Genomic DNA, 72,089 nt, shown 5'->3' on the forward strand with positions numbered 1-72,089 from the left:
GTGCTCCATAAATCTAGAGCTCCTGGCTGCACGTTTTCCTATGGAATGGGTGAAAGTGGGATTTATCTTATCCTTTTTGTTGGGCAGGGCATTGGAGAGGGCAAGCCGCTGTGGGAGCATGATGATCATGTGGTGCAGAGTGCTCCTCTCTTCCTGGACTCTCTGAAACAGGTCTTTTTAGGACCTCGTGTCACCCATGATACCACGTTCCAATTGTTGGCAATTACACAGGGTTCTTCCATGGTCAGCCAGTTCGCCGTCCAATTCCAGACTCTGGTCTCTGAGCTGGAGTGGCCGGATAAAGTCCTTATTCTGGTTTTCTGGAAAGGACTGGCAGACCACGTGAAGGAAGCCTTGGCCACCAGGGAGATTCCCGCCATGCTGGAGGAGCTCATTTCAATATCTACCCGCATCGACCTCCGTTTTAACGAGCGGAGGTTAGAGGGAACCCAGTGTAGGCAGAGGTTTCGGCTGGCTCCCACCTTCGCCAAACCCCTAGAATCTTCCGTTCAGGCGTACGACTCCCATGAGGCCATGGAGGTTTCTCGAGCGGGACCAAAGTCTTGGACCGCTCGAGTACCCATGGTTTGTAAAAATTGCCAACAGCTAGGACATTATGCCAATAAATGTCCACGGCGGTCAGGAAAATGATCGCGTCTAGTAACCATTGGAGGAGGTTCACTAGGTACGGCGGCATTTGACTCCAAGCTGACCTTTAAAGGGACAATTACGTCAGGCTCATCCACTCTTACAGTCAAGCTTTGTGTGGACTCTGGAGCAGAGGGGAATTTTATGTCCTCTGCTTTTGCTCTGCGCCATGCAATACATCTGGTGATGCTTGCCATATCGGTGACTGTTAGAGTAGTGAATGGGTCGACACCTACCTCACAAATTACACACCAGACTGTTCCTTTCAAGTTATCCATGTCTCCTTCCCACCAGGAGATTATTTCCCTTCTTGTCCTTCCCGAGGGAATGAATGAGATTCTGCTGGGAATACCCTGGCTACGTTTCCACTCCCCACATATTGAGTGGACCTCTTGGAGGATATTGGGTTGGAGTGAATCATGTAAGGGCAGATGTGTGAGAGAGTGTGTTCAAGTTTCCACTACCGAGATACCCACAGATCTTTCTTCCCTTCCCAAGTACTATTGGTCCTATGCAGACGTGTTCTCCAAAAAGGCTGTGGAGACCCTTCCGCCTCACCACCCCTATGACTGTCCTATTGATCTCATGCCTGGAGCAGAACCTCCTCGGGACGGGTCTATCTCCTCTCTCTCCAGGAAACGGAGGCCATGTCACAATACATCCAGGAGAATTTGGCAAGAGGGTTCATTAGGAAGTCAGTGTCACGTGCAGTGGCGGGGTTCTTCTTCGTGCAGAAGAAGAACAGAGAATTTTGTCCATGCATAGATTACAGGGGTCTTAACGCTATCACTTCTAAGAATAAGTACCCATTGCCCCTGATTTCTGAGCTCTTTGATAGGCTACTGGGAGCAAGGGTATTTATCAAATTAGATCTGAGGGGTGCGTATAAACTGATTCGCATTCGTGAGGGGATGAATGGAAGATGGCTTTTAATACCAGGGATGGGCACTATGAGTATCTGGTGATGCCCTTCGGGCTCTGTAATGCCCCAGCCATTTTCCAAGATTTTGTTGACGATATATTCTGGGATATGCTCTCCACCTCGGTCGTAGTCTATCTGGATGATATTCTCATCTTCTCACCAGATATTGACTCCCACCGGAGAGATGTTGGCAGAGTCTTCGACCTCTTACAGGCAAATTCCCTCTATGCAAAGTTGGAGAAGTGTATGTTTGAGCAGGAGTCTTTACCTTTCCTGGGCTATATCATCTCCGCCCAGCCATTGACTATGGATACTGCCAAACTACAGGCTGTGATGGACTGGCAAGAACCCCATTCTTTAAAGCGGTGCAGCGCTTTATGGGGTTCATTAATTACTATCGCCAGTTCATTCCTGATTTCTCAACTTTGGTAGCTCCCTTGGTAGCCCTCACCAAGAATGGAGCAAATCCCAAATTGTGGTCAGAAAAGGTCTCGAAGGCTTTCTCTTCTATTAGTCTCATTTTGCTAGTGCTGCCATCCTACATCGTCCCGATGTTGATAAGCCGTTTATAATAGAGGTAGATGTCTCATCCTTTGGTGCTGGAGCAGTCCTCTTCCAAAAGGATTCTCAAGGTCAGAAGCATCCTTGCTTCTTTTTCTCCAAGACCTTCACACCTGTGGAGAGGAATTATTCCATTAGGGACAGGGAGTTGCTAGCAATGAAATTGGCCTTTTTCGAGTGGAGACATCCTTTGGAGGGGGCTCGCTTTCCCTTCCAAGTCTTCTCAGACCAAAAAAATTTGGTATATTTACCAACAGCCAAGCGGCTAAATTCTCATTAGGCCAGATGGTCCTTGTTCTTCTCCCGGTTCCACTTCACCCTCCACTATCTCGCTGGGGAGAAAAACATTCGTGCTGATGCCCTCTCTCACTCCGTTGTGTCTTCTGAGGAGGAGGAAGGGGAGCCTCGGCTTATTGTCCCTTCTGAGAGCCTGAGAACCATAGCTCCGGTTTTGCTAGAGTAAGTGCAAGACTTTTGTACGTATTAACTTGCGACTGCAGGTTCTCTCTAGGTCTCATTCGTCCAGGGTGGGTGGACATTTTGGGACAATGAGGACATATCAGCTGCTGGCGATGATGTACTGGTGGCCGCATATGGTCCGTGACATCGGAGATAATATTCGGGCGTGTGTCTCGTGCGCCAAAAATAAATCTCGTCGATACCACCCTTGCCGGTGGTAGACAGGCCCTGGGAGGTGGTCGGGATGGACTTTGTGGTGGGCTTGCCCAAGTCTCGTGGCTGTACCATCATTTGGGTTGTCACCAATCATTTTTATAAAATGGAGCACTAGGTGCCGCTTCCACAGCTACCTTCTGCACGGGCCTTGGCAGCATTGTTTATAAAACACATCTTCCACCTAGACGGTATGCCGGACAAAATTGTCAGTGACCGGGGTCCCCAGTTTGCATTTCGTTTCTGGAGAGAGCTTTGTCGTCTTCTCAGCATTGAGTTGAATCTCTCTTCAGCATACAATCCCGAGACTAATGGGTTGGTAGAGAGGGCCAACCAGACCTTGGTCACATATCTGCAACATTTTGTCATAGGCAGGCAGGATGACTGGGCATCCTAGCTATCATGGGCAGAGTTTGCGCTGAACAATGCCATAGCTGACTCCACTGGACAGACCCCATTCCTCCTTTACTATGGTCAGCATCCGCGGGTACCTGTGCCTATGCCCGTGTCTTCTGCCAACTCCAGGGTGGCAGACGGGGCTGTGGAGGCACGGGACATTTGGGACTGCCTCAGGATGCCATTCGGGCCACCAAGGAGAGAATGAGGTCCTCCGCTGATGCACATTGGCGCCCCGCTCTGACCTTTGCTCCTGGCGACTTAGTGTGGCTCTCTGTTATGTTTGCTAATGACAGGTGTTATGAAGGTAATCCAGAAACACAGTGTGCTTAGCGATCAGAGCGCACACAGTGATCTGACAAATACCCAAAAATACAAGAACGAGCTCTGAGACGTGGAAACTCTGTAGACTGCACACCTGATCCTATCCTAAACACAACTAAAAGCGGCTGTGGATTGCGCCTAACAACTACCTAGGCAACTCGGCACAGCCTAAGAAACTAGCTAGCCTGAAGATAGAAAAATAGGCCTGACTTGCCCCAGAGAAATTCCCCAAAGGAAAAGGCAGCCCCCCACATATAATGACTGTGAGTAAGATGAAAAGACAAAACGTAGGGATGAAATAGATTCAGCAAAGTGGGGCCCAATATTCTAGGACAGAGCGAGGACAGTAAAGCGAACTTTGCAGTCTACAAAAAACCCTAAAGCAAAACCACGCAAAGGGGCAAAAAGAAAACCCACCGTGCCGAACTAACGGCACGGCGGTACACCCTTTGCGTCTCAGAGCTTCCAGCAAAACAAAAGACAAGCTGGACAGAAAAAAAGCAACAAAAAAGCAAAAAGCACTTAGCTATACAGAGCAGCAGGTCACAGGAACAATCAGGAGAAGCTCAGATCCAACACTGAAACATTGACAAGGAGCAAGGATAGCAGCATCAGGCGGAGTTAAGTAATGAAGCACTTAACGAGCTCACCAGAACACCTGAGGGAGGAAGCTCAGAAGCTGCAGTACCACTTGTGACCACAGGAGTGAATTCAGCCACAGAATTCACAACAGCTCTCCGCCTGTAATGTCAGGCTGTGAATTGAGTCCACTAAGTTTGCACCTCGCTACTAGGGCCCTTTCATGGTCCTCGAACAGGTTAACCCTGTGGTCTACTGTTTGGCCCTTCCACCAAGCCTGGGTATCATCGACACCTTTCATGTGTCCCTCTTGAGGCCCGTATACATATCCCGATTTTCCGAGTCATCTGCCGGGACATCGGGTTCATCTACGGACGATTACGAGGTGATTGCTATTTTGGGGCGCAAGTTGGTGCTTGGCAAAAGGTTTTATTTGGTGGACTGGAAGGGTTATGGTCAGGTCCTGGGAGCCTGCTGAGTACATTCAGGCTCCACAGCTCATTGCTGCCTTCGAGCGTAGGGAGGTCCAGGGAGGGGGGCCCTTGAATGGGGGGTGATGTTAGGGGTCAAGTTCCCGCCTCTGCACAGGGGAAATCTCAGGCCATCTCTGCTGCGGTCTCCCATTCTTCTCCTGCCGCAGTGGAGCCTGCTCAGCAGAGACATCTCGCTCAGTCTGACTCTGTGCAAAGAGTTACTGCTGCCTTTATAGCTTCTGCCATTGTAGCCAGTACTGGGCAGTGGCGAGCAGACATCTTTGGGACTAAGTCCTACTTTTCCCCTTCTGAGCATGCCCAGGGTAAGATCTCTAATTGGGAATCAAGGGTCACATGCTTAGATACTGCAGCAAATCCCATTGGTCCTCTAGGAAGGTCCTGAAGGTGCTCAACTTCTGTGGCAGCCTCCCATTGGTCCTTCTGGGAAGGTCCTGTACTTGCTGCAGCTACTGGGAATGGAAGCATCGCGAGGAGCGGGAAGGCTGCCGGGGCCGCCAGAAGGTGAGAATATCACGATGTTGTATTTTTTTAATTATTTTTAACATTAGATCTTTTTACTATTGATGCTGCCTATGCAGCATCAATAGTAAAAAGTTTGTCACACTTGTCAAACACTATGTTTGACAAATGTGACCAACCTTTCAATCAGTTTTCCAAGCGATGCTACAGATCGCTTGAAAAATGCTAGCATTCTGCAAGCTAATTATCCTTGTAAAACGCTGATGTTTAGAGGGAAAATGCATGCCAATTCCGCATGCATTTTACCCGCGGCACAGTTACGGAATTGCAGCGGATATTTCTGCGGCAATTCTGGACATGTGCACATAGCCTTAATGTACACTCTGTACCGAATCTTGAATGAAAAAAGCAATGAGCAAGCAAAAGAAATGTAGAAATTTTTGCAAATTCATATAAAAGAAAAACTAAAATATCACATGGTCATGGTAATTGGAGAAAAGGAAAAAGGTGTGTTCGCAGCCCGGGGTCCACCGTGCAGAGATGGAACCTGCTGCTAAGCAATGACGGACTATATGGCGGTACAATGAGGATACACACATGGGTTAGCTTCACTCTGTGTGAAAGAAGTGAACCCTGTTGCATCACAGGGCCGCGGTACCAAACGTAACAGAAAAAATAAAGTAGCACAAGAGTGCATGCGGTGCCGCACTGGCGGACGCCACTAACCATCCTTACTTGGGTTTGGAAAGCATGGTGATAGCGCACGGCGCCGCACTGGCAGTGACAGCAATAGATGCTGTTTGTGTACTTGTGTTGGTAACAAGTCGGGCGCTAGATTACAATCATCTTCCTTACGCAAGCATTCAAACACATGGGAGGGGATGATTAAAGAGTGACTTTCACTCACAACACACACTCATAAGCAAGTGTATACCAGCGCATGGCCGTGCGGCCATGCAAACCTTTTATAGCTGCAGCAAGTTCAGGACCTTCCTAGAGGACCAATTAGAACTGCTACAGTAACTGAGCAACTTCAGAACCTTCCTAGAGGACCAATGGGAACTACTGCAGTACCTGAGCATGTGACACCAGACCTCCAATGAAAGGTCTTCCTTTGGGCATGCTCAGAAGGGGAAAAGCAGGACTTAGTCCCAGCGATGTCTGCTCGCCACTGATCAGTACAGGCTACAATGGCAGAGCCTGGAAAGGCAACAGTAACCCTTTGCACAGAATCAGATTGAGTGAGACGCTGAGACCGACGCATCCGCTGAGCAGGCTGATGCAGAATGAGAGACCACAGCAGACATGGTTCGAGATTCCCCCTGTGCAGCCGCGGGAACTCGGCTCCTAACACATAAGTATTCAGACCCTTTGGTTATTATTGAGTAGAGGCAACCTTTTGAGCTAGTACAAACATGATGCTTCTTGGGAATGATGCAACAAGTTTTTCACACGTGGATTTGGGGATCCTCCGTCATTCTTCCTTGCAGATCCTCTCCAGTTCCATAAGGTTGGATGGTGAACGTTGGTGGTCAGCCATTTTCAGGTCTCTCCAGAGATGCTCAATTGGGTTTACATCAGAGCTCTGGCTTTGCAGTCAAGAATGGTCACATAGTTGTTCTGAAGCCACTCCTTTGTTATTTTAGCTGTGCACTTAGAAACATTGTCTGGTTGGAAGGTGAACCTTCTGCTAATTCTGAGGTCCAGAGCACTCTGGAAGAGGTTTTCATCCAGGATATCTCTGTACTTGGCCGCATTCATGTTTCCTTCAATTGCAACCAGTCTTCCTGTCCCTGCAGCTAAAAAACACCCCTATAGCATGATGCTGCCGCCACCATGTTTCACTGTTGGGATTGTATTGGGTGGGTGATGAGCAGTGCCTGGTTTTCTCCACACATACCACTTAGAATTATCACCAAAAAGTTATATATTCGCCTCATCAGACCAGAGAATCTTATTTCTCATAGTCTGGGAGTCCTTCATGTGTTTTTAGCAAACTCTATGTGGACTTTCATATGTCTTTCACTGAGGAGAGGCTTCTGTCGAGCCTCTCTGCCATAAAGGCCTGACTGGTGGAGGGCTGCAGTGATAGTTGACATTTAGGAACTTTCTCCCATCTCCCTACTGCATCTGTGGAGCTCAGCCACAGTGATCTTGGGGTTCCTCTTTACCCCTCTCACCAAGGCTCTTCTCCCATGATTGCTCAGGTTGGCTGGATGGCCATGTCTAGGAAGACTTCTGGTGGTCCCAAACTTCTTCCATTTAAGGATTATGAAAGGCACTGTCCTCTTAGGAACCTTGAATACTGCAGAAATTCTTTTGTAACTATGGCCAGATTTGTGCCTTGCCACAATTCTGTCTCTGAGCTCCTTGGCCAGATCCTTTGACCTCATGATTCTCATTTGGTCTGACATGCACTGTGAGCTGTGAAGTCTTATATAGACAGGTGTGTGCCTTTACAAATCAAGTCTATTAGGTTAACAGCTGGACTCAAATTAAGAAGTAAAATCATCTCAAGGAGGATCACAAGGGAATAGCATGTGACTAAAATCTGAATGTCTGAGCATAGGGTCTGAATACTTATGACCATGCGTTATTTCAGTTTTTCTTTTTTAATACATTTGCAAACATTTCTACATTTCTGTTTTTTTCAGTCAATATGCGGTGCAGAGTGTACATTAATGAGAAAAAAAATGAACTTTTTTGACTTTACCAAATGGCTGCAGTGAAACAAAGAGTGAAATATTTAAAGGGGTCTGAATTCTTTCCTTACCCACTGTAAGTTGTGTAGAGTACATCAAGTCATACAGAAATAATTTTAGTATTTCATGGATGAGTGGTATACTTTGAAACAGTCTTTCATACACTACAGAAATAATTTTAGTATTTCATGGATGAATGGTAGACATTGAAACACACTTTACACCTTTTTTGCGACATTATTCTCTTTAAAGTTTGAGGAATCTCTCCGGGGAAATGTTGGCCTGGTATAACACAAGCACCTTCATTTTTGGAAGTACTGGTTCCTTCCCTTTCCTGATTTCCAAATGTTAGGGCCTTGATCACTACCTCCTGGAACAAAAGGAAGGTCCCAGTATGGCATGCACATCGTGATAGCATGTAAGAGTTATACATTGCCATCTGTATGATTTGCACATACAGCTTTTTGTACTATACCTTAACTTTCTGCATGAACTGTAGAGCTGGAGGACTTGATCAGAGAGATCAGCTCCCCTATGTTCTTTTGTACCCAAGGACAGTCAAGTTTTTGGAACTATGTTGAGGTACCTCACACAGCGGTGAGGGTACTTCCACTGCAATGTATACTGGTCAAGAAAAAGACATCCCTCCTGTCCTTGTACTTGACCACAAGCTGTCACAGGTGTGTCATATGTGAAAGACAGTCATCCTGGATCCAGCTGTAGAAGGTCTTTGCGTCTAGCTCAAGAACTTTCTTGATTTTTTCATCTCTACTATGCGACAATATCCTTTGCTCTCTAGGACCCAATAGTTACCTCCACCTTCTGCTGCTAATCACACACCTGAGCTGAAGGTTAAATACATTCAATTGCTGCAGCATGGTGCGGGTGTTAACTTATACTTGCCTCAGTCTTATTGGAAGTATTGAAGTTGGTTAGTGTCTTTCCCTGCGGAGCCTTGGAGGATTCCTGGCATGACATCTTGGTTGTCTTCTCAAGGTATGTGTTTTCCCCCATTTATCTTTCCTCTCTGTCTTTAGTTTTAGTGGGGACTGACTAGTTCTTAACCCATCCTTTCCCTATGTAAGGCCTATCGCAAGCATCAGGCAGGGATTAGGTTCCTGCTTGACAATTGGTGCAAATCCTATATAGGGATGATATGTGAAGACAGGATGATTTTAGAACTGCCTAGGGGTGTCCACTCCCCCTTCCCTAGTGTTTGGGCTCCCAATACCCTATTACCATCGTTGTGCACTTACTTATCCTTCATCCAGTGTGACACAAGCATGTTGTTGCTACATTTGGTCCTGCTCTCACCATTTCTAAGCAACTGGCCAATTAGTGTTCTAGGGAGTCCTCTCTGATTTTTGTGCACACTGCTGCAAGCAGAGAGGCAGAGAGGGATTGGAAAAGTGGGATGCTGGTGTAGACGTTATGTACATAGAGGTGATAGCTTTGATCCAGCATTGGGTGCACTGACTCTCACACAATTTTTCCAGTCACTCCCAGGACAGGGGGCATTCAGGAAGTTGAATCCAGTTGCCCTTCCCATCATAAACCCAAAATCTGTGGATGTACCCTGAGATATTCTCAAACAGCTTGAAGAGTTTAATTCCATACCTTGCCCTATTAATGGGCAGGCATTGCCGGAATTTGAGCCTCCCCTTGAAATGTATTAAGGACACATCAACACAGATGTCTCTTTGGGGAATGTACGCCTCTGCAAATTTGTTGCTGAAGTGACCATGACTGGCCTAACTTTGAAAAGTCATGCAAGTTGAGGGTCATCTCGTGGTGGACATTGTGCATTAACGTTGTAATGCAAAAATTTGCAAATGGCCTCAAGGTGTGACTTGAGCATAGCCTTGCAGAACACTGGATTGTTATATAAAACATCAGCACTCCAACATTGCAGAATTTATATCTTCTTCACTATCCCCATGTGACGAATAAGGCCCATAACTTTGCACATTTCTACTGTGTCTACAGGGCCCCAGTTGTCAAATCATAAAGTGGGATTTTGGTATAAAATTTGTTGGGTGTAAAAATTTGTTTGGGACACCATGACATCTACAAAATTGTCAGATAAAAAGGCTTTGAAAAAGCCTAGTTCTGTGAGGTCAGTAGTGTCAAATTGAATTCCTGATTGCACCACAAAATCAGGAATCTGTGCCTCATACTTTTCAGGAGGTTTGGTCCACAGTGGGCGCTGGTTCATTTGTTTTCCTGAGACATCTGTGTGGTCGTTCGAATCACTTGAGGAAGAGGAGGAATAACCATAAAGGATAAAGGATGATGTTCCTCCTTAGCACCAGCCTTTGGTCAGTATTGTTATAGCACTGATTATATCTGGATTTCAGTGTTTCAGGCAATGTAATTGATTAAAACACTAAAATAACTGTGACTGGCTGTTCAGAATTGAACAGTCGCAGCAACCCCCCCTGTGGCAACGAATCCTGGTGCCATGCTGTCAGATGGTTTCACGAATGCCATCATGTATTTATCAAGCAGTAGCAAGGGTATATGACAATCTGTCACTAATTTTTTGGATTATACTATAGCAAGGGTATATGACACAGGTAAATCATATGATTGTGCACTTCGAGAATGAGTGACATAAAAAGTAACTTTTAATCTTAAACTTTAAAAAATAGGATAGAGACCAACATAAATGAAACCCCGTATGGGCTAAAGTGCTAAAAACAGTGCAGCAACAAGCAGTTCATGTATTTATACACATTCAACCGTGTCATTGGTGTTGCTAACCTGATGCTTGATGATACCTGCAACTCCCTAATGGAACATATAGAATGGAATGATATCGCTAGGTCATCTCCTACGTCTTTCCGTCTGATGAGTTCCATTCACCGGAAGTCTTGAGCTAGGAGAAATGATTCCAGATATGAGTATGCAAGTCACAGCCTGCCGATCTTTGCAAAGTATTAAAAATGTACATTTTTTTATGGTAAAGTTATTTTTTCCAATTACCTTTGGGCCCCTAAAATGAGGAGGTTTCGTAGAAAAATGGTGACAATTCCTAAAAGCTTCAGAAGATATTTTTGGTCAACCCCTTTCACTAAATCTGAAAGTCTACACTTCAATTGCATCTCAGTTGTTTCGTTTTAAATAAAAAGTAATGACATGCAGAGCCCAATTTACAAAGTTTTGATTACTGCTCAAATACGCCTCAGAAAAGATGTGCAAAGTTATTAAGAGTGTGCATGCTACTTCAAAGCAACCCTTCATTAAGTCTGGAATGGGCAACAACAGTCTTAACCCCATAACCCCATAAGGGTGGTTTGCACATTAATGACCATGCCAATTTTTACAGTTCTGACCACTGTCCCTTTATGAGGTTATATCTCTGGAACGCTCCAACAGATCCCAGTGATTCTGACAGTGTTTTCTCGTGACATATTGTACTTCATGATAGTGGTAAAATTTATTTGATATTACCTGCGTTTATTTGTGAAAAAAATGGAAATTTGGCAAAAATTTTGAAAATTTCGCAATTTTCCAAATTTGAATTTTTATGCAATTAAGTCACAGAGATACGTCACACTAAATACTTAATAAGTAACACTTACCACATGTCTGCTTTACATCATCACAATTTTGGAACCAAAATTTTTTTTGTTAAGGAGTTAAGGGTTAAAATTTGACCAGCAATTTCTCATTTTTACAACACCTTTTTTTTAGGGACCACATCTCATTTGAAGTCATTTTTAGGAGTCTATATGATAGAAAATAATCAAGTGTGACACCATTTTAAAAACTGCACCCCTCAAGGTGCTCAAATCCACATTCAAGAAGTTTATTAACCCTTCAAGTGTTTCACAGGAATTTTTGGAATGTTTAAATAAAAATGAACATTTAACATTTTATCACAAAAAATTTACTTCAGCTCCAATTTGTTTTATTTTACCAAGGGTAACAGGAGAAAATGGACCCCAAAAGTTGTTGTACAATTTGTCCTGAGTACGCTGATACCCCATATGTGGGGGTAAACCACTGAGTGCAAGGGAGAGCTTGGAAGGGAATTGTGCAATTTGACTTTTCAATGTAAAATTGACAGGAATTGAGATGGGACACCATGTTGCATTTGGAGAGCCACTGATGTGCCTAAACATTGAAACCCCCCACAAGTGACACCATTTTGGAAAGTAGACCTCCTAAGGAACTTATCTAGATGTGTGGTGATGAGTAGGGTTGAGCGAAACGGGTCGAACATTTTCAAAAGTCGCCGACTTTTGGCTAAGTCGGGGTTTCATGAAACCCGATCCGACCCCTGTGCGGGGTCGGCCATGCGGTACGCGACTTTCGCGCCAAAGTCGCGTTTCAATGACGCGAAAAGCGCCATTTCTCAGCCAATGAAGGTAAACGCAGAGTGTGGGCAGCGTGATGACATAGGTCCTGGTCCCCACCATCTTAGAGAAGGGCATTGCAGTGATTGGCTTGCTGTCTGCGACGTCACAGGGGCTATAAAGAGGCGTTCCCGCCGACCGCCATCTTACTGCTGCTGATCTGAGCTTAGGGAGAGGTTGCTGCCGCTTTGTCAGAAGCAGGGATAGCGTTAGGCAGGGTCCATTAACCACAAAACCGCTTGTGCTGCAGCGATTTGCACTGTCCAACACCACCCTCGGTGTGCAGGGACAGTGGAATTTTTTTTTTTTTTTTTTTTCCCCTCAGCGCTGTAGCTCATTGGGCTGCCCTAGAAGGCTCCCTGATAGCTGCATTGCTGTGTGTACGCCGCTGTGCAAACCAACTGCTTTTTTCAAAGCACAAATCCTCTTGTTCCTTCCTTTCTGCACAGCTATCTTTTTTGTTTGTCCACACTTTTTATTTCATTTGTGCATCAGTCCACTCCTTATTGCTGCCTGCCATACCTGGCTGAGATTACTGCAGGCAGGGAGATAGTAGCTGCCTGCCATACCTGGCTGAGATTACTGCAGGCAGGGAGATAGTAATTGTAGGACATTCCCTGTTTTTTTTTTTTTTTTTTTTTTTGGTGGGAGATTAAGATTGGCAATTTGGCATTTCTGCTAGAGTGCCATCCCTGTGTGTGCCATCTCTCTCACATAGTGGGCCATAGAAAGCCTTTTCATTTTTCTGTATTTTTTTTTGTGGGGTGTATAAATTCTCCCTGATAAAAATACAGTGGGAGATTAATATTGGCCTTTGGGCTTGTGTGCCAGTCCTGAGTGTGCCATCTCTCTCACAAATAGTGGGCCATAGAAAGCCTATTTATTTTTTTTTTTGGTTTTATAAATTCTCCCTGAAAAAAAGGGAGATTAATATTGGCCTCTGGGCTTGTGTGCCAGTCCTGAGCGTGCCATCTGTGCCAGCCCTGAGCGTGCCATCTCTCTCAGAAATAGTGGGCCATAGAAAGCCTATTTAATTTTTTTTTTTGTTTTATAAATTTTCCCTGAAAAAAGGGAGATTAATATTGGCCTCTGGGCTTGTGTGCCAGTTGTGAGCGTGCCATCTGTGCCAGTCCTGAGCGTGCCATCTCTCTCACAAATAGTGGGCCATAGAAAGCCTATTTAAATATTTTTTTGGTTTTATAAATTCTCCCAGAAAAAAAGGGAGATTAATATTGGCCTCTGGGCTTCTGTGCCAGTCCTGAGCGTGCCATCTGTGCCAGTCCTGAGCGTCCCATCTCTCTCACAAATAGTGGGCCATAGAAAGCCTATTTTATTTTTTTTTTGGGTTTTAGAAATTCTCCCTGAAAAAAGGGAGATTAATATTGGCCTCTGGGCTTGTGTGCCAGTTGTGAGCGTGCCATCTGTGCCAGTCCTGAGCGTGCCATCTCTCTCACAAATAGTGGGCCATAGAAAGCCTATTTAAATATTTTTTTGGTTTTATAAATTCTCCCAGAAAAAAAGGGAGATTAATATTGGCCTCTGGGCTTCTGTGCCAGTCCTGAGCGTGCCATCTGTGCCAGTCCTGAGCGTCCCATCTCTCTCACAAATAGTGGGCCATAGAAAGCCTATTTTATTTTTTTTTTGGGTTTTAGAAATTCTCCCTGAAAAAAGGGAGATTAATATTGGCCTCTGGGCTTGTGTGCCAGTTGTGAGCGTGCCATCTGTGCCAGTCCTGAGCGTGCCATCTCTCTCACAAATAGTGGGCCATAGAAAGCCTATTTAAATATTTTTTTGGTTTTATAAATTCTCCCAGAAAAAAAGGGAGATTAATATTGGCCTCTGGGCTTCTGTGCCAGTCCTGAGCGTGCCATCTGTGCCAGTCCTGAGCGTCCCATCTCTCTCACAAATAGTGGGCCATAGAAAGCCTATTTTATTTTTTTTTTGGGTTTCAGAAATTCTCCCTGGAAAAAAAAAGGGAGATTAATATTGCCCTTTGGGCTTGTGTGCCAGTACTAAGCGTTCCATCTCTCTCTCTCTCTCAGTCAGTGGGCCATAGAACGCATATTTTTGGTTTTATTTGTTTTCTAAATTCTCCCTGAAAAAATCATTTTATTTTATTTGGTTTCTAAATTCTTCCTGATAAAATCATATTTTTTTTATTATTTTTTTTTCTAAAGTCTCCCTGAAAAAAAAAAAAAAAAAACAACCAAAAAAACAGTGGGAGATTAATATTGGCCTTTCTGCTTGTGTGCCAGTCTTGACTCCTGGGTGTGCCATCTCTCTCTCTCTCTCTCTCTCTCTCTCTCTCTCTCTCCAATTGTGGTCCATAGAAAGCCTATATTTTTTTTCCTTGATTTGGGTTCTAAAATCTACCAGAGAAAATAACTACATCAATCATTGGTAGAAAAATATTGGCCTCTGGGTTTGTGTGCCACTCCTGACTCCTGTGTGCGTCATCTCTCAGTCAGTGGGCCATAGAACGCCTATTTTTGGTTTTATTTGTTTTCTAAATTCTCCCTGAAAAAATTATTTTATTTTATTTGGTTTCTAAATTCTTCCTGATAAAATCATATTTTTTTTATTATTTTTTTTTCTAAAGTCTCCCTGAAAAAAAAAAAAAAAAACAGTGGGAGATTAATATTGGCCTTTCTGCTTGTGTGCCAGTCTTGACTCCTGGGTGCGTCATCTCTCAGTCAGTGGGCCATAGAACGCCTATTTTTGGTTTTATTTGTTTTATAAATTCTCCCTGAAAAAATCATTTTATTTTATTTGGTTTCTAAATTCTTCCTGATAAAATCATATTTTTTTTATTATTTTTTTTTCTAAAGTCTCCCTGAAAAAAAAAAAAAAAAAACAACCAAAAAAAACAGTGGGAGATTAATATTGGCCTTTCTGCTTGTGTGCCAGTCTTGACTCCTGGGTGCGTCATCTCTCAGTCAGTGGGCCATAGAACGCCTATTTTTGGTTTTATTTGTTTTATAAATTCTCCCTGAAAAAATCATTTTATTTTATTTGGTTTCTAAATTCTTCCTGATAAAATCATATTTTTTTTATTATTTTTTTTTCTAAAGTCTCCCTGAAAAAAAAAAAAAAAAAAACAACCAAAAAAAACAGTGGGAGATTAATATTGGCCTTTCTGCTTGTGTGCCAGTCTTGACTCCTGGGTGTGCCATCTCTCTCTCTCTCTCTCTCCAATTGTGGTCCATAGAAAGCCTACATTTTTTTTCCTTGATTTGGGTTCCAAAATCTACCAGAGAAAATAACTCCATCAATCATTGGTAGAAAAATATTGGCCTCTGGGCTTGTGTGCCACTCCTGATTCCTGTGTGCGTCATCTCTCACTCAGTGGCCCATAGAAAGCATATAGTTTGTTACATTTGTTTTCTAAATTCTCCCTGCAAAAATCTATTTTTTTTTTTTTGGGGGGTTTCTAAAGTGTTCCTGAAAAAAATAAAAATAAAAAAAAAATAATAGTGTGACATTAATATTAACATTTGTGCTTCAGTGACAGTCCTGCGTGTGGGGCATCTCTCTAATTTGCAGCCACCAAAAAAAGAGTGTGTAACATTGGGCCTGATTTTCGCTGTGGTCTCACCAACCTGTAAAGGGGTAGCTAAATCATACTGAAGTTATAGCTCACCGTGTAAGTTGTGTGACTGCAACAAATAACGTTAGTTTGGTTACGTTTTTAAAACAATGAGGAAGTCTAGTGGAAGAGGTCGTGGCCGGGGGCGTTCATTGTCAGCTGGTAATGAGGGTAGTGGTAGTGGTGGAGCATCAGGTGGTCGTGGGGGAAAAAATATTGCACCTAAGTCTGGAGCTGTGGAGCCAGGTTCGTCGTCCGGCTACACAAGGCCTCGAACGCTCCCTTTTCTGGGATTAGGAAAACCGCTTTTAAAGCCGGAGCAGCAAGAGCAAGTTTTGGCTTATCTTGCTGACTCAGCCTCTAGCTCTTTTGCCTCATCTCGTGAAACTGGTAAAAGTAAAAGCAGCGCGTCGTTAGTGGATGTTCACGGTCAGGGACAAGTCACTTCCTTGTCCTCTTCAGCAAAAACAACAACAGAGAAGAATGCAGCAGGCGACACAACGGGTTACTCCATGGAGCTCTTTACACATACCGTCCCTGGCTTAGAAAGTGAAGCAGTTAACAGTCCATGCCCATTACAAATTGAATCTGACATGGAGTGCACTGACGCACAGCCACAGCCAGACTACTATGCTGGTCCTTTGACTCAGACCACAACATTGCCCTCGCAGGGTGCTGATCAAGAATCAGACCCTGATGAGACTATGTTGCCCCATCACGAACGCTATACCACCGAACGACACGGTGACACAGACGAAGTTGCGCAGGAGGTACAAGAAGAGTTATTAGATGACCCAGTTCTTGACCCCGATTGGCAGCCATTGGGGGAACAGGGTGCAGGCGGCAGCAGTTCTGAAGCAGAGGAGGAGGAGGGGCCGCAGCAGGCATCAACATCGCCACAGGTTCCATCTGCCGGGCCCGTATCTTGCCCAAAACGCGTGGCAAAGCCAAAACCTGGTGGAGGACAGCGTGGCCATCCGGTTAAAGCTCAGTCTGCAATGCCTGAAAAGGTATCCGATGCTAGAAAGAGTGCAGTCTGGCATTTTTTTAAACAACATCCAATTGATCAGCGCAAAGTCATCTGTCAAAAATGTTCTACTTCCTTAAGCAGAGGTCAGAATCTGAAAAGTCTCAATACTAGTTGCATGCATAGACATTTAACCACCATGCATTTGAAAGCTTGGACTAACTACCAAACGTCCCTTAAGGTTGTTGCACCCTCGGCCAATGAAGCTAGTCATCAACGCAACATCCCTTCCGGCAGTGTAGGACCACCATTTAGCGCACCACCTGCTGTATCTGTGCAGGTATCTTTGCCAGGCCAAAGCAGTCAGGGTCAGGGAATCACCAGTTTCGTAGTAGGAAACACTGCATCTAGGGCACCGGCGGCAACAATACCATCTCCCACCGTCTCTCAGTCTGCCATGTCCACCGGCACCCCCGCTAGTTCCACGATCTCCAGCTCTCCAGTCCAGCTCACCCTACATGAGACTATGGTTAGAAAAAGGAAATACTTAGCCTCGCATCCGCGTACACAGGGTTTGAACGCCCACATAGCTAGACTAATCTCGTTAGAGATGATGCCCTACCGGTTAGTTGAAAGCGAAGCTTTCAAAGACCTGATGGACTACGCTGTACCACGCTACGAGCTACCCAGTCGACACTTTTTTTCCAGAAAAGCCATCCCAGCCCTCCACCAGCATGTTAAAGAGCGCATCGTCCATGCACTCAGGCAATCTGTGAGCACAAAGGTGCACCTGACAACAGATGCATGGACCAGTAGGCATGGCCAGGGACGTTACGTGTCCATCACGGCACACTGGGTAAATGTGGTGGATTCAGGGTCCACAGGGGACAGCAAGTTTGGGACAGTTCTGCCTAGCCCACGGTCTAGTAAACAGTTGTCTGTAGCCGTTCGCACCCCCTCCTCCTCCTCCTCCTCGTCCTCCTGCAGAAGCAAGAGCTCGTCCACAGACCGCAGTCGCACAAACACTCCATCCGCACCTGCCACTGTTGCACACCAGGTCTCCCATTATGGGGCAGCTACTGGCATACGTCAGCAGGCTGTATTGGCTATGAAGTGTTTGGGCGACAATAGACACACCGCGGAAGTTCTGTCCGAGTTCTTGCAGCAAGAAACGCAGTCGTGGCTGGGCACTGTAGATCTTGAGGCAGGCAAGGTAGTGAGTGATAACGGAAGGAATTTCATGGCTGCCATCTCCCTTTCCCAACTGAAACACATTCCTTGCCTGGCTCACACCTTAAACCTGGTGGTGCAGTGCTTCCTGAAAAGTTATCCGGGGTTATCCGACCTGCTCCTCAAAGTGCGTGGACTTTGCGCACATATCCGCCGTTCGCCTGTACACTCCAGCCGTATGCAGACCTATCAGCGTTCTTTGAACCTTCCCCAGCATCGCCTAATCATAGACGTTGCAACAAGGTGGAACTCAACACTGCACATGCTTCAGAGACTGTGCGAACAGAGGCGGGCTGTTATGTTTTTGTGGGAGGATACACATACACGGGCAGGCAGTAGGATGGCAGACATGGAGTTGTCAGGTGTGCAGTGGTCGAAGATTCAAGACATGTGTCAAGTCCTTCAGTGTTTTGAGGAATGCACACGGCTGGTTAGTGCAGACAACGCCATAATAAGCATGAGCATCCCCCTAATGCGTCTGCTGATGCAAAGTTTGACGCACATAAAGGATCAGGCGTCTGCACCAGAGGAAGAGGAAAGCCTTGATGACAGTCAGCGATTGTCTGGTCAGGGCAGTGTACATGACGAGGTACCGGGCGAAGAGGAGGTGGAGGATGAGGAGGATGATGGGGATGAGTATATTTTTAATGAGGAAGCTTTCCCGGGGGCACGGGAAATTGGTGGCGTGGCAAGGCCGGGTTCTGGTTTTTTGAGGGACACAAGTGACGTAGATTTGCCTGCAACTGCCCCTCAACCAAGCACAACCGCAGATTTGACAACGGGAACTTTGGCCCACATGGCGGATTATGCCTTGCGTATCCTCAAAAGGGACACACGCATTACAAAAATGATGAACGATGACGATTACTGGTTGGCCTGCCTCCTTGATCCTCGCTATAAAGGCAAATTGCAAAATATTATGCCACATGAGAACTTGGAACTAATATTAGCAACAAAACAATCAACTCTTGTTGACCGTTTGCTTCTGGCATTCCCTGCACACAGCGCCCGTGATCGTTCTCACACGAGCTCCAGGGGCCAGCAGACCAGAGGTGTTAGAGGGGCAGAAATCAGAAGTGGCGTTGGACAGAGGGGTTTTCTGACCAGGTTGTGGAGTGATTTTTCTATGACCGCAGACAGGACAGGTACTGCAGCATCAATTCAAAGTGACAGGAGACAACATTTGTCCAGTATGGTTACAAACTATTTTTCATCCCTTATCGACGTTCTCCCTCAACCGTCATTCCCATTTGATTACTGGGCATCCAAATTAGACACCTGGCCAGAATTGGCAGAATATGCATTGCAGGAGCTTGCTTGCCCGGCAGCTAGTGTCCTATCAGAAAGAGTATTCAGTGCTGCAGGTTCAATACTAACAGAAAAAAGGACTCGTCTGGCTACCCAAAATGTAGATGATCTAACCTTCATTAAAATGAACCACAACTGGATTTCAAAATCTTTTGCCCCACCCTGCCCGGCTGACACCTAGCTTTCCTATGAAAAGGTCTTGCCTGTGGACTATTCTGAATGACTTTTCCAATCTCGTAATTTTCTTCACCTGATTGTCCAGCATACGACATGTTTCCACCTCACGAAATGGCCAAACTCCCCACACGGGGCCGTGCTATCGCCACTTTGCGCTTGGACCCTTGAGAGTGCTGTTTGTCTGAAGAGGTGGGTGTGGCCGCTTTTGGTCGACGGCACTGCCACTGGGTCCCTCATAGTACAATAAAGTGTCTCTGGCGGTGGTGGTGCGCACCCAACGTCAGACACACCGTTGTAATATGAGGGGCCCTGTGCCTGTACCGCCGGCCACAAGACAGTTCCCCCCCCCAGCTCAAACAGTGCTCTACCACTAGCAAAATTATCTCTCACAGCTTCACCAATGTGTAGTCTAGCCGCTGACATCCTTCAATGCCTGGCACTGACAATACCATTGTTTTGACATTTTTGTTATGTTAGGCCTTCGAAGCCTGTCTGCGGTCCCTTCTTTCTACAACTACTACACTGACCAGGCCACTGCTGGCCGTGTTACCCTGGAACCAATTTAAAAGTGCCTACAGTCAGCCCAATTTTGTTATGTTAGGCCTTCGAAGACTGTCTGCCGTCACTCCTTCCACTAGACTTCCACTGACCATACACTGCTGCCCATGTACCCCTGGAACCAATTTAAAGTGCCTACAGCCAGCCCAATTTTGTTATGTTAGGCCTTCGAAGCCTGTCTGCGGTCACTCCTTCCACTAGACTTCCACTGACCAGACCACTGCTGCCCGTGTACCCCTGGAACCAATTTAAAAGTGCCTACAGCCAGCCCAAGTTTGTTATGTTAGGCCTTGGAAGCCTGTCTGCGGTCACTCCTTCCACTAGACTTCCACTGACCAGACCACTGCTGCCCGTGTACCCCTGGAACCAATTTAAAAGTGCCTACAGCCAGCCCAAGTTTGTTATGTTAGGCCTTGGAAGCCTGTCTGCGGTCACTCCTTCCACTAGACTTCCACTGACCAGACCACTGCTGCCCGTGTACCCCTGGAACCAATTTAAAAGTGCCTACAGCCAGCCCAAGTTTGTTATGTTAGGCCTTGGAAGCCTGTCTGCGGTCACTCCTTCCACTAGACTTCCACTGACCAGACCACTGCTGCCCGTGTACCCCTGGAACCAATTTAAAAGTGCCTACAGCCAGCCCAAGTTTGTTATGTTAGGCCTTGGAAGCCTGTCTGCGGTCACTCCTTCCACTAGACTTCCACTGACCAGACCACTGCTGCCCGTGTACCCCTGGAACCAATTTAAAAGTGCCTACAGCCAGCCCAAGTTTGTTATGTTAGGCCTTCTAAGCCTGTCTGCGGTCCATTCTTTCAACTACTACTACACTGACCAGGTCACTGCTGCCCGTGTACCCCTGGAACCAATTTAAAATTGCCTACAGCCAGCCCAATTTTTTTATTTTAGGCCTTCGATGCCTGTCTGCGGTCCATTCTTTCAACTACTACTACACTGACCAGGTCACTGCTGCCCGTGTACCCCTGGAACCAATTTAAAATTGCCTACAGCCAGCCCAATTTTTTTATTTTAGGCCTTCGATGCCTGTCTGCGGTCCATTCTTTCAACTACTACTACACTGACCAGGTCACTGCTGTCCGTGTACCCCTGTAACCAATTTAAAATTGCCTACAGCCATGTGTTATTATTTTAGGCATTCGATGCCTGTCTGCGGTCCATTTTTTCAACTACTACTACACTGACCAGGTCACTGCTGCCCGTGTACCCCTGGAACCAATTTAAAATTGCCTACAGCCATGTGTTATTATTTTAGGCCTTCGATGCCTGTCTGCGGTCACTCCTTCCACTAGGCCTCCACTGACCACACCACTGCTGCCCGTGTACCCCTGGAACCAATTTAAAATTGCCTACAGCCAGCCCAATTTTTTTATTTTAGGCCTTCGATGCCTGTCTGCGGTCCATTCTTTCAACTACTACTACACTGACCAGGTCACTGCTGTCCGTGTACCCCTGTAACCAATTTAAAATTGCCTACAGCCATGTGTTATTATTTTAGGCCTTCGATGCCTGTCTGCGGTCCATTCTTTCAACTACTACTACACTGACCAGGTCACTGCTGTCCGTGTACCCCTGGAACCAATTTAAAATTGCCTACAGCCATGTGTTATTATTTTAGGCCTTCGATGCCTGTCTGCGGTCACTCCTTCCACTAGGCCTCCACTGACCACACCACTGCTGCCCGTGTACCCCTGGAACCAATTTAAAATTGCCTACAGCCAGCCCAATTTTTTTATTTTAGGCCTTCGATGCCTGTCTGCGGTCCATTCTTTCAACTACTACTACACTGACCAGGTCACTGCTGTCCGTGTACCCCTGTAACCAATTTAAAATTGCCTACAGCCATGTGTTATTATTTTAGGCATTCGATGCCTGTCTGCGGTCCATTTTTTCAACTACTACTACACTGACCAGGTCACTGCTGCCCGTGTACCCCTGGAACCAATTTAAAATTGCCTACAGCCATGTGTTATTATTTTAGGCCTTCGATGCCTGTCTGCGGTCACTCCTTCCACTAGGCCTCCACTGACCACACCACTGCTGCCCGTGTACCCCTGGAACCAATTTAAAATTGCCTACAGCCAGCCCAATTTTTTTATTTTAGGCCTTCGATGCCTGTCTGCGGTCCATTCTTTCAACTACTACTACACTGACCAGGTCACTGCTGCCCGTGTACCCCTGGAACCAATTTAAAATTGCCTACAGCCATGTGTTATTATTTTAGGCCTTCGATGCCTGTCTGCGGTCACTCCTTCCACTAGGCCTCCACTGACCACACCACTGCTGTCCGTGTACCCCTGGAACCAATTTAAAATTGCCTACAGCCATGTGTTATTATTTTAGGCCTTCGATGCCTGTCTGCGGTCCATTCTTTCAACTACTACTACACTGACCAGGGCACTGCTGGCCGTGTACCCCTGGAACCAACATCAGAAAATATAAAAATAAGTATTTTGCTTATAAAAAAGAAAATACTGGTGAGATATCAAATGCAGACATTTTAACATTAAAAACAAACACACAACTCTAATCTGGTACAGTACTAAAAATGGCCACCAGCTACAATTACTTTCTCCTGCAAGTAGTTAACTGAAAGTTTTTTTAAATTGAAAACACACATATGGCATCCACCGAGTGTTGTCCTGTCGCGTCTTCTTTATATTATTGCCGAGAAGATGCAAAATAATGAAAATAATAAAATCATTAATTACCAAAATAATAGAGAAAGTCAACACCACATTGCAAATAAACATTCATTCCAAATAAAGAAGCAGGGCGCGTCCGAGGGTGAGTATATACCTAATAAGAATATAATCACCCTCGGACGCGCAATGCTTATTTCCAACAGCCTTCCTTCCTAAGAATCAGCCCTTCCGTCGTGTAGAGAGACGTTGTGTTACACTCCAAGGTGTTCCCCAGGTTGCCTTTCCTGAGCTTCGATCTTCCGGCTCTCGTTTAGTAGTTCTTGGAAACTACTCTGCATTAGGCCTTCAAATTGGGTATGGGGTGTAGAGAGATGGTGTGTTCCACTCCAAGGTGTTCCCCAGGTTGCCTTTCCTGAGCTTCGATCTTCCGGCTCTCGTTTAGTAGTTGTTGGAAACTACGCTGCATTAGGCCTTCAAATTGGGTATGGGGTGTAGCGAGAGGGTGTGTTACACTCCAAGGTGTTCCCCAGGTTGCCTTTCCTGAGCTTCGATCTTCCGGCTCTCGTTTAGTAGTTCTTGGAAACTACACTGCATTAGGCCTTCAAATTGGGTATGGGGTGTAGAGAGAGGGTGTGTTACACTCCAAGGTGTTCCCCAGGTTGCCTTTCCTGAGCTTCGATATTCCGGCTCTCGTTTAGTAGTTGTCGGAAACTACGCTGCATTAGGCCTACAAATTGGGTATGGGGTGTAGAGAGAGGGTGTGTTACACTCCAAGGTGTTCCCCAGGTTGCCTTTCCTGAGCTTCGATCTTCATGCTCTCGTTTAGTAGTTGTCGGAAACTACGCTGCATTAGGCCTACAAATTGGGTATGGGGTGTAGAGAGAGGGTTTGTTACACTCCAAGGTGTTCCCCAGGTTGCCTTTCCTGAGCTTCGATCTTCCGGCTCTCGTTTAGTAGTTCTTGGAAACTACACTGCATTAGGCCTTCAAATTGGGTATGGGGTGTAGAGAGAGGGTGTGTTACACTCCAAGGTGTTCCCCAGGTTGCCTTTCCTGAGCTTCGATATTCCGGCTCTCGTTTAGTAGTTGTCGGAAACTACGCTGCATTAGGCCTACAAATTGGGTATGGGGTGTAGAGAGAGGGTGTGTTACACTCCAAGGTGTTCCCCAGGTTGCCTTTCCTGAGCTTCGATCTTCATGCTCTCGTTTAGTAGTTGTCGGAAACTACGCTGCATTAGGCCTACAAATTGGGTATGGGGTGTAGAGAGAGGGTTTGTTACACTCCAAGGTGTTCCCCAGGTTGCCTTTCCTGAGCTTCGATCTTCCGGCTCTCGTTTAGTAGTTGTTGGAAACTACGCTGCATTAGGCCTTCAAATTGGGTATGGGGTGTAGCGAGAGGGTGTGTTACACTCCAAGGTGTTCCCCAGGTTGCCTTTCCTGAGCTTCGATCTTCCGGCTCTCGTTTAGTAGTTGTTGGAAACTACGCTGCATTAGGCCTTCAAATTGGGTATGGGGTGTAGCGAGAGGGTGTGTTACACTCCAAGGTGTTCCCCAGGTTGCCTTTCCTGAGCTTCGATCTTCCGGCTCTCGTTTAGTAGTTCTTGGAAACTACACTGCATTAGGCCTTCAAATTGGGTATGGGGTGTAGAGAGAGGGTGTGTTACACTCTAAGGTGTTCCCCAGGTTTCCTTGCCATTGCTTCGGTCTTCCGACTCTCGTTTAGTAGTTGTAGAAAAGTACACTGCATTAGGCCATACAAAATGGGTATGGGGTGGAGAGAGATGGTGTGTTACACTCCAAGGTGTTCCCCAGGTTGCCTTTCCTGAGCTTCTATCTTCAGGCTCTCATTAAATTGTGGTTAAATGGAACAACTGCATTTGGCGTACTAGTTGGTTTGGGGCCTACTATCGGTGTCTGCCACTCCTTGCTGTTCTCCTCCACTGAACAAAGCTGTGCCGCCTGTTTACTACGGTTGCCAATTTTGAACTGCATTTCGACTACTTACTGATTTGGCCCTACTCTCTGTGTCAGCCTCTCATTCCAGTTGTCCTCCACTGCAATGCCCCCTGGTTATTCCTGTGTTACCAATTTTGAACTGCATTTAGCCCACTTTCTTCTTTGGGCCTATATCTGTGTTTCCACTTCATCGTGCCCATTGCCCAGCCAGTGATAGATGAGTCTGCTGGTACATTGACCCATAACGCAACATTCCCCGTGCACGCTACACAACAACATTGTGACCCTGCTGAAAGTCAGGTTGCTCTTCCCGCATACCATACCACCTTACACGGGGACAAAGAGGAAGGTGCAGATGAAAGTGCAGGTTCCTTCATCAGGTGGGGGGAGGAATACTAGTTGGCGACGTCACTGGCACAGGGCCTCTCATAGTACGCAAAAGTGTTGCTGCCGGTGGGAGGCGCCCCCGCCGTGCAAACACACCGCTGTACTTTGAGGGGCCCTGTGCCAGTGCCAATGCCAACGAGTGGGCCCCCCCTGCTTGCTCAGGTTCACAGCACTTGCAAAGTTGAAATACTTACCTCTCCCTGCTCCACTGCCGTGACGTGGTCCAGATTTCCTGGGCCCACTAATTACTTGAACCAGCCCTACCCCCCACAACTTTAGCCAAATGACCCCCAATTTCAAATGCCTTCCAATTATTATAAGGTAAATTACGCTTGACAAGCTTCATTAAGAAGAATGGATGGTTTTGACATTAAAATGGCCACTCTAGGTGTTTTCCTGGCCCCCACTCACTGCCGACTATGCTGCCCCATTGACTTGCATTGGGTTTCGTGTTTCGGTCGATCCCGACTTTACGTCATAATCGGCCGATTTCACTCGACCCGACTTTGGACATAGTCGGGTTTCGCAAAACCCGGCTCGACTCTAAAAAGGTCAAGGTCGCTCAACTCTAGTGATGAGCACTTTGACCCATTAAGTGATTCACAGAACAGATACAGAGCCGTGAAAATAAAAAATCATATTTTTTCACAAAAATTATCTTTTCGCCTCCAATTTTTTATTTTCCAAGGGGTATGAGAAGAAATCGGACAACAAAAGTTGTTATCCAACTTGTCCTGAGTACGCTGACACCCCATATGTGGGGGTAAACCACTGTTTGGGTGCAAGGGAGAGCTCGGAACGGAAGGAGCGCCGTTTGAATTTTCAATGCGAAATTGACAGGAATTGAGATGGGACGCCATGTTGCGTTTGGAGAGCCACTGATGTGCCTAAACATTGAAACTCCCCACATGTGACACCATTTTGGAAAGCAGACCCCCTAAGGAACTCAGCTAGATGTGTTGTGAGAGCTTTGAACCCCCAAGTGTTTCACTACAGTTTATAACGCAGAGCCATGAAAATAAAAATCTTTTTTTCCACAAAAATTATATTTTAGCCCCCAGTTTTGTATTTTCCCAAGGGTAAGAGAAGAAATTGGAACCCAAAAGTTGTAGGTAGCAGGAGCAATTGGACCCCAAAAAGTTGTTGTCCAATGTGTCCTGGGTACGCTAAAACACAATATGTTGGGGTGAACCCCTGTTTGGGTGCATGGGAGAGCTCAGAAGGGAAGGAGCACTGTTTTACTTTTTCAACGCAGAATTGGCTGGAATTGAGATCGGATGCCATGTCGCGTTTGGAGAGCCCATGATGTGCCTAAACAGTGGAAACCCCCAATTATAACTAAAACCCTAATCCAAACACACCCCTAACCTTAATCTCAATGGTAACCCTAACCACACCCCTAACCCTGAAACACTCCAAACCCTAATCCCAAAACTATTCCCAACCGTAAATGTAATCCAAACCCTAACCCTAACTCTAGCCCCAACCCTAATCCTAACTTTAGCCCCAACCCTAACCCTAACTTTAGCCCCAACCCTAACTCTAATTTTAGCCCCAACCCTAACTGTAACCCTAACCCTAGCCCCAACCCTAACCCTAACCCTAGCCCTAACCCTAGCCCTAACCCTAGCCCGAACACTAGCCCTAAAGCTAACCCTAACCCTAGCCCTAACCCTAACCCTAATGGGAAAATGGAAATAAATACATTTTTTCTAATTTTTTAATTTTTCCCTAACTAAAGGGTTGATAAAGGGGAGTTTGATTTACTATATATAGCTGTTTTTTATCTGATTTTTATGACTGGCAGCTGTCATACACTAAAAGATGCTTTTTATTGCAAAAAATATTTTTTGCGTTACCACATTTTGAAAGCTATAATTTTTCCATATTTTGGACCACAGAGTCATGTGAGGTCTTGTTTTTTGCGGGACGAGTTGCCGTTTTTATTGGTAAGCAAGTGGCGAGAGAGTGGTCAGACAAGCCAAGTCAAAAGCACGAGATAGCACGACAGTATAATAGGATTAGACAGATGGATATTCATTACGTAGCCAGATATCAGTAAACCAGAACGTGCAATAAACGGTACAATAGGGACTAACAGTAAAAAAGTAAATAACCAAGCCGGAGATCAGAACCGGAGAATTAAGCAGACAAACACAGAGAAATACTGGGAAAAGGGCAGACAGAGGGAGTTAAAACACACAGGGCAAGTCAGGGTTCACAGCAGGGCAAATCAAGAGCTACCAGCAGGGTCAGGTTAACACGCTAAAGGCAGAACTATAGCTGACACTGACAGCAAGATACATGGGAGCTAAATGGCAAACCTGAACACAGAAAGAGGCAGAGCAAAGTTAACCCTTGACTTGATCCATCCAAAAAAGGACTGACACTAATAAACCCTGGAACGGATCATGACAGCAGTTTTATTCTTCGGGTCAGTACGATTACAGCGATACCTCATTTATATATTTTTTTATGTTTTGGCGTTTTTATACAATAAAAACTATTTTATAAAAAAAATAATTATTTTTGCATTGCTTTATTCTGAGGACTATAACTTTTTTATTTTTTCACTGATGATGCTGTATGGTGGCTCATTTTTTGCAGGACAAGATGACGTTTTCAGCGGTACCATGGTTATTTATATCTGTCTTTTTGATCGAGTGTTATTCCACTTTTTGTTCGGCGGTATGATAATAAAGCGTCGTTTTTGCCTTGGCTTTTTTTTTTTTTACGGTATTCACTGAAGGGGTCAACTAGGGGGATAGTTTTATAGGTTGGGTCGTTACGGACGTGGCGATACTAAATATGTGTACTTTTATTGTTTTTTTCATTTAGATAAAGGAATGTATTTATTGGAACAATTTTTTTTATTATTATTATTTATATAGGAATTTTTTTTTCACACATGTAAAAAATTTTTTTTTACTTTTTTACTTTGCCCCAGTGGGGGGGCATCACATTTTATTGACAGATCGCTGATCTGACACTTTGCTGTGCACTGTGTCAGATCAGCGATCACACAGGCAGAGCAGGGGTTGCTTACCAGCGCTTGCTCTGAGCCATTTTGGATCCAGGCCTGCTGCAGGGAGGAGGAGGTAAGAGACCCTCGCAGCAACGCGATCACATCACGTTGCTCCGAGGGTCTCAGGGAAGCATGCAGGGAGCCCCCTCCCTGCGCGATGCTTCCCTATACCGCCGGAACACTGCGATCATGTTTGATCGCAGTGTGCCAGGGGTTAGTGTGCCGGGGGTGGTCCGTGACAGCTCCTGGCACATAGTGCCGGATGTCAGCTGCGATAGTCAGCTGACACCCGGCCGCGATCGGTCGCGCTCCCCCCGTGAGCACGGCTGATTGCTCTGGACGTACTATTCCATCCTTGGGAAGTAGGGCCCACCCTACATGGACGGAATAGTACGTCCAATGGTAGAAATGGGTTAATGAATCAGACCCTGTATTCCTACATTGGCTCCCGCCTGTATTTTATTTTCCGCCATATATATTTTGTCTCTGAAAAATCCTGCTTTGGTCATTCTATCATTTATGAAATTTAAAAGATAAATAAGCAGTTTATAAAATAATATTGAGTAAGATAGATAGTTTATGTTTTTATTATTGTTTTATTTTGTTTGTTTCAAAATTCCTGAAATAGTTCTAAAACTGGCTAAAAAACAATTTCTTTATATTATTTTGAACATTTTTGAAAAGCTTAGAAATCCCAAAAATAATCATAAAAAAACAAGAATCAAATATCACAGTCTCGGCTCGGAAGAGAATATGTCATATCTTTCTAAATCTGTAAACATGTTTGAATTTTCTGTAATCTTCAGATTTTTAGATATCATTTATTTTCTATTTTGCTGCAGTTTAATCGCTACTGTTAACAATTCAAAATACAAAGATTTTAGACCGCTTGTTATTTATTTTCCAAACCTTTTCAAACAGCATGTATAAGAAATAGAATCACTTTAAAAACAATTTAAATAAGTGGCCAAATTCTAATTATAATGTGTTATCTATCAGTACAAAGTGCTGGGATCCTGGCTTCTACAGTGTTAATTTGGCAAACCCTATAAACATCTGCTACTGTTGCTGCCTTCCCTCCTAACCACTTAAGACAAATCACACTTGACCAGTGCCCTGAAGAGGATAAGTTGCATTGTGGACATGAGTAACACATTCTCTGATTTTTAAAATACTATTGAGAGCAGTTCCAACCTTTTCAAGAACCAGATGGCCAAGTTTTACAACCTTCTGGCCTTTTAAAGATGGCTTGAGTAATTAATTTGCATATTTGTATGTGGCATACCATGTTGGGAAGTGAAGCTTGATATCATTAAATAATAAACTATACTAATGTGTTTTGAAAGGTTAATGGTTGGATGCTTAAGGATAAGTTACAAAAATGTTAAGTTTCACTTCCTAATGCTTTTGGCCGGTATGATCATGCATACTTTTTTCTGGATAATGTAATTAGTAATTTATCTTTTTAACCTTATTAGAGTTTTTGCTCTGAAAATGCTTAAAGTGGATGACTGGCAGTAGAAAAGGCAAAAACTTTAATCATCCTTTAATGCAGTCAGATGCTCAAATGCTTCATTGGCATATAAGGACATGCTCTTCCAAAATCTGAAAAAATAAAATACGTTAGAGTGCATATTTTATATTAAGTTATACTTAATGTAAAGACATTACAGACTAGACTCATATGTTACATGCCAATAATGAAGGCAATGTATTAAAAATGCAATGGAAGTGCTGGCAATAGAAACTTTATATACACAGCTTCACCATACCTCGGCACAATAGCTGAATATTAACAGTAACGTTCAGATTAAATAATGCTATGTTAGTTTATAGCTTTGTGAAGTTCTCTATAGCAAAAGACATAAGCTGTTCTGTGCGACAGATGCCATATACCTTATATTTTGGTCAATTATTACACCCATCATTCAATTACCGTTGTATATGTTATTTTAATATTTTACATATTAAGCCTTTTAAAGTATTACTTAATATTCATTCTTCATTTTCTTAGCTGACTCATATAGCTAAATAAAAAAGAACATTAATTAATATAAACGAGAAAATATTTTTTGAAAATATAAAGTTGGCATGTTAATGTTTCTCAAAAGCAGTCACATAACATTGCAATGCAGGAGAAAAATAAAGTAATAAAATAAATAAATAAAATAAAATAAAGTAATAAAAATAAAATAACATGCTCTCCAACCAGCTGTTAGCAGAATATACAGTACAAAATAATATATCACTGACTTGATGACAGAGGCTGTTGTACTTCTTAAATGGAATCTGTATTTTGGTGATAATGTCCACTTGACATTGGTAGTTTTATTAAACTGTCAACGGTCTATCCCACCACTACTTCAAGGCAAAAGAATCATATAATAATTTAGGATATTCTGCAGAAGTCTATTTAGCGTACACTGGACACAAATTGAGCAAAATTTATATAGAAGATCTATGATGAATGCTAAAAATACTAATTAGTAATTGTCGTAGTTGGTTAAGCAGTTATAAAAATATTGTTATCATTGCCATGATTGATGAATGTTAATGATAACACTACACTTACCTTTACAAGGTACAGCATAGTCAAGGGGACAGGTCGTATTAAAGCTTCTTGACTGTCAATTTAATGCTTTTCATATTGACATATATGAATCATCATGATAGAAATGGAGACCAGAACCCATACAATGACTTTTCAAACCACCAATGGTCAGCCTTTGTTTGAAAAGTAATTTTCTGCATGGCTATAGTTTTCTACATTTAAAGAAATAGCTTATATTTTTCTACCCTATTAATTAATCAAATTATTTCCAGAAATGTTCTTTTTTCTAATAAAATGTGTTTTGTTTTTATTTAAAAAAATAAGTTTTAAGATCTCTGTGTTCTTAATTAGCATGCATTAAATATGAATAAAAAAGAATAAGTACAAAGCCAAGACTTAATGTACAAAATGTAAAGTGTAATGAAAAATTCCACTGAGAAATCTTCTAAAGTAAGAAATCAAGAAAATCTGAAATCTTAAAATAGACACTGTGTAAGAGTCTACCACTTAGTTTGTGTTTAAAATCACATTTATAAATTTGTAATGAGATGAAATTCAACACAGATCCAATAAGTCAAGTGTCACTAACTGATAAAGATTAGAATTTTTGAACCAACAGTTGTAAGAAGAAAGTTAGGATTTAAAAGTAAAAATAATTGCTAATGTGTGTGTTAGGGCTAGCGGAACGCTCCAAGTAAATATAGATGTTTTCTTGTTATTGATGCGTTCGCAACCCGGGGTCCACCGTGCAGAAGAACCTGCTGCTAGCAAAACGGCACTATATGGTGGTATGAACTAACTCTGTTATTTCACAGAGTAGTCGTGAAAGCAAAGCACTGCGCCTTGTTAGACTTCACAGAGGCACAGGCTAACTACCCAACTGAGAGCAGTCAGTGGTCACGCATGCACACAAAACTCCTCGCCGGAGGTGCCAGCATTCTAGGGGCTTATTTCAGCCAGGTCCCTGAATACATACACACACAATCTCCTCGCTGGAGGTGCCAGCATTCTAAGGGCTTATTTTAGCCTGGTCCCTGAACACAACCTTACATGACCACACTGGCGCAAAGCATATAACATAGAAAGATACTAGCGCATGGCCGTGCGGCCATGCGAGCCTTAAATAGTTGCAGCATGTACAGGACCTTCCTAGAAGGACCAATGAGAGTCTGCCACAGAGCCTGAGCACCTACAGGACCTTCCTGAAGGACCAATGGCTTTAGCTGCAGTATCTGAACATGTGACTCTCGATCTCCACTGAGAGATCTTACTCTGGGCATGCTCAGAACGAGAAAAACAGGACTTAGTCCCAGAAGCGTCTGCTTGCCGCTGCCCAGCACTGACTTCAATGGCAGAAGCAGGAAAAGCAGCAGTAACTCTTTCTACAGAGTCAGACTGAGCGAGACGCTGGGACTGACATCTCCGCTGAGCAGGCTCCACTGCGGCAGAAGAAGAATGGGAGACCACAGTGGAGATAGCCCGAGATTCCCCCTGTGCAGAGGCGGGAACTCGACCCCTAACAGTGTGTCCATAAATCAAATGTCAATTAATAGTATAAGTGTGGCGTTATGCATGGTAATTTTTTAATAACAATAGCCACAGTTTTTTATGTAGTCTTTGCATCCTACTCCAGAAGTAGATCGAACAGTACTGAAAAACTCTTCCTTTATTTATGTCATACCAAGTCCACTACTGTTAGGACTGTCAGAATGCACCAAATAATTATATGAGGTGTGTTCACAGTCCGGGTCCACTGTGCAGAGATGACACCTGCTGCTGAGTAATGGTGGATGGACGCTTGCTCACACGTGGGTTAGACCTCACCCAATGTGAAGAGAAGCGCACTCTGTTGCTTCACAGAATTGCCATAAATACGCTGCACCCTGTTAGCAGTCACAGGGTGCAGCTGAAAGACACTAGTGGAATCCCTATGAATCACCCCCACTAAACTGGTGATTGCACCTGCTCTGACCCTCGGTGGCTTTTGAGCCTGCACCTGAGGACACCCTGAGTCAGATGCAGAGTCCAAGTGGGATTTCCCACCCTACACTGACCGACTGTCAGGAAAGCGCACTGATTGCGCATGGTGCCATGCAGGTGGGCACTCTGAATAGACGCAGAGACGTGTGCTAATTGTGCAGGTTGCACTGTTGGGAGCTAGGTAGCTTCCACCATTCGCGAGCAGTCATCAACACAAGGAAGGGGAAAGATTAAGGAGCTTTCATCGATCGACATACATCCATCTACACACAATATGAAGTTTATACTAGCACATGGCCGTGGGGCCATGCAAACCTTTTATAGAGGAAGCTCTCCGGGACCTTCCTAGTGGTCCAATAGGAGCTGCTACAGGACCTGAGAATGTGACCCCCAATCTCCAATGAGAGGTCCAATGAGAGGTCGTCCCTTGGGCATGCTCAGTAGAGGAAAAGCAGAACTTAGTCCCAGGAGCGTCTGCTCACCGCTGATCATTGCTGGTTAGAATGGCTGAGCCTGGAAGATCAGCAGTAACCAAGCGCACAGTATCTGCCTGTCAGATGCTGGGACTGATGTCTCTGCTGAGCAGGCTCCACTGTGGCTGGAGAAGAATGGGAGACCGCAGCAGAGGTGGTTCGAGATTCCCCCTGTGCAGCGGCGGGAACTCAACACCTAACATTACCCCCCCTTCTTGGACCTCGCTTTGCTCAAAGTCCACAATGAGCCTGAATGTTCTCTGCAGGCTCCCAGGACCTGTCCTCTAGACCATGACCCTTCCAATCCACCAAATAGAATTTTTTGCCGTGTACCACCTTACACCCCATGATGGCGCTCATCTTGTAATCGTCCGTAGATTAACCCGATGTCCCGGCAGATGACTTGGAATACCGGGACATATGAATGGGCTTTAAGAGGGACACATGAAAGGTGTCAGTGATGCCTAGGCGTGGAGGAAGGGCCAGATGGTAGACCACAGGATTAACCTGTTCCAGGACCTTGAAGGGACCCAAGTAGCGAGGTGCAAACTTAGTGGATTCAACTCGCAGCCTTATGTTATGGGCGGAGAGCAACACTAAATCGCCAGGGGCAAAGGTCAGAGCGGGGCGCTGATGTGCATTGGCGGAGACCCTCATTCTCTCCTTGGAGGCCCAGATATCATCCTGTGTGCGGTCCCAAATGTCACATGCCTCCACAGCCCAGTCTTCCACCATGGAGTCAGCGGAAGACACGGGCATGGGCACAGGAACCGGCGGCTGCTGGCCTTAATTAAGGAGGAATGGGGTCTGCTGTTATGAAAGGCAACTCAGTACCACAATGGACATAGCGGTCAGAGCACATACAGTGATCTGACAATAACCCAAATTCATAGAACGATCTCTGAGACGTGGGAACTCTGCAGACCGCAATCCCTAATCCTCTCCAAACAACACTAGAGGCAGCCGTGGATTGCGCCTAACTCTGCCTATGCAACACGGCACAGCCTGAGAAACTAACTAGCCTGAAGATAGAAAATAAGCCTACCTTGCCTCAGAGAAATACCCCAAAGGAAAAGGCAGCCCCCCACATATAATGACTGTGAGTTAAGATGAAAAGACAAACGTAGAGATGAAATAGATTCAGCAAAGTGAGGCCCAACATTCTTAACAGAGCGAGGATAGAAAAGGTAACTTTGCGGTCTACACAAAACCCTACAGAAAACCACGCAAAGGGGGCAAAAAGACCCTCCGTACCGAACTAACGGCACGGAGGTACACCCTTTGCGTCCCAGAGCTTCCAGCAACAAATAAGACAAGCTGGACAGAAAAAATAGCAAACAAATAGCAAAGAAGAACTTAGCTATGCAGAGCAGCAGGCCACAGGAATGATCCAGGAAAAAGCAAGTCCAACACTGGAACATTGACAGGAAGCCAGGATCAAAGCATTAGGTGGAGTTAAGTAGAAAAGCACCTAACGACCTCACCAGATCACCTGAGGGAGGAAACTCAGAAGCCGCAGTACCACTTCCATCCACCAACAGAAGCTCACAGAGAGAATCAGCCGAAGTACCACTTGTGACCACAGGAGGGAGCTCTGCCACAGAATTCACAACAGTACCCCCCCCTTGAGGAGGGGTCACCGAACCCTCACCAGAGCCCCCAGGCCGACCAGAATGAGCCACATGAAAAGCACGAACAAGATCGGGAGCATGGACATCAGAGGCAAAAACCCAGGAATTACCTTCCTGAGCATAACCCTTCCATTTAACCAGATACTGGAGTTTCCGTCTAAAAACACGAGAATCCAAAATCTTCTCCACAATATACTCCAATTCCCCCTCCACCAAAACCGGGGCAGGAGGATCAACAGATGGAACCATAGGTGCCACGTATCTCCGCAACAATGACCTATGGAATACGTTATGTATGGAAAAAGAATCTGGAAGGGTCAGACGAAAAGACACAGGATTAAGAACCTCAGAAATCCTATACGGACTGTTGTGAATTCTGTGGCTGAATTCACTTCTGTGGTCACAAGTGGTATTGCAGTCTCTGGGCTTCCTCCCTCAGGTGTTTTGGTGAGCTCGTTGGCTGCCTTGCTATTTAGCTCCACCTGAGTCTGTCTTCCTTGCTCCTTGTCAATGTTCCAGTGTTGGATCTGAGCTACTGCATCTTTCCTTGGGCCTGCTGCTCTGCTAGATAAGTGCTTCTAGTTTGTTTTCTGTTTTTTCTGTCCAGCTTGCTATTAACTTTTGCTGGAAGCTCTGAGAAGCAAAGGAGTGCACCGCCGTGCTGTTAGTTCGGCACGGTGGGTCTTTTTGCCCCTTTGCGTGGTTTTCGTTTTAGGGTTTTTTGTAGACTGCATAGTTCTCTTTGCTATCCTCGCTCTGTCTAGAATATCGGGCCTCACTTTGCTGAATCTATTTCATTCCTACGTTTGTCTTTTCATCTTGCTAACAGTCATTATATGTGGGGGGCTGCCTATTCCTTTGGGGTATTTCTCTGAGGTAAGTCAGGCTTGTATTTCTATCTTCAGGCTAGTCAGCTCCTCGGGCAGTGCCGAGTTGCATAGGTAGTGATAGGCGCAATCCACTGCTGCTTATAGTTGTGTGAGGATAGATCAGGTACTGCAGTCTACAGAGATTCCACGTCTCAGAGCTCGTCCTATTGTTTTTGGTTATTGCCAGATCTCTGTATATGCGCTGATTGCTGCACGCTGTGTTGCCTGATTGCCGGCCATAACAGTACAAGGAGCCACACCAATGATTCCCAATAGAGGGAAAAAAGAAATCCTGACATCATTTTTTTTTCTTAGCTCTGTCTTCAGTCTTTTTTTTCCCCTAGACATTAGAGTGCTTCAGGACACAGCTGTGGACATGGATATTCAGGCTCTGTGCTCCTCAATGGATAATCTCGTTGTAAATGTACAAAAGATTCAAGATACTATTGATCAGAAATCGATGCTAGAACCAAGAATTCCGATTCCTGATTTGTTTTTTGGTGACAGAACTAAGTTCCTGAGCTTCAGAAATAATTGTAAGCTATTTTTGGCCTTGAAACCTCATTCTTCTGGTAATCCTATTCAACAGGTTTTGATTATTATTTCTTTTTTGCGCGGCGACCCACAGGACTGGGCGTTTTCTCTTGCACCAGGAGATTCTACATTGAGTAATGTTGATGCATTTTTCCAGGCGCTGGGATTGCTTTACGATGAGCCTAATTCAGTGGATCAGGCTGAGAAAAATCTGCTGGCTTTATGCCAGGGTCAGGATGATGCAGAAGTATATTGTCAGAAATTTAGGAAGTGGTCAGTACTCACTCTGTGGAATGAATCTGCACTAGCGGCTTTGTTCAGAAAGGGTCTCTCTGAAGCTCTTAAGGATGTAATGGTGGGATTTCCTATGCCTGCTGGTTTGAATGAGTCTATGTCCTTGGCCATTCAGATTGGTCGTCGCTTGCGCGAGCGTAAATCTGTGCACCATCTGGCGGTATTGTCTGAGAGTAAACCTGAGCCTATGCAGTGCGACAGGACTATGACTAAAGTAGAACGGCAAGAACACAGACGTCTGAACAGACTGTGTTTCTATTGTGGTGATTCTACTCATGCTATTTCTAATTGTCCTAAACGCACTAGGCGGTTCGATAGCTCTGCCGTTATTGGTACTGTACAGTCCAAATTCCTTTTGTCCATTACCTTAATGTGCTCTTTGTCATCGTATTCTGTCATGGCGTTTGTGGATTCAGGCGCTGCCCTGAATCTGATGGATTTGGATTATGCTAAACGTTGTGGATTTTTCTTGGAGCCTTTGCGGTGTCCTATTCCGTTGAGAGGAATTGATGCTACACCTTTGGCCAAGAATAAGCCTCAGTACTGGGCCCAGCTGACCATGTGCATGGCTCCTGCACATCAGGAAGTTATTCGCTTTCTGGTGTTGCATAATTTGCATGATGTGGTCGTGTTGGGGTTGCCATGGCTACAAACCCATAATCCAGTATTGGATTGGAACTCTATGTCGGTAACCAGCTGGGGTTGTCAGGGAGTACATGGTGATGTTCCATTTTTGTCTATTTCGTCATCCATTCCTTCTGACATCCCAGAGTTCTTGTCGGACTTTCAGGATGTATTTGAAGAGTCCAAGTCTGATGCCCTACCTCCGCATAGGAATTGTGATTGTGCTATCGATTTGATTCCTGGTAGTAAATTCCCTAAGGGTCGTTAATTTAATTTGTCCGTACCTGAACACACCGCTATGCGCAGTTATGTGAAGGAGTCCCTGGAGAAGGGACATATTCGCCCATCGTCGTCACCATTGGGAGCAGGGTTCTTTTTTGTAGCCAAGAAGGATGGTTCGCTAAGACCGTGTATTGATTACCGCCTTCTTAATAAGATCACTGTTAAGTTTCAGTATCCCTTGCCATTGATTTCTGACTTGTTTGCTCGGATTAAGGGGGCTAGTTGGTTTACTAAGTTTGATCTTCGTGGTGCGTATAATCTGGTGAGAATCAGGCAGGGAGATGAATGGAAAACGGCATTTAATACGCCCGAGGGTCATTTTGAGTATCTGGTGATGCCGTTCGGACTTGCCAATGCTCCATCTGTTTTTTAGTCTTTTATGCATGACATTTTCCGTGAGTATCTGGATAAATTCTTGATTGTTTACTTGGATGACATTTTGATCTTCTCAGATGATTGGGAGTCTCATGTGAAGCAAGTCAGAATGGTTTTCCAGGTACTGCGTGCTAATTCCTTGTTCGTGAAGGGATCAAAGTGTCTCTTCGGTGTGCAGAAAGTTTCATTTTTGGGGTTCATCTTTTCCCCTTCTACTATCGAGATGGATCCGGTTAAGGTTCAGGCCATCCAGGATTGGACTCAGCCGACATCTCTAAAAAGTCTGCAGAAATTCCTGGGCTTTGCTAATTTTTATCGTCGCTTCATCTGTAATTTTTCTAGCATTGCCAGACCATTGACCGATTTGACCAAGAAGGGTGCTGATTTGGTTAATTGGTCTTCTGCTGCCGTGGAAGCTTTTCAGGAGTTGAAGCGTCGTTTTTGCTGTGCCCCTGTGTTGTGTCAACCTGATGTTTCTCTTCCGTTCCAGGTCGAGGTTGATGCTTCTGAGATTGGTGCAGGGGCGGTTTTGTCACAGAGAGGTTCTGGTTGCTCAGTGTTCAAACCATGTGCTTTCTTTTCCAGGAAATTTTCTGCTGCTGAGCGTAATTATGATGTGGGCAACCGAGAGTTGCTGGCCATGAAGTGGGCATTCGAGGAGTGGCGTCAATGGCTTGAGGGTGCTAAGCATCGCGTGGTGGTATTGACTGATCATAAGAACCTTACTTATCTTGAGTCTGCCAAGCGCTTGAATCCTAGACAGGCCCGTTGGTCGTTATTTTTTGCCCGTTTTGATTTTGTGATTTCATACCTTCCGGGCTCTAAAAATGTGAAGGCGGATGCTCTGTCTAGGAGTTTTGTGCCCGACTCTCCGGGGTTATCTGAGCCGGCGAGTATCCTCAAGGAAGGAGTCATTGTGTCTGCCATCTCCCCTGATTTGCGGAGAGTGTTGCAGAAATTTCAGGCTAATAAACCTGATCGTTGTCCGGCCGAGAAACTGTTCGTCCCTGATAGGTGGACTAGTAAAGTTATCTCTGAACTTCATTGTTCGGTGCTGGCCGGTCATCCAGGAATCTTTGGTACCAGGGAGTTGGTTGCTAGATCCTTCTGGTGGCCATCTCTGTCACGGGATGTGCGTGCTTTTGTGCAGTCCTGTGGAATTTGTGCTAGGGCTAAGCCCTGTTGTTCACGTGCCAGTGGGTTGCTTTTGCCCTTGCTGGTCCCGAAGAGGCCTTGGACACATATTTTGATGGATTTCATTTCTGACCTTCCCGTTTCTCAAAAAATGTCGGTCATTTGGGTGGTCTGTGATCGCTTTTCTAAAATGGTCCATCTGGTGCCCTTGGTTAAATTGCCTTCCTCCTCTGATTTGGTGCCTTTGTTCTTCCAGCATGTGGTTCGTTTACATGGCATTCCTGAGAATATTGTTTCTGACAGAGGTTCCCAGTTTGTCTCGAGGTTCTGGCGAGCCTTTTGTGGTAGGATGGGCATTGACCTATCTTTCTCCTCGGCCTTCCATCCTCAGACTAATGGCCAGACCGAACGAACCAATCAGACCTTGGAAACATATCTGAGATGTTTTGTTTCCGCAGACCAGGATGATTGGGTGTCATTTTTGCCGTTGGCTGAGTTCGCCCTTAATAATCGGGCCAGCTCGGCTACCTTGGTCTCTCCATTTTTCTGCAATTCTGGGTTCCATCCTCGTTTCTCTTCAGGACAGGTTGAGTCTTCGGACTGTCCTGGTGTGGATTCTGTGGTGGACAGGTTGCAGCAGATCTGGACTCAGGTAGTGGACAATTTGACCTTGTCCCAGGAGAAGGCTCAGCATTTCGCTAATCGCAGACGCCGTGTGGGACCCCGACTTCGTGTTGGGGATCTGGTTTGGTTATCTTCTCGTCATATTCCTATGAAGGTTTCCTCTCCTAAATTTAAACCTCGTTTTATTGGTCCGTATAGGATTTCTGAGATTCTCAATCCGGTGTCTTTTCGTCTGACCCTCCCAGACTCCTTTTCCATACATAATGTATTCCATAAGTCGTTGTTGAGGAGATACGTGGCACCTATGGTTCCATCTGTGGAGCCTCCTGCCCCTGTTTTGGTGGAGGGGGAATTGGAGTATATTGTGGAGAAGATTTTGGATTCTCGTGTCTCTAGACGGAAACTCCAGTATCTGGTCAAATGGAAGGGTTATGCTCAGGAAGATAATTCCTGGGTTTTTGCCTCTGATGTCCATGCCCCAGATCTTGTTCGTGCCTTTCATGTGGCTCATCCTGGTCGGCCTGGGGGTTCTGGTGAGGGTTCGGTGACCCCTCCTCAAGGGGGGGGTACTGTTGTGAATTCTGTGGCTGAGTTCACTTCTGTGGTCACAAGTGGTATTGCAGTCTCTGGGCTTCCTCCCTCAGGTGTTTTGGTGAGCTCATTGGCTGCCTTGCTATTTAGCTCCACCTGAGTCTGTCTTCCTTGCTCCTTGTCAATGTTCCAGTGTTGGATCTGAGCTACTGCATCTTTCCTTGGGCCTGCTGCTCTGCTAGATAAGTGCTTCTAGTTTGTTTTCTGTTTTTTCTGTCCAGCTTGCTATTAACTTTTGCTGGAAGCTCTGAGAAGCAAAGGAGTGCACCGCCGTGCTGTTAGTTCGGCACGGTGGGTCTTTTTGCCCCTTTGCGTGGTTTTCGTTTTAGGGTTTTTTGTAGACTGCATAGTTCTCTTTGCTATCCTCGCTCTGTCTAGAATATCGGGCCTCACTTTGCTGAATCTATTTCATTCCTACGTTTGTCTTTTCATCTTGCTAACAGTCATTATATGTGGGGGGCTGCCTATTCCTTTGGGGTATTTCTCTGAGGTAAGTCAGGCTTGTATTTCTATCTTCAGGCTAGTCAGCTCCTCGGGCAGTGCCGAGTTGCATAGGTAGTGATAGGCGCAATCCACTGCTGCTTATAGTTGTGTGAGGATAGATCAGGTACTGCAGTCTACAGAGATTCCACGTCTCAGAGCTCGTCCTATTGTTTTTGGTTATTGCCAGATCTCTGTATATGCGCTGATTACTGCACGCTGTGTTGCCTGATTGCCGGCCATAACAACGGACCAATGAAACGAGGTTTAAACTTAGGAGAGGAAACCTTCATAGGAATATGACGAGAAGATAACCAAACCAGATCCCCAACACGAAGTCGGGGACCCACACGGCGTCTGCGATTAGCGAAACGTTGAGCCTTCTCCTGGGACAAGGTCAAATTGTCCACTACATGAGTCCAAATCTGCTGCAACCTGTCCACCACAGTATCCACACCAGGACAGTCCGAAGACTCAACCTGTCCTGAAGAGAAACGAGGATGGAACCCAGAATTGCAGAAAAATGGCGAAACCAAGGTAGCCGAGCTGGCCCGATTATTAAGGGCGAACTCAGCCAAAGGCAAAAAGGACACCCAGTCATCCTGATCGGCAGAAACAAAGCATCTCAGATATGTTTCCAAGGTCTGATTGGTTCGTTCGGTCTGGCCATTAGTCTGAGGATGGAAAGCCGAGGAAAAGGATAGGTCAATGCCCATCCTACCACAAAAGGCTCGCCAAAACCTTGAAACAAACTGGGAACCTCTGTCAGAAACGATATTCTCTGGAATGCCATGTAAACGAACCACATGCTGGAAGAACAATGGCACCAAATCAGAGGAGGAAGGCAATTTAGACAAGGGTACCAGATGGACCATCTTAGAAAAGCGATCACAGACCACCCAAATGACTGACATCTTTTGAGAAACGGGAAGATCAGAAATAAAATCCATAGAGATATGTGTCCAAGGCCTCTTCGGGACCGGCAAGGGCAAAAGCAACCCACTGGCACGAGAACAGCAGGGCTTAGCCCGAGCACAAATCCCACAGGACTGCACAAAAGCACGCACATTCCGCGACAGAGACGGCCACCAAAAGGATCTAGCCACCAACTCTCTAGTACCAAAGATTCCAGGATGACCAGCCAACACCGAACCATGAACCTCAGAGATAACTTTATTGGTCCACCTATCAGGGACAAACAGTCTCTCCGCTGGACAACGATCAGGTTTATTAGCCTGAAATTTTTGCAGCACCCGCCGCAAATCAGGGGAGATGGCAGACACAATTACTCCTTCCTTGAGGATACCCGCCGGCTCAGACAAACCCAGAGAGTCGGGCACAAAACTCCTAGACAGAGCATCCACCTTCACATTTTTAGAGCCCGGAAGGAACGAAATCACATAGTCAAAACGGGCAAAAAACAGCGACCAACGAGCCTGTCTAGGATTCAACCGCTTAGCAGACTCAAGATAAGTCAAGATCTTATGATCAGTCAATACCACCATGCGATGTTTAGCTCCTTCAAGCCAATGACGCCACTCCTCGAATGCCCACTTCATGGCCAGCAACTCTCGGTTGCCCACATCATAATTTCACTCAGCAGGCGAAAACTTACTGGAAAAAAAAGCGCATGGTTTCATCACTGAGCAATCAGAAGCTCTCTGCGACAAAACAGCCCCTGCTCCAATCTCAGAAGCATCAACCTCGACCTGGAACGGAAGAGAAACATCTGGTTGACACAACACAGGGGCAGAAGAAAAACGACGCTTCAACTCTTGAAAAGCTTCCACAGCAGCAGAAGACCAATTGACCAAATCAGCACCCTTCTTGGTCAAATCGGTCAATGGTTTGGCAATACTAGAAAAATTGCAGATGAAGCGACGATAAAAATTAGCAAAGCCCAGGAACTTTTGCAGACTTTTCAGAGATGTCGGCTGAGTCCAATCATGGATGGCTTGGACCTTAACAGGATCCATCTCGATAGTAGAAGGGGAAAAGATGAACCCCAAAAATGAAACCTTCTGCACACCAAAGAGACACTTTGATCCCTTCACAAACAAAGAATTAGCACGCAGGATCTGAAAAACTGTTCTGACCTGCTTCACATGAGACTCCCAATCATCCGAGAAGATCAAAATGTCATCCAAGTACACAATCAGGAATTTATCCAGGTACTCTCGGAAGATGTCATGCATAAAGGACTGAAACACTGATGGAGCATTGGCAAGTCCGAATGGCATCACTAGATACTCAAAATGACCCTCGGGCGTATTAAATGCAGTTTTCCATTCATCTCCTCGCCTGATTCGCACCAGATTATACGCACCACGAAGATCTATCTTGGTGAACCAACTAGCCCCCTTAATCCGAGCAAACAAATCAGATAACAATGGCAAGGGGTACTGAAATTTAACCGTGATCTTATTTAGAAGGTGGTAATCTATACAAGGTTTCAGCGAACCATCCTTCTTGGCTACAAAAAAGAACCCTGCTCCTAATGGTGATGATGATGGGCAAATATGCCCCTTCTCCAGGGATTCCTTCACATAACTGCGCATAGCGGCGTGCTCAGGCACGGATAAATTAAACAGTCGACCTTTTGGGAATTTACTACCAGGAATCAAATTGATAGCACAATCACAATCCCTATGCGGAGGTAGGGCAACGGACTTGGGCTCATCAAATACATCCCGGTAATCAGACAAGAACTCTGGAACCTCAGAAGGGGTGGATGACGAAATTGACAGAAATGGAACATCACCATGTACCCCCTGACAACCCCAGCTGGACACCGACATAGATTTCCAATCTAATACTGGATTATTGGCTTGTAGCCATGGCAACCCCAACACGACCACATCATGCAGATTATGCAACACCAGAAAGCGAATAACCTCCTGATGTGGAGGAGCCATGCACATGGTCAGCTGGGTCCAGTATTGAGGCTTATTCTTGGCCAAAGGCGTGGCATCAATTCCTCTCAATGGAATAGGACACTGCAAGGGCTCTAAGAGAAACCCACAACGCTTAGCATACTCCAATTCCATCAAATTCAGGGCAGCGCCTGAATCCACAAGTGCCATGACAGAATACGATGCCAAAGAACAGATCAAAGTAACGGACAGAAGAAATTTTGACTGTACAGTACCAATGGTGGCAGACCTAGCGAACCGCTTAGTGCGCTTAGGACAATCAGAGATAGCATGAGTGGAATCACCACAGTAGAAACACAGCCCATTCAGACGTCTGTGTTCTTGCCGTTCAACTCTGGACAAAGTCCTATCGCACTGCATAGGCTCAGGTTTAAGCTCAGGTAATACCGCCAAATGGTGCACAGATTTGCGCTCACGCAAGCGTCGACCGATCTGAATGGCCAAAGACATAGACTCATTCAAACCAGCAGGCATAGGAAATCCCACCATGACATCCTTAAGGGCTTCAGAGAGACCCTTTCTGAACATAGCTGCCAGCGCAGATTCATTCCATTGAGTGAGCACGGACCACTTTCTAAATTTCTGACAATATACCTCTATCTCATCCTGACCCTGACAAAGAGCCAGCAAATTTTTCTCTGCCTGATCCACTGAATTAGGTTCATCGTACAGCAATCCGAGAGCCAGGAAAAACGCATCGATATTACTCAATGCAGGATCTCCCAGCGCAAGAGAAAACGCCCAGTCCTGAGGGTCGCCGCGCAAAAAAGAAATAACAATCAAAACCTGTTGAACTGGATCACCAGAGGAGCGAGGTTTCAAGGCCAGAAATAATTTACAATTATTTTTGAAACTCAGAAACTTAGTTCTATCTCCAAAAAACAAATCAGGAATAGGAATTCTTGGTTCTAACACAGATTTCTGATCAATAGTGTCTTGAATCTTTTGTACACTTGCTGAGAGCTGATCCATAAATGAAGACAGACTTCTAATGTCCATCACCACACCTGTGTACTGAACCACCCAAATGTCTAGGGGAAAAAAAAGGCAAAACACAGTGCAAAGAAAAAAAATGGTCTCAGAACTTCTTTTTTCCCTCTATTGAGAATCATGAGTACTTTTGGCTTCCTGTACTGTTATGAAAGGCAATTCAGTACCACAATGGACATAGCGGTCAGAGCACATACAGTGATCTGACAATAACCCAAATTCATAGAACGAGCTCTGAGACGTGGGAACTCTGCAGACCGCAATCCCTAATCCTCTCCAAACAACACTAGAGGCAGCCGTGGATTGCGCCTAACTCTGCCTATGCAACACGGCACAGCCTGAGAAACTAACTAGCCTGAAGATAGAAAATAAGCCTACCTTGCCTCAGAGAAATACCCCAAAGGAAAAGGCAGCCCCCCACATATAATGACTGTGAGTTAAGATGAAAAGACAAACCTAGAGATGAAAAAGATTCAGCAAAGTGAGGCCCGACTTTCTTAACAGAGCGAGGATAGAAAAGGTAACTTTGCGGTCTACACAAAACCCTAAAGAAAACCACGCAAAGGGGGCAAAAAGACCCTCCATACCGAACTAGCGGCACGGAGGTACACCCTTTGCGTCCCAGAGCTTCCAGCAACAAATAAGATAAGCTGGACAGAAAAAATAGCAAACAAATAGCAAAGAAGAACTTAGCTATGCAGAGCAGCAGGCCACAGGAATGATCCAGGGAAAAGCAAGTCCAACACTGGAACATTGACAGGAAGCCAGGATCAAAGCATTAGGTGGAGTTAAGTAGAGAAGCACCTAACGACCTCACCAGATCACCTGAGGGAGGAAACTCAGAAGCCGCAGTACCACTTCCCTCCACCAACAGAAGCTCACACAGAGAGAATCAGCCGAAGTACCACTTGTGACCACAGGAGGGAGCTCTGCCACAGAATTCACAACAGTCTGCCCAGTGGAGTTGGCTACGGCGTTGTTAAGCGCAAACTCCGCCCACGGTAGAAAGGATGCTCAGTCATCCTGCCTGGCTGAGATTAAATATCACAAGTATGTGACCAGGGTCTGGTTGGCCCTCTCTACCAACCCATTCATCTCAGGATGGTATGCTGAAGAGAGATTCAGCTCAATGCTGAGAAGACGACAAAGCTCTCTCCAGAACCAAGATGCAATCTGGGGACCCCGATCACTGACAATTTTGCATACCGTGTAGGCGGAAAACGTGCTGGATAAACAACGCCACCAAGGCCCGTGCAGAAGGTAGCCACGGAAGCGGCACCAAGTGCACCATTTTGGAAAAATGGTCGGTGACTACCCAAATAATGGTGCAGTTATGGGACTTGGGTAAGCCCACCACAAAGTTCATCCCGACCATTTCCCAGGGCCTGTCCGCCACTGGCAGGGGGTAAAATAGCCCAGCCGGCCGTTGTTGAGGAGACTTGCTCTTGGCACAGGAGACACACGCCCGAATATAGTCTCCGACATCACTGGCCATATGCAGCCACCAGTACGTCCTCACCAGAAGCTCAGATGTCCTTTTGGTCCCAAAGTGTCCACCCACCCTGGACGAGTGAGCCCAAGAGAGAACCTCCGGTCGCAAATTAGATGGCACAAAAGTCTTGCCTGAGGGCACAGACTCTAGCGAGACCGGGGCCATGGTCCTCAGGTTCTCAGAAGGGACAATAGGCTGAGGCTCTTCCACCTCCGCTGATGACACTACGGAGCAGGAGAGAGCGTCAGCACAAATGTCTTCTCCCCAGAGAGAGAATGGAGGATGAAATGGAACCGGGAGAAGAACTGGGACCATCTAGCTTGGTGAGAATTTAGCCGCTGGGCAGACGGTATATACATCAAATTTTTGTGGTCAGTGTAAACTTGGAAGGGAAAGCGAACCCCCTCCAGGGGGTGTCTCCAATCTGAGAAAGCCAACTTTATGGCTAGCAACTCCCTGTCCCGGATGGAATAATTCCTCTCTGCTGGTGTGAAGGTCTTGGAGAAGAAGAAGCAAGGATGCTTCTGACCTTGAGCATCCTTCTGGAAGAGGACTGCTCCAGTACCGATGGAAAAGGCATCCACCTTCATGATAAATGGTTTATCAACATCAGGGCAATGTAAAATGGGAGCACTAGCAGAGAAAGGCCACGGAAACCTCCTCCGACCACAATTTGAGATTTGCTCCCTTCTTGGTGAAGGCAACCATGGGAGCAACCAAATTTGAGGAGTGGGGAATGAACTGGCGATAATAATTAATGAACCCCATAAAGCGCTGCACCGCTTTAAGAGAATGGGGTTGCTGCCAGTCCATCACAGCCTGAAGCTTGGCAGAATCAATGGCCAATCCCCAGGCGGAGATGATATAGCCCAGGAAAGGCAATGAATCCTGCTCAAACACACACTTTTGCCCATAGGAGGTCGAAGACTTTGCAAACATGTCTCTGGTGGGAGTCTATATCTGGAGAGTAGATGAGAATATCATCCAGATAGACTATGACCGAGGTGGTGAGTATATCCTGGAAGATATCATTCACAAAGTCTTGGAAAACGGCAGGAGCATTACAGAGCCCGAAGGGCATCACCAGGTATTCATAGTGCCCGTCCCTGCTGTTAAATGTCGTCTTCCATTTGTCCCCCTCACGGATGCGAATCAGGTTGTAAGCACCCCTCAGATCAAGTTTAGTAAATACCCTCGCTCCCCACAAGCTATCGAATAGCTCTGATATCAGAGGCGGAGGGTATTTGTTCTTAACGATGATGGCGTTAAGACCCTTGTAATCAATGCATAGACATAGTTCTCCATTCTTCTTCTGCATGAAGAAGAACCTAGCCCCTGCAGGTGACACTGACTTCCTAATGAATCCTCTTGACAAATTCTCCTGGATGTATTGGGACATCGCCTCCGTCTCCGGGAGAGACAGGGAGGCTCTGCACCAGTCAAGAGGTCAATAGGACAGTCCTAGGGGCAGTGGAGTAGAAGGGTCTCCGCAGCCCTCTTGCAGAATACATCCGCATAGGGCCAATAGTGCTTGGGGAGAGAGGAAAAATCTGTGGGTACTTCAGTAGTAGCAACCTGAACGCACTCCCTCAGACATCTACCCTCACAAGATTCACTCCATCCCAATATTCTTCCTGTGGACCACTCTATATGTGGGGAGTGGTAACGTAACCAGGGTATCCCAAATAGGATCTCGTCTATCCCCTCGGGAATGACCAGTAAAGAAATAATCTCCTGATGGGATGGCGACATAGAAAGAGTAAATGGGATGGTCTGGTGTGATATCTGTGAGGGTAGTGTCGACCCATTCACCACTCTTACGGTCACTGGTTTGGTGAGCAGACTGATGGCATACAGGACAGACCTGGGGTGCACGAGCAGTCCTGGACTTAGACCCCGCCCATGACATCTCCATGGCCTCAGGTGGCTCGGATGCCTGTACCCGAGATTCCAAGGTTTGCTGAAGGTGGGAGCCAGGCGAAACCTCTGCCTACACTGGGCTCACTCCAACCTTTGCTCATTAAAACGAAGGTCGATGTGGGTAGATATTGCTATTGCTCCTCTAGTGTGGCAGGCATCTCCATAGTGGCCAAGGCATCCTTCACATGGTCAGACAGTCCCCTTCAGAACACTGGGATAAGGACTTTATCCGACCAGTCCAGCTCAGATGCCAATGTCCTGAAGTGGATAGCAAAATGGCTGACCATGGACGAACCCTGGTATCAATGCCAGCAGTTGGAGTGCCAAATCATGGGTGACATGAGGTCCCATGAAGACCTGTTTCAGAGTGTCCAGGAACCTTGGAGCACTCAGCACCCCATGATCGTCACGCTCCCACAGCGGCACTGCCCACTCCAATTCCCTGCCTGACAGAAGGGATATAATAAATCCCACTCTAGCCCGTTCCATGGGAAAACGTGCAGCCAGGAGCTCAAGATGAATGGCACACTGACTCATGAATCACTGACACAGCTCACTGTCGCCAGCAAACTTATTTGGCAACAGGAGATGGGATAATGTTGGAGCAGGGGTGGCAGTGGACAAACTGGCTGCAGCCACACTAGCAGCCTGAACAGCTACTGCGGTAACATCCACAGCTGAGGTTCTACGCTCGAGAGCCGCCAACCTGCCTTCCAGCTGCTGGATGTACTGCTGCAGTCGCTGTTCGTCCGCCATTACTAGCCAGACCCTGGCGCTAGTATAATGTTAGGACCGGCTGTCAGGAAAGCGCACTGATTGCGCACAGTGCCGTATAAGTGGGCACTGCGATTAGATGCTGTATGTGTAAATACTGTAAGAAATTAAAGGCATGCATCAATTTATTTTTCATCTTTTTTTTGCGTATGAAAACATACTTGTTACTAAAGGAACTGCTTTGCACAACATTGCACAAATTGTTTTAACATAGTAACATAGTAAAATAGTTAGTAAGGCTGAAAAAAGACATTTGTCCATCCAGTTCAGCCTATATTCCATCATAATAAATCCCCAGATCTACGTCCTTCTACAGAACCTAATTGTATGATACAACATTGTTCTGCTCCATCCAGGCCTCTCTTGAACCCCTCGACTGAGTTCGCCATCACCACCTCCTCAGGCAAGGAATTCCAGATTCTCACTGCCCTAACAGTAAAGAATCCTCTTCTATGTTGGTGGAAAAACCTTCTCTCCTCCAGACGCAAAGAATGCCCCCTTGTCACCTTCCTTGGTATAAACAGATCCTCAGCGAGATATTTGTATTGTCCCCTTATATACTTATACATGGTTATTAGATCGCCCCTCAGTCGTCTTTTTTCTAGACTAAATAATCCTAATTTCGCTAATCTATCTGGGTATTGTAGTTCTCCCATCCCCTTTATTAATTTTGTTGCCCTCCTTTGTACTCTCTCTAGTTCCATTATATCCTTCCTGAGCACCGGTGCCCAAAACTGGACACAGTACTCCATGTGCGGTCTAACTAGGGATTTGTACAGAGGCAGTATAATGCTCTCATCATGTGTATCCAGACCTCTTTTAATGCACCCCATGATCCTGTTTGCCTTGGCAGCTGCTGCCTGGCACTGGCTGCTCCAGGTAAGTTTATCATTAACTAGGATCCCCAAGTCCTTCTCCCTGTCAGATTTACCCAGTGGTTTCCCATTCAGTGTGTAATGGTGATATTGATTCCTTCTTCCCATGTGTATAACCTTACATTTATCATTGTTAAACCTCATCTGCCACCTTTCAGCCCAAGTTTCCAACTTATCCAGATCCATCTGTAGCAGAATACTAACTTCTCTTGTATTAACTGCTTTACATAGTTTTGTATCATCTGCAAATATCGATATTTTACTGTGTAAACCTTCTACCAGATTAATGAATATGTTGAAGAGAACAGGTCCCAATACTGACCCCTGCGGTACCCCACTGGTAACAGCGACCCAGTTAGAGACTATACCATTTATAACCACCCTCTGCTTTCTATCACTAAGCCAGTTACTAACCCATTTACACACATTTTCCCCCAGACCAAGCATTCTCATTTTGTGTACCAACCTCTTGTGCGGCACGGTATCAAATGCTTTGGAAAAATCGAGATATACCACGTCCAATGACTCACCGTGGTCCAGCCTATAGCTTACCTCTTCATAAAAACTGATTAGATTGGTTTGACAGGAGCGATTTCTCATAAACCCATGCTGATATGGAGTTAAACAGTTATTCTCATTGAGATAATCCAGAATAACATCCCTCAGAAACCCTTCAAATATTTTACCAACAATAGAGGTTAGACTTACTGGCCTATAATTTCCAGGTTCACTTTTAGAGCCCTTTTTGAATATTGGCACCACATTTGCTATGCGCCAATCCTGTGGAACAGACCCTGTCGCTATAGAGTCCCTAAAAATAAGAAATAGTGGTTTATCTATTACATTACTTAGTTCTCTTAGTACTCGTGGGTGTATGCCATCCGGACCCGGAGATTTATCTATTTTAATCTTATTTAGCCGGTTTCGCACCTCTTCTTGGGTTAGATTGGTGACCCTTAATATAGGGTTTTCATTGTTTCTTGGGATTTCACCTAGCATTTCATTTTCCACCGTGAATACCGTGGAAAAGAAGGTGTTTAATATGTTAGCTTTTTCCTCGTCATCTACAACCATTCTTTCCTCACTATTTTTTAAGGAGCCTACATTTTCAGTTTTTATTCTTTTACTATTGATATAGTTGAAGAACAGTTTGGGATTAGTTTTACTCTCCTTAGCAATGTGCTTCTCTGTTTCCTTTTTGGCAGCTTTAATTAGTTTTTTAGATAAAGTATTTTTCTCCCTATAGTTTTTTAGAGCTTCAATGGTGCCATCCTGCTTTAGTAGTGCAAATGCTTTCTTTTTACTGTTAATTGCCTGTCTTACTTCTTTGTTTAGCCACATTGGGTTTTTCCTATTTCTAGTCCTTTTATTCCCACAAGGTATAAACCGCTTACACTGCCTATTTAGGATGTTCTTAAACATTTCCCATTTATTATCTGTATTCTTATTTCTGAGGATATTGTCCCAGTCTACCAGATTAAGGGCATCTCTAAGCTGGTCAAACTTTGCCTTCCTAAAGTTCAGTGTTTTTGTGACTCCCTGACAAGTCCCCCTAGTTTTATTGTTCATTTGCTCTCTAAATGCAAGGTTAAACACATTTCAAATATATCAGAGCACTTTATCCTTTCAGATAGTATTCTTTGCTTTTCCCCTCCATTCTTTAAGTGTTAGAGACAGGAGAAACAGCAGCATGGAGAGTGGTTTGAGAATATACATAGATCTCCGGAGAGTGAGTGTAGAAAACATGTAGAGTCACAGGCACAACGGTTTGGCCTCATTCAGGCACCCAATTTTTCACGGATGAGAAATATGGATTATTCTTATTAGTCTCTGAGTTTTGTTCAAGTTTCATCTGATTTTCTTGTATGCGGAGAAACTTAAAAAAAAATCTCCATCTTATCCATTCTGACAGTTCATGAAAATCAAATGCGGTCTGATTTTTGCATGGACCTATTGACGTGCATTGCCGATTTTGATAGAACACTTGTATAAAAATCACAAATGTCTCCGATCCACAAAAAATCGCCGACATGTGGATGGCCCCATTGATTTTCACAGGTACCAGTGCTATTCATCAAAAACATGGAAAACATTTTTATGTGAAAATTTGACATTTAAATGAGGCTTTAAGAATGAATGAAGTTCAGCATCAAAGCTGTGCACACCTGCAAGTGATACCATCTGAAGAAATGCCAAGCCTTCGTTAAATTGGAAAAACTCTTTCAAGTTTGCCAATATCCTGTCCACATTAACAATCTACAACCAGAATGAGTTAAGCTTCAATATTTGTGAAAGATCCAAAGCCATACTCCCAGAGTTGAAAGAGACATTGATTGCACTGTGATCCAAAATAACCCTGGGTAAGTGTCACACATTGCATTACCAATCTATCCAACAAGCTGTTTCCCAGTGCTAAATCTGTTATGATCTGCAACTCAGACTAAGGCAGAAGGGGAAAAGCTGACCCTGTACTAGGACTAGGCTGAAACCTTACGATGGAGTGGGCGACTTATTCCTTGTGAACAGACCCACTGATGTTTCCTAGACTAAACTCCAGCGAATTGATAAGAGAGGTGAGTAATCCAACAAGAAAATCAAATGGAAGTTAGCAATTGGATACTGTAAAACTTAACCTTTATTTGGTTCATTAAAACTGAATTGAAAACTTACAAAAAATACAAATAAAGAGGGGAACCCTGGTGAAATAGTGTACCGTAATACCCAACACAGAATGGGAAAACAAAAAACAAAAAGCCAGAACACACAAAAAACATTACCGATGTTTCCTAGACTAAACTCAAACGAAGACCAACAGGTAGGGGGGATGGTGTACCTGAACGATATAGGGACTGGGAACAAAAAACAGGTAACCTCCTAGTAGGAAAATAGAGGAAGCTGCAAAAATGAATAGAAAACCAAAAACTAAGCTGGCCAAACTAGAGATCCCAGAAATACACAATATCAAACACAGAAAGCTAACAATGCACCAAGCCAGAACACTAGCGGATTAACACTGTTGTCCAGCAAGGACTGGGAGCCAGGTGCTGGGTAAAAAAGGGTGAAGCAATCACCTGACCAAGGACAAACCCAGCTCCAGAGGAAAAAGACCAGCAGCCTGAAAACCACAACAAGATGGCGCATCAAAACGAAAGAGATTCTAACAGTTCCTCCCCTTTTACGAGGATCCTCTGGATCCTCTTGGCCGAGCCTTATTCGGAAACCTCCTGTGAAGCCTTGAGGCTGAGATGTCCTCAGCCTTCACCCAGGAGTTATCCTTGGGACCGAAACCCTTCTAGGGCATGAGATACTGCAACCTTCCTCTGTGCCACCTGGAATCTAGGATGCGTGAAATCTTAAACTCGCCGTCCTCATCTATAGAAGGAACAATCGGCAACATCTCCTTTTCTGGCATGTCAACTCTCTTCAGTAAAGATACATGAAAAACTGAATTAATTCTCCAGGACGAGGGGATGTCCAATCTGCTCACTGCTCACTGCTGCCGAGTTGACAACCTGAACCACTTTAAAGGGTCCTACAAACTTGGTCCCCAGTTTTTTAGAAGGGATCTTCAAATGCAGATTCCTAGTTGACAACTAGACCATGTCCCTAACTGCAAAAGCCTCCCTTCTTTTGTTGTCAAAATATTTCTTTGACCTTCTATTCGCCTCTTTCAAATTATGGTGTACACTGGTCCAAACCCTTTCCAAATTTCCAGATAAACTCCCCTCCTCAGGCCCCAATCTTAGAAATTGGATCAAAAGATGGATGTCTCCCTGTAAAGCAAAAAAAAAGGAGAACACCCAGCCGAGGAAGATGTATGACTATTAAGAGCAAACTCAGCTAGAGGTAGATTTTCCGACCACATCTCCTGATTGTCTTCTACAAAACATCTCAAAAAATGCTCGACGACCTGGTTCTTCTTTTCTGTCTGTCCATTGTGCTCTGGATGATAACCTGACGAAAAGGACAAATGAACCTTTAATCTGTTGCAAAAAGCATGCAAAAATCGAGCCACAAACTGAGGTCCCCTATCGGAAACAAAGTCTGTGGGAACACCATGAAGCCTGAAAATCTCTTTCACAAATGCCTTAGCTAGAGTTTTGGCACAGGGTAATTTATTGATCGGAACCAGATGACACATCTTACTAAACCGATACATAACAACCCAGATGGCAGAAAAACCATCAGAGACTGGCAGATCATTGATAAAATCCATAGCAAGATGCATCTATGGTAAACTAGGAACCTCCAAAGGGCAAAGCAACCCTGAAGCTGGGGCATGTGAGGCCTTTGACCTAGCACACATGGTACACTGACGCACCCATGTTCCAGGGGAGTGTTAGCAGTCGCCACAAAAGGAAAATGAGATGACAATGGTTCAGAATCAAACTTATATTTGTTTGCAAATTGTTGATCAATCAAATTAAGTGCAGAACCACAATCCATCATTACCTGAAAATCAATGGAATGACCATGATAGGTGGTATTTCCAGAAAAAAAAACTTCTGCGGACTGTAAAAATGCAATACGAATGGGAGTGTTGCTTCTACTGACCTCTTTTTTTTCTCCCTCCCTATGCAATCCTCGCATTGCTTAATAAAATGGTCAGCTTTACCACAATACAAGCACAGACCCTCAGAGAACCTCCTCTCCCTCTCCTGGGGATGAGAGCACATTGCCCCAAGTTGCATAGATTCCCCACTGTCGACGGGGGTATCCTGAGGAACTGGGTCCAGCATAGTAATAGCCTTCTCTTCATTCTGCCTGTCTCTCAATTTTCTATCCACACGGATAGCTAACTGCATAGCAGTTTTCAAAGTATCAGGTGCAGGATATGCAATGAGTAAATCTTTCACTCAAATCTTCCAAAAACTAACTCTTGAGTGCTGGATCATTCCACCTGACCTCTACGGACCATAGTCTGAACAGGGTGCAATACCTCTCAACATCACTAGAACCCTGTTTAAGCCGTCTGAGCTCTGCCTCAGATGCTGTGACCCAATGAGGATCATCACATAACAACTTCATAGCTTCATAGCAGTAAAAAATGCTTCTAATGATGTCAAACAAGGATCATCAGGACATAATGAAAATGCCCAAATTTGGGGTTCACTTCGCAATAAAACATGATAGTCCCCACACACTGTAATTCATCCCCTGAGGATCTAGGTCTAAGCTGAAAATATAATAAACATAATTTTTTAAACGTAAAAAATTCCTGCCGTTTACAAGAAAAAACTCAGGTAATCCTACCTTTGGTTCTTCTGAGCATGTTCCAGGGCAATTACTCACGTGCTGTTGCCTGCTGTCTACTTCCAAAGTTAAGCCTTGCAAGCGTTGAGCAAGTTCTTGGACTCTGTTCATATTGCTGGAATCTGGGAGAGGGATTTTTTTTTAATATGTGGCTGGACAAACTATTATGGATCTGCACCTCAGGACTAGGGTGGAAGGGGGAAAGCTGACCCTGTACTAGGAGTAGGCTGAAACCCTAGGATGGAGTAGGCGACCTATTCCTTGTGAACAGAACCACCATCGTCTCCTAGACTAAACTCAAATGAAGACCTACAGGTAGTGGGTCCCTGAATGATCTAGGGACTGGGAACAAAAAACAGGTAACCTCCTAGTAGGAAAATAGAGGAAGCCACAGAAATGAATGGAAAACCAAAGACTTTAGGCTACGTTCACATTAGCGTCATGCGACGCAGCGTCGTCGACGCATGACAACGCATGCGTCATGCGCCCCTATCTTTATCATTGGGGACGCATGCGTTGCGTTGTCGTGCGTTTTCGGAAAAACGCACGACGCATGCGTCGTTTCACCGCACCTGGGTGGCGTCGGAGACGCTACATGTTGCATTTTTGTAGCGTCAAAAAAACGCACGCGTTGCACTTGCGTCGCTCGTGCGTCGTCATTGCGTTACAATTTCCCATTGAAACCTATTGACAACGCACTTGCGTCGCGTGTGTGCGTCATGCGTGCGTTGTGCGACGCATGCGTCGTTAAATAAAATTAAACAAAAAAGTGTCTAGACAGTGTCTAGACAGTGCAAACAGTGATAAAAACATCCCCCATATATAAAGAAAATGTTGGATTGTTTGTCACTTCTGCTGCAAGCTACACATCAGGCTACACATCAGAACAGACTGTCTTTTCATCCGCTGTCCAGAGATGTAAGTATAGAATGATTCTCTGCATTTTCTACATGTTTTTTAAAATTGTTTTTGCAAGTTGTGTATTATATTCTGCACTGTGGTTAAAGATATTGTGGTATTTTTAGTCTGGCTGTGATGTATGGTGTGGTATAGGATGGCGTTTCATTGTCTGCGGCCTTGATTATTGTTCTTTCCAGGATAGATTTTTCTTTTCAATTTATTGGTTTGGTGGTGTTTTTTGGATTCAGTTGTGATGTTTTATTCTTGCGTTATATGAATTTTATTGTCTCCGGCCATGTTGGTTTTATTGTAAAGTATGGTAGTGTATAGAATGATTCTGCGCCCTTTTATTAAATGTAATATTTTTTATTGCAAGTTGTGTATTATGTTCAGCACTGTGGTTGTGTAAAGACATTGTTTTATGTTTCTGGTTGTGATGTATGGCGTTGTATGGCCTTTTATTGTATCCGTCCCTGTTGGATTTATTGTAAAGTATAGTATAGAATGATTCTGCGCCCTGTTATTAAATGTAATAATTTTTATTGCAAGTTGTGTATTATGTTCTGCAGTGTGGTTGTGTAAAGACATTGTTGTATGTTTCTGGTTGTGATGTATGGCGTTGTGTGGCCTTTTATTGTCTCCGGCCCTGTCGGTTTTATTGTAAAGTATGGTGTGTTATTAACGTTTCTGCCCTTAATTTTTGGGGGTTGTTAATTTTTTCCTTTCAAAAATCTATTGTGTTATTTGGGTTGCTCCGTGCATACTGTATTTTTAAAAAAAAAAAAAAACTCTCTTTTGGGATTACCACATAGGGTCTGTTGTATATTTGTTTTGTTATCTGTAGGCTTTTGTTTACTCTGGCATTGGGTTGTCTCTGCCATTGTTTCTTTTAATCAATGTGGCAGTGTTGTTTGCACAGCGTTAGTTCAGTTGGAGTGCAATGTTCTTTGTGGTTGAAATGTAAATGTTTTTTTTTTTTTTTTAAATTGCTGTATTGTGCCAAGGAGCATAGGATAAATGTTATTTTGTTCTTTATTTCAGAATTTTATTATGGCCAGCGATTCCAGCAACACCCCACCGCTGAGGAGTCCGGTGAGTACATGATCTACTGTTGCTTACTATTCGCTGTCATTTGTAGATGGGTCACTCAACTTTTTGGTAAACTATTTTACAGGCTTCTTCAAGTGAGGAGGAGAGCCAGGAGGAACAGAGGGAGCAGGAGCAGAGACCACGGGGCCAAGCTGTGGTTGCAGGACGGCGAGTAAGTTTTTATGTCAAACCTATTCCTTTTTTTTTCTTAAATTTTTTTGTTTTTGCGGGTATGGGGGGTGGTGGTGGAGGTGGTGGGAGGGGGTGGTGGTGGAGGTGGTAGGTGGCGGTGGAGGAGATAGGGACAACATTTGTTATCTTGCAAACATTAATATTTTATATTTATTCTAGGTTTCACAACGGGCCCATGATGACCCACTGAATATCGACATGATGGTGGCATCCATAGAGGAACGGGGCCCGTTGTGGGACAGCCGTGACCCCCGGCACGCGGACCAGGGCATATTGCGCCGTTTGTGGATAGAGGTGGCACAATCGCTGTGGGATGGCTTTGACAGCGCTTCCCCCACGGGCAAAGCTAATTTTCGTAAGTATTTCCAAAATGCAGCTGTGACCCATCATGCCAGGATTACACAACCGTGTGTGATGTCTTCTATTGGGATTGCACACGGTTGCATAATCGTTTTCAATTTTTTCTCAAAAACTTATATATTTTTTTAAAATGTATACACAGTTAAACAATTGAAGACCAGATGGCGCTCCATGAAGGACCGTTTCAGGAGGGGCCTGAAAAAGGAGGGACAGATCTGTAGTGGTGCTGCAGCGTCAAGGACCTCTGTGTACAAATACAACCGTATATTGCAGTTCTTGCGACCGGTCCTTGACAGCAGAGAGTAAGTATAGTACCTATGCACACACCTAGTTTTTACAACATGCATATTCACGTACTATATTCCAGCCACGTAGGTTATTGCCCAGCCATTTATTTTGGCAAGTACGAAGTATAGAAATGAAGAAAAAAATGCAAGCTCGCTGAGGCGTGAAAAGTAAAAAATACATACTTTTATCCACTTCAATCATAAGCAGAGGATGAAACATCAGCACAATACAATAGACACTATCTACGCGTTTCAGGTGACAGGGAACATCAGACCTGAAACGCATAGATAGTGTTTTTATTGTATTGTGCTGATGTTTCATCCTCTGCTTCTGATTGAAGTGAATAAAGTATTTAGTTTTTACTTTTCACGCCTCGGTGACCACGTGTTTTTTATTCATTTCTGGTCTTCTCACGCTTGACACAGCGGCTCCATGCTCTGAGCCTTCTGGGATTACTACAATGGTGAGCTTGACTTACTATTTCTTTCCCTGAAATCAGAAGTATACAGAACACATAGTAGATTGGCCATGCCCGGGCAATATTTCATAGTGGAGTAGTATAGTGCCCATCCAGGTGTATCCCAGTTTTTTTACACACAAAAACTTAAAATATAATAGACACAGCATAACTTCTACTGCAAGGCAGGTTATGTTCCCATGGTTGCTCAGCTCGCAGGACCTGTGATGACGTCTCGGTCACATGACCGTGACGTCATGGCAGTTCCAACGGTAAGCGTAACTGTCGGGCATTACAAACCGCAACCATGGGTGACTATTTTGGAATCAATAAATGCATTTTTTATTTTAAGATTGATGCGGCATATGCAGTGTCAATATTAAAAATAGGTTAATATTAACGGCGGCAATGGATACCGCCGGTAAAGTTAATTAATGACGCATGTGAAATGTTATATTTAGTATACTGATGGTTTCCTTATGTTTTCACAGAACACACAGCAGCACCCGCGAGACTGTCCGACCCTCTGGAGCGGTCCTTCGTGAAGCGCCATCTGAACCGTCGCAGCCATCCCACAGCGAGAGCAGGTCTGCACCACCACAATCTGGCGAACCGGCCTCTGTCGCTCCTTCCTTCGGGTCTTCCCGACAGCGTCAGCGGGCCTCGGACAGGGCGGTCATGCCCGAATTTTTACATTTGAGCACCGTATTTCAGAATGGTTTCAAGGCGCTGTGCGATAAAATGTCCAATATCGACCGGTGTCTTGAAAACATCGAATCGGAGCTCTCGAGGCCGGCCAAACATTTTTTTAGTGCCATTCACAAGGGCATGGTTGAACATCTTACGCCGGAACTCCAGATTTCGGTCATGCAGGGCTGCAACAACGCATATGTCACTGCTCTGCAGCAGGCTCGGGTCATGCAGTCAGTGACTACAGTGCCCGCAGTACCATCGCTGGCTGCCATGACTCCGACTCCTGCTGCAGAGCACCACCACAGAGCTCCGCGTGCCGAGGGCCACCGCCACCGCCACCACAGAACACAGCCCCAAAGTTCTGATCATGCCAGGCCTTCAAGGGCACATAGACGGGAAGCCGACCCACACCCAGAGGGAGAGAGGAGGAAAAAAAAGAAGAAGACGACGACAAGCACTACGACCTTGGCTATGGCTGCTCCCAAAACAACCACCAGTACACAGCCTGGGTCGACCCGGAGCACACCAAGTACCCAGCCTGGGTCAACACGGAGTACACCCAGTACCCAGCCTGGGTCTACAAGGAGTACACCTAGTACACAGCCTGGGTCTACCCGGAGCCGGAGTAGCCAGCCAAGGACACTGGTCGTCCCTCCTCCTCCCTCACCTCCTGCTTTGGCAGTCTCGCCACCGTCAACTGGCTGGATTGATGTCGGCATCCCGTCTAGTGTCATAGACTATGCTGCTTCCTCCCCCTCGTCCTCCTCCTCGGTCTCCTCAACACCCCCCAAAAGTGGGGTATATCAATCCCCCTTAATTGCTGACATAGATACCCCTTAACATTTCCCTTTTCTTTTATTTTGTGTCCCTAATAAAATTGTTATTTTTTTTAAAAATACTGAGTTTTTATTGTCTCAAATAAAGTTTGCACCAAATCACACCGTGCGCCGTATACACAAATATTGTGTTTGTAACACCAGATGTGCAATGTCTGACAATATTTTATAATTTTTTTTTTTCATTTTTTTATAGGGCTGTCGCTCATTGTACTATGAGATGTTACAAACACAAACAGCATTGCTCAATATATCAAGTTTAAAATGTACCATCACACCACGATTTCAGTAACGATATAGTTGGTTTTTGTGTGTAACCAACGTTATCTTTTCTGAAATCGTACAACGATTAGACCCCTGCTGTGAGATTATTGGTGTCAGCGAATGATTAGGAATTTTTTGGGGTAACTGATCACACGCTGTCATTGTTGGATCTGCGTGTTTGACACCGATCCAGCGATGTCTTTGTTTTACACAAGGGAATATTGGGTTACTAGCGCTGTGTTTTAAACACTCAAATAAGTGAACAATACCCCCCCAATAAAAAAAAAGGTGTCAACCACGTCCCTCGCCGTCATCTTTCCGCAGTGACTGACACTGTGATTCCCGCCCGTAAAGCAGAGCACACCGTTGACTTAATAAACGCTGTGCTTTAGGGCTGGCACAGTACGGAAAGATGACGGCGATGGACGTGTCACACACCGGAATGTAAGAGTTTTTTAATATTTTTAAATTACATTAACAATGGTAAACATGGAAAACATCATGAGTGCGGCCATGCGCTTCATAACATTACCCAGATTACACGGGGACTTGCTCTTTTTTGGTCGCTGGAGAGCTGTCTGTGTGACAGCTCTCCAGCAACCACGCGACGACTAAACAACGATCACGGTCCGGTCGTATCACTGGTCGGTATCGTTGGATAATAGTTTTATTACGGTACCTTAAGAATATTGGTCAGGTGAGGTGGTAGCAATGTTCACAGTGTCGCCACTATTTGACTCTGGACGAATTCTAGCATCCTGAGTGCAATAGTGTTAACTCTGTAGAGTTTTGCAAACATGATCGTCTCCCTCCTTGTCAAGCCAGGTTCATTATGCAAATAGTCAGCAGGATTAAAAATGGTTGACAAGGTGGGAGCCGATCATGTTATATGTCAAAACTATGGAAAACACGGCTGAAATATTTTTTTGTTTTGTCACAGTCCATTTGGGTACTGGTGCTCACATAAATTTTGTGGGACACACATTACTTTACATAACATTGGATTTTACAATTTGATTACTATGGAAAAACATACGGGAGATTTGTTTTGTGAAAACGGAAAGGCACAAGAACTTTATTTCAAAACACAACGCATTAGACAATCAGGGGACATTATAACAATAACCTTACATAGGATGGTAAAATGACATGGACTCCACAGTGTTTACATGACATCATAATACCAAGATGAATTAAACCATTTGATCTTGCCATGAAACACGGCCAACATCTGAAACAAAGTATGCAGCAAATTGGTCCCTCATATGAGCAATCTCCACAGTTGTCCGCAGAGGATGATCTTGATAATCAGGTAATGGATTTGGTATGGGTTCATTGAGTTCCACGTTGACTCTCTCTTTATCAATAATAAAATTGTGGAGAACCACACACGCCTTCACCACCTCATCCACTGTCTCAATTTTCAAATTTATAGCGGATCCTAAGATACGCCATTTGGAGACAAGGATTCCAAAGGCGCACTCCACAGTTCTTCTGTTCCTGGACAGTCTATAATTAAATATACTTTTGGTGCGGTCCAACCCCCGACTGGAGTACGGTTTAAGTAGGTTGCCACTCATTTGAAAAGCCTCATCCCCAACCACAACAAATGGCAGGGCCGGGCCTTCGGTGTTGGGAAGAGGTCGTGGCTGGGGGAAATTAAAATTGTTATCGTACAATCTTCGGCCCATATCAGACTCCTTAAATGTCCATGAATCATTTGCACGGCCAAACGCTCCAATGTCCACAGCGAGAAACCTGCAGTCCGCACCTGCAATTGCCATGAGCACGGTGGAAAAGTATTTTTTATAATTAAAAAACAGAGATCCACTTCTGGAAGGCTTGGTAATCCTAATGTGCTTCCCATCCACGGCTCCAATACAGTTAGGGAAAGAACACACTTGTTCGAATTTTTGGGCGTTGGCCTGCCATAATTCTGTTGTAGGGATGGGTAAAAATTCCTCACGGAGGTTGTCCCACAATGCGCGGCATGTGTCGGCAATAATACCAGACAGTGTGGAGACTCCAATCCGAAACTGGAAATGCAGTGATCTCAAGGTCTCTCCGGTAGCAAGGAAACTGACAAGAAGAAAAAGAAATAAATGTAATTAATTAAATTGTTATGAAAGAATTTTTCATTCTTAATTACAATCCCCCACCCCACAAAACCAAAACACGTTACTTTAAAAAATGGCAAGAACATATAAATCCTTCACATTGCATTACGTACCGTAGAGTCACCAGCAGACGTTCTTCGGGGGAAATCGATTTACGGAGCTGCGTGTCCTGCCTGGAAATGGTTCCTTCCACCAGACGCAGCAGATATCGGAAGCTGTTTTGTGACATCCTGGTGTATTCAAAGTATTTCTCCTGGTTCTCATTTAATTCGCCAAACAGACAATGGTAGGCTCCACGACTCTCTCGGACTTCCACTATAGGGTGTAGCCAAAAACGCCGACGACTCCTTCTCCGTAGTTTGTCTCTTTTCCTCTGTTCATGACAGGCAATAGCATAAGCAATAGCAAGTGCTAATTCCAGCTCAATATTGAGGTAGATACTCTCCATGGTACGCTCCATCCTGATGCTGTATGGTTGGAAATAATCTATACCGGGGTATATATACCACTATTACATTAATACCCACCCTCATCTACCCATTGGTGGCATTATCTAGTGTCTAGACACTAGACCCACCCTCTTCTATTCATTGGTGGTGTTATCTAGTGTCTAGACACTAAATTGTGTGGAAAGATAACATCATTGTTTGACAACGCATGCGTCGTAAAATGCTGCGTTTTTGGGAAAACGCAACAAAAACGCACAAAAAATGCTGCGTTTTACGACGCATCCGTTCGACGCATGCGTCAAAAATGGTGCGTTTTTGCGTGCGTTTCCGATCCGTCGTGCGTTGCGTCGGCAACACTGCGTCGCATGATGCTAATGTGAATGTAGCCTAAACTGTCAGAATTAGAGATCCCAGAATTGCACAATATCAAGCACAGAAAGCTAGCAAGCCACCAAGCCAGAACACTAGCGGATTAACACTGTTGTCCAGCATGGACTGGGAGGCAGGTGCTGAGTAATAAAGGGTTTAGCAAAAACCTGACGAAGGACAAACCCAGCACCAGAGGAAAAAGACCAACAGCCTGAAAACCACAACAAGATGGCGGAACAAATCAAAGTACATTCTAACAAAATCTATATGTAAACCCAAAAGAAATATTCATAAAAAGAAGGTATCCAATAATTGTTGCTTTATTTATATAAAATGATCTCACAAGAAATGTATATTAAAAACTAGAGACTTTATTTAAAACAATATAAAAACAAAATAAACAATAAAAATATACTATTTGTTATATTCCACTGCCTGCCTGTCTGCCAATATCAGGTGAATCAAATTAATAATATATATGTGTAACTGAGCATTGTGAAATTTGAATAAAAAATCAATATACAATGTGTCCATAAAAATCCCCATAATTACAATACATAAAGTTCATGCCACAAGAAAAAAAAATAATTATATATCTATTTAAAACAAGAAAAATATCAAGTGATTAGGTTAAATTCATGTGACCAAAACCAAGTGGCAAAAATAAAAATAAAATGATAATCAAATAAGATGTGGATGCCAGTCAATCAATATACAGTTATATGAAAAAGTTTGGGCACCCCTTTTAATCTTAAGCTTAATGTTTTATTTATTTGGTTTTTTTTGCAACAGCTATTTCAGTTTCATAATTTATTTTTAAGCCACAAAAGGTCATTGCTTAAGAAGCTGGCTGATCAGAGAGTGCTGTATCCAAACATATTAATGGAAAGTGGAGTGGAAGGAAAAAGTGTGGTAGACAAAGGTGCACAAGCAACCATGATAAACACAGCCTTGAAAGCATTGTTAAGAAAAGGCCATTTAAAAATTTGGGGGAGATTCACAAGGGCTGGACTGCTGATGGAGTCTTTGCTTCAAGAGCCAGGACATGGGCTACAAGTTTCGCATTCCTTGTTTCAAACTACCTTATGACCAATAGATAACGTCAGAAGATTTTTGCCTGGGCCAAGAAGAAAAAAGATCTGCACTGTTGCTCAGTGGTCCAAGGAATTGTTTTCAGATGAAAGTAAATTTAGCATTTCATTTGGAAATCAACTTCCCAGAGTCTGGAGGAAGAGTGCAGAGGCACACAACCCAAACTGCTTGAGGTATAGTGAACAGTTTCCACAATCAGTGATGATTTGGGGAACCATGTCATCTGCTGGTGTAGGTCCAGTGTGTTTTATCAAAACCAAAGTCAGAGCAGCCATCTACGAGGAAATTTTAGAGCACTTCATGCTTCCCTCTGCCGACAAACTTTTTGGAGATGGGAAATTTCATTCTCCAAAAACACTTGCCACCTGTCCACAGTGCCAAATGTACCAATACCTGGTTTAAAAACAACAAGGCCAACATTTCGGATTTTGAAATAATTTTTTTGTTATTTTTTTAAGTAATTAAAAATATGGCATGCGGACCTCCCTATTCTTGATATCCAACCTTGCTGAAGCTGACAGCTGAGGATTGCAGCCCCCAGCTGTGAGTTTTGTCTGGATGGTTATCAAAAATAGGGGGGAACGCACGCCGTTTTTTTTTAAATTACCGTATTTATTTACAGCGCAGGAGTGGCAGATGAATACTCCCATCCGCCGTTCCTGCTCTCACTGTTATTAGCAGCAGCAGAGGTAGGCTGATGGGAGTATTAGTCCCATCAGTCACCGCCTGTTGTCTTTTTTATTACTTAAAAGTAAGTCTCATCATTCTCCCTTGCTCACGCTGATTGCCGGCAAAGCAGGGAAGAATGAGGAGAGCCGTGTTCAGCACCCAGCGCCGGGGAACAACACTTAATGTAACACTTTTTCCCCAGCACCGATGCTTTTCTCATGGATGACATCCATGTGTGTTCTGTGTATGTACGTGTGTGGGACATTTTATAGCTCTTGATGACATTTAAAAATCGACATATCAGCATGTTTTGCCCATGGACACACGGTCCGTGGAAACACACTGTCATGTGAACAGACTCAATCAAATGAATAGGCAAATAGCACACTGTAACAACCCTGTCGGCATCACTGCATGGCCTTCCATTCCCCACCTGCCTGCTACATCTACTCACTCACCCAGTGCCATGCTGTGAGATCTGTCTGCTGCTGGTTCCATGCCATGTGCTTCATGGCGGCCTGCTCTGTGTACACTTCCTGGCCGTGTGCATAGGGGGGCGGCGCCAGCCACTCCGGATTCTTATTGAGACTGTGTGCACCTCCCTAAGGTGCTTCTGGCCAATTGCCAAGAGGCCTCCTGTATATAGGGCAGCTCCACCCTGTGGTCTGGGCCTGTGCAATGTGTTTGCTCAGTTAGTGTTTTGCTTCTGAGTTTGCCAGGTCTAGCTCTATGTTACTCCCTCTCTGGAGGCTTTTCTCTGTGCATTTGCCTTGATCTTTGTCCGCCCTCCAGGAGGCAGAATATCCTGGTCCCTGTGTCTTGTTCCATTGCCTTGTCTGTACTTAGTCTTATCTCGGTCTCCTTGTGTGTGGCTTCCTTCCCTGCAGTGTCTTTCCTTGTGTTCTCAGTCTGCTTACACTCCGCACTCTTGCGGCTCTGCCTGCTCTGCATCTTGGTGGCTTTACCGCTGCTCCGCACTTCTGCGGTTCTGCTCCGTCTTACTCTACTCCGCTCCCGTTGCTGCAGAAACCTCTTGCTGCAGTTCCTCTCTGCAATCCTTGCGGTTCCACTCTGCTTAGCTTCTGCAGTATCTCTTGCTGCAGCTTCTCTCCACATTCTTTGTGGCTCTGCTCAGCTTTTGTCGCTACGCTACCGCTTGCTGCTTTTCCATTCCTATCTGCAGTCTTTCTCTCCTCTCCTGTGTGAACAGGTCCCTACCCGTTCCTCCAAACTATATATCCCTACCTGTTCCTTCATCTCACTCACAATTGGACTGCACTCGGGTGTCATCTGAGTGCAGCCTGATTCTAATATCTCATCAGCTAGTCCTGTGTTTTTCCTGCCGTCCTAGCCAGTCCTGTCTCCTGCCGTCCTAAGTCAGTCCTGTGTCTCCTGCCGTCCTAGCAAGCCCTGTGTTCTCTGCCGTGTCTCTGCCAGCCCTGTGTTCCAAACTACATATCTGTACCTGCACGTCCAGTGTGAACAGGCCCTTACCTGTTCCTTCATATACCACATCAACCAGTCCTGTGTTCTCTGCCGTGCCTCCCAATCCTGTGTTCCTGCCAGTCCTGCCGTTCCTGCCCTGCCTTCCAGTCCTGTGTTCCTGCTGTCCTAGCCAGTCCTGTTTCCTGCCGTGTCTCTGCCAGCCCTGTGTTCTCTGCCGTGTCTCTGCCAGCCCTGTCTCAGCCGTGCCAGCCTACTCCTCTGTGTTCCAGCCGTGCTCTTCTGCCAGTCCTGCCTAATGCCCGCACCAATCCTGGTGTTCCTGTCTCCCAAGTGGGATCAGCAGCCACAGCCAGACACCACCCTGGAGTAGCACCTGGCAGCTGCCTGCTGCACAAGCCTGTCCTCACCATCAGAGGCTCCAGTGAAAACCCAGGCAGCTGTCATAGTCACGCCCCTTCCAGGGTAGTCTGGTTTGTGGCACAGTGGGGCCACAAAACCCCCGAGCTCACGCCCACCAGTCAGGGCGTGAGCGTAACACACTCCATTTCTCCTGAGTCTCTCTTCATGGCTAAGTAGCACTGTACAGCCACATATGGGGTATTGACACATTCAGTAGTTCAGTAGAAATTGTGGGACAAATTTTGTCCCACTTCTTGTGTGAAAATGTAAAATCTTTGGCTGAAACTAAATTTTGGTGGTAAAAATGAAGTTATTTTGTCCTCAATGCCCAATGGTATAAAATTCTGTGACACACCCATGGTATCAATATGATCACTGTAACCCTAGATGCATTCATTGAAAGGTGTAGTTCATAAAATGGAGTCACTTATGGGGTTTCTGCCATTTTGGCACCTTATGGGCTCTCCCTGTGGATCATGGCACCTGCAAACCATAACAGTAACATCTGGTGCTCCTTCCATTCTGAGCTCTGCCATGTGCCAAAACAGTGGTTTACCCCCACATATGGGGTATCAGCATACTCAGCACAACAACTTTCTATAAACTTCTGTGAATAACTTGGGGGTTCAAAGTGCTCACCACACAACTAGATAAGTTCCTTGGGGGGTCTAGTTTCTAAAATGGTGTCACTTGTAGGTTGTTTCCACTGTTTGGGCACATCAGGTGCTCTCCAAGCGATCTCAATTCCAGCCAATTTTGCATTGAAAAGTAAAACTCCATTCCTTCCCTTCCGACCTCTTCCATGCGCCCAAACAGTGGTTTACCTCTACATATGGGGCATCAGCGTACTCAGGACAAATTGCACAATAACTAATAGGGGTCCAATTTCTCCTGTGACCATTGTAAAAATCAAAAATTGGGGGCAAGAATATCATTTTTCTGGAAAAACTATTATTTTTATTTTTACGGCTACACCCGGTCCGGTCCCTGTACCTTCGCGGGGTCCCTATCGAGACTCTCACTCTCTGCCAGCTCCGCGCTGTCCTGACACTGCCTCTGCTTCCCCATCCTACTTTGCATCCTGGCATGCAGCCAGCAGATTCTCGGGCTGTGTGCTTAGATTGCGTGCTCACTCGCTCACGGTCTCTTAAGCACGCATTTTCCAAAAGGTGCTTCTGACCTATGGCATGTTAATGATCACTATTTCTAGCCCCTCCACCATATGGAGGTAGCCGGAGCAACAAGTATCGTCTGTTGCTAACTTCCGGTTTCTGCTAGCATGTGCTTCTGTTTCTGAATTTCTCTGCCAGTGCTCCGCTTACACTGTCTCCACAAACTATCTGCTACCCATTACCTGGCTTTCATGGATGACATCCGATCTGCCTACTCCAGTTCCATCTCATCCCATCGTTCAGTTACCCATACCTCTGGACAACGTCAGTACTGCTGGAACCTGCTTCTACCTGTACCTGCTAAGCCTGCTTGTCCGTCTGTCCCACTGTGTCAGCTACCATGAGTCTGGGGTCTAACAGGAGGTAGCACCCGTGTCCCCCAGGCATCCCATTCTGACCCTGTTTGAGGGGTCTTACCAAGGGTGTCTGGGGCTCACATAGTCACGCCCTCTTCGGAGCCCTGAACCATGGTCCCAGGGTTCCACCTTAAACCACAATAAAAATGAATGTGAGCTTCACCATCTGTGCCTCAGTTTCAATTTGTTACATTCTGTGAAGCACTTGAGGGTTCAAAGTGCTCACCACACATCTAGATAGGTTCCTTAGTGGGTCTAGTTTCAACAATGGTGTCACTTGTATGGGGTTTCCACTGTTTAGGCACATCAGGGATTCTCTAAATGCGACATGGCATCTGATCTAAATTCCAGCCAATTCTGCATTGAAAAGTTAAATGGCTATCCTTCCATTCCGAACTTTGCCATGTGCCCAAGCAGTAGTTTACCTGCACATATTGGGTATCAGCGTATTCAGGACAAATTGCACAACAACTTTTGGGTTAAAATAAAAAAAATTTGGTCTGAATTAATTTTTTTGTGAAAAAAAGTTAAATGTTCATTTTTCTTTATGCAAATTGCCTCTTCTGAGAAAAAGAAGCCTTAAACTCTATAGCGCCACCTGTTGGAAGTAGCGATCCTACAAGTCACAATCAACCCTTTAACGAGTCTTGCAATATGACTTAGGATAAAAGCCAAATCAGTATCTCAATTCGCAGACACAGTGTTTCGGGCTGTTGGCCCTCGTCAGTGCGAAGCATGAGAACTGATTTGGCTAGGTGAGAGGCTCTGGACTGGGGTCTGAGGGGTAACGTTTCTCCTGGCGCTATAGAGTTTAAGTCCTCTTTTTCTCAGAAGAGGCAATTTGCATATTTAATTTCCCAGAGGAGCATTGCACGGCGAATAAGCTTCCTTACCTTCACAAGCCAGCTGATATGTCACTCTCCATAAGGAGAAACGTTACCCCTCATTTTTCTTTAAACATTCTAAAAATTCTAAAAATGAAGCTCTTGAAGGTTTAATAAACATCTTGAATGTGGTTATGAGCACCTTGAGGGGTGCAGTTTATAGAATGATGTCACTTTTGGGTAATTTTTATCATATAGACCCCTCAAAGTGACTTCGATTGTGAGGTGGTCCCTAAAACAAAATGTAGACATAAGGAAAATGTTACTTATTAAGTAATTTGAAGACACAAAAGAGAATAGTAAAACCAAAAACACTCAGTTTGAAAAAATGTTGCAGTAATCCGCAAGTGCTAGTAAAAGATGTAAAAAACAGGGTATTTGGTTGATACGTTTTTTGCAAAAAATGTATACTAAGCTGCTCTACCAATCTTCACGGTATACCCTTATCAGAGCAGTCCTAACTAATGTATGCAATCCCTATCTGATGTATTTAAAAACCTGATCATCTGTATATAACCTGTGTGAACAGGGTTCAGAGAGGAAAAATCCATGTGTGCATACAGGGTAGAACAGCTTTTGTGCAGATAGCCCAAGAGGAGTGGTGGAACTCCCCAGTCTTGTAGACACAAGAGAACAATTATGGAAACAGGAACACATGGGCTACTTGCACAGTGAACAAGTCTGTATGATCATGTTCACACACCACCAAGAAACCTGAAGACACAAAAGAGAATAGTAAAACCAAAAACACTCAGTTTGAAAAAATGTTGCAGTAATCCGCAAGTGCTAGTAAAAGATGTAAAAAACAGGGTATTTGGTTGATACGTTTTTTGCAAAAAATGTATACTAAGCTGCTCTACCAATCTTCACGGTATACCCTTATTAGAGCAGTCCTAACTAATGTATGCAATCCCTATCTGATGTATTTAAAAACCTGATCATCTGTATATAACCTGTGTGAACAGGGTTCAGAGAGGAAAAATCCATGTGTGCATACAGGGTAGAACAGCTTTTGTGCAGATAGCCCAAGAGGAGTGGTGGAACTCCCCAGTCTTGTAGACACAAGAGAACAATTATGGAAACAGGAACACATGGGCTACATGCACAGTGAACAAGTCTGTATGATCATGTTCACACACCACCAAGAAACCTGAAGACACAAAAGAGAATAGTAAAACCAAAAACACTCAGTTTGAAAAAATGTTGCAGTAATCCGCAAGTGCTAGTAAAAGATGTAAAAAACAGGGTATTTGGTTGATACGTTTTTTGCAAAAAATGTATACTAAGCTGCTCTACCAATCTTCACGGTATACCCTTATCAGAGCAGTCCTAACTAATGTATGCAATCCCTATCTGATGTATTTAAAAACCTGATCATCTGTATATAACCTGTGTGAACAGGGTTCAGAGAGGAAAAATCCATGTGTGCATACAGGGTAGAACAGCTTTTGTGCAGATAGCCCAAGAGGAGTGGTGGAACTCCCCAGTCTTGTAGACACAAGAGAACAATTATGGAAACAGGAACACATGGGCTACTTGCACAGTGAACAAGTCTGTATGATCATGTTCACACACCACCAAGAAACCTGAAGACACAAAAGAGAATAGTAAAACCAAAAACACTCAGTTTGAAAAAATGTTGCAGTAATCCGCAAGTGCTAGTAAAAGATGTAAAAAACAGGGTATTTGGTTGATACGTTTTTTGCAAAAAATGTATACTAAGCTGCTCTACCAATCATCATCATTGAGGGGTGCAGTTTATAGAATGATGTCACTTTTGGGTAATTTTTATCATATAGACCCCTCAAAGTGACTTCGATTGTGAGGTGGTCCCTAAAACAAAATGTAGACATAAGGAAAATGTTACTTATTAATTAATTTGTGTGACATATCTCTGAGTTAAGGGGATGAAAATGCAAAGTTAGAAAATTGCAACATTTTCAAAATTTTCACAAAATTTCAATTTTTTTTCACAAATAATTGCAAGTCATATCAAAGAAATTGTATGACTATCATGAAGTACAATATGTCTCTAAATAAAACAATGTCAGAATCACCGGGATCCATTAACGCGTTCCAGAGTTATAACCTCATAAAGGGACAGTGGTCAGAATTGTAAAAATTGGCTTGGTCATTAACGTGCAAACCACCCTTGGGGTAAAAGGTTTAAATATTAAATTTTAGATTTGGTATAATACAAGTGTTATTTAATGTTATATAATTAGTCTGTGTGATTTTGTATGTATCGACTAATTGTTTTTAAAAATATCCAACAAGCCCTCCATCTATTAACCAAATTAGACATCCAGGATAAGAAAGTGGTGAGAAAGTAAGTCTTGCAATAGCCTCTGATGAAGGAGACAGCAGTATTGCCGCAATGCGTAAGGGAAAGTACAACCCTTTGTGGCTCCATACACGAGCAACGAGTGACGTCACATGCCAACTGTCCTACATGCTGCACTATCCACATCGGGTCAGTCTCCAGCCTGGACTCCCTGCTTTGAGGTGTGTTGCAACAAACTTTTGAGACTTCTTTCCACTAACTCATGTGAGTATCTTCCCTATACCAGTGGAATTCTGAATGTAAAGTATTTACCACAAGGAAACCTATTTATGCTACAAGTTTAACACCGTGGTTCATTATTTGTAAGCATCAATGTAAAGCTGCTGACACATGACTTTTATAGTCATTTCTACATAGAAATGACACAAGATTATATGATACTTTACTTTGTTGTCCTGTGGCTAAGGCAACACGATGCCTCCTGAGGAAGCCCACACGAAACGCGTGTTGGGGCTGCGTAGTCTGACCAACTGCACGGACATATTTGGATGAGACATTATTTTCTGAATTTGATGCATATTGTTTAAGATCTGGGTATTTATATAGGGCCATTGCTATGGTGACAATGTGTTTCTAATTAACCCTAAATATACCCATTGTGCTGTGACAGTGTTGCAATATATACATCACGGTCACTGAATTCCCGGTCCTGTTTACATATATGCAATTGTGTCGGACTTTTTTCGTTTGCGCCCTTCACTATATAATTCATTTGTCCATATAATCCTTTTTAATGTATTTGTGTATATGTTATTTACAATCTTATTGATAATCAATAAATATTTTATATATTTTATATGGGTAGTTTGGTACTCCTTTCTCTTTGTTATAATCATATTTTGGAGTATGCTTTATGCCTGTTTGCAACTGTGCTGATTTTTATTAATTTTATTCTGGGTGACTATTGACCCATGTCTGTCAGCTGTGGCTAATAATCATAAAGCAATTGTCCCTGTTTAAAGGGCTTATCTAAAATGAACAAAAATTATTAGATGGACAATTCCATTAACCAATGGTTTTAGTAAATAACACACTGTGCCTGCCAACCGTGGTTTTCACTATATCA

The sequence above is a fragment of the Ranitomeya imitator genome, chromosome 1 (genome assembly GCF_032444005.1).
Source record: "Ranitomeya imitator isolate aRanImi1 chromosome 1, aRanImi1.pri, whole genome shotgun sequence".
Lineage (NCBI taxonomy): Eukaryota > Metazoa > Chordata > Amphibia > Anura > Dendrobatidae > Ranitomeya > Ranitomeya imitator.